The sequence below is a fragment of the Cherax quadricarinatus genome, unplaced genomic scaffold, assembly GCF_038502225.1.
Source record: "Cherax quadricarinatus isolate ZL_2023a unplaced genomic scaffold, ASM3850222v1 Contig47, whole genome shotgun sequence".
NCBI classification, from domain to species: domain Eukaryota; kingdom Metazoa; phylum Arthropoda; class Malacostraca; order Decapoda; family Parastacidae; genus Cherax; species Cherax quadricarinatus.
In genome coordinates, this window is record NW_027195073.1 from 413,889 (window position 1) to 485,977 (window position 72,089).

Here is a 72,089-nt window from a genome sequence, read left to right on the forward strand (position 1 = left end):
AGAATATTTACCACTCAGTTTTCGTACTTTTTTCCAGACTGCACTCATAGAGGAAGCAGAGGTGATGGTGGAGACATAATCTCGCCAGCAAGTGCGTTTAGCGTCACGGATGACATGGCGAGCGATCGCACGCTTCTGTTTAAAATCAAGGAGTCGCTCTGTGGTTCTATTGTACCGGTACCTGCCCCATGCAGTGCGTTTCAAATGTACTGCACGAGCACAAGCAGGAGACCACCAAGGCACGCATTTCTGAGAATGCCTGCCCGAAGTTTGGGGTATAGAATGAGAAGCTGCGGTGAAAACGGAGGACGAGAAGAGGTGTAAAAGCTCATCGATGGAGGACGAAGAAGGAACCTCTTTAAAAACAGTCAGGTGTGAGTAAAAGTTCCAATTTTTATTTTTTTTTTTTTTTATTATCACACCGGCCGATTCCCACCAAGGCAGGGTGGCCCGAAAAAGAAAAACTTTCACCATCATTCACTCCATCACTGTCTTGCCAGAAGGGTGCTTTACACTACAGTTTTTAAACTGCAACATTAACACCCCTCCTTCAGAGTGCAGGCACTGTACTTCCCATCTCCAGGACTCAAGTCCGGCCTGCCGGTTTCCCTGAATCCCTTCATAAATGTTACTTTGCTCACACTCCAACAGCACGTCAAGTATTAAAAACCATTTGTCTCCATTCACTCCTATCAAACACGCTCAAGCATGCCTGCTGGAAGTCCAAGCCCCTCGCACACAAAACCTCCTTTACCCCCTCCCTCCAACCCTTCCTAGGCCGACCCCTACCCCGCCTTCCTTCCACTACAGACTGATACACTCTTGAAGTCATTCTGTTTCGCTCCATTCTCTCTACATGTCCGAACCACCTCAACAACCCTTCCTCAGCCCTCTGGACAACAGTTTTGGTAATCCCGCACCTCCTCCTAACTTCCAAACTACGAATTCTCTGCATTATATTCACACCACACATTGCCCTCAGACATGACATCTCCACTGCCTCCAGCCTTCTCCTCGCTGCAACATTCATCACCCACGCTTCACACCCATATAAGAGCGTTGGTAAAACTATACTCTCATACATTCCCCTCTTTGCCTCCAAGGACAAAGTTCTTTGTCTCCACAGACTCCTAAGTGCACCACTCACTCTTTTTCCCTCATCAATTCTATGATTCACCTCATCTTTCATAGACCCATCCGCTGACACGTCCACTCCCAAATATCTGAATACGTTCACCTCCTCCATACTCTCTCCCTCCAATCTGATATTCAATCTTTCATCACCTAATCTTTTTGTTATCCTCATAACCTTACTCTTTCCTGTATTCACCTTTAATTTTCTTCTTTTGCACACCCTACCAAATTCATCCACCAATCTCTGCAACTTCTCTTCAGAATCTCCCAAGAGCACAGTGTCATCAGCAAAGAGCAGCTGTGACAACTCCCACTTTGTGTGTGATTCTTTATCTTTTAACTCCACGCCTCTTGCCAAGACCCTCGCATTTACTTCTCTTACAACCCCATCTATAAATATATTAAACAACCACGGTGACATCACACATCCTTGTCTAAGGCCTACTTTTACTGGGAAAAAATTTCCCTCTTTCCTACATACTCTAACTTGAGCCTCACTATCCTCGTAAAAACTCTTCACTGCTTTCAGTAACCTACCTCCTACACCATACACTTGCAACATCTGCCACATTGCCCCCCTATCCACCCTGTCATACGCCTTTTCCAAATCCATAAATGCCACAAAGACCTCTTTAGCCTTATCTAAATACTGTTCACTTATATGTTTCACTGTAAACACCTGGTCCACACACCCCCTACCTTTCCTAAAGCCTCCTTGTTCATCTGCTATCCTATTCTCCGTCTTACTCTTAATTCTTTCAATTATAACTCTACCATACACTTTACCAGGTACACTCAACAGACTTATCCCCCTATAATTTTTGCACTCTCTTTTATCCCCTTTGCCAATTTGCCCGATTAAATTGCCAGCGTGGGGTGCGAAGAGGTGGCGAATATGAAGGGGAAGTAAGAATGATTGGGAAATGATCACTGTCATGTAAGTCCGGGAGAACAGACCAAGTAAAGTCTAATGCGGCGGAGGAAGAGCAAACTGAGAGATCGATGCAAGAGAGAGTATGAGTCCGAGGATCAAAATGGGTGTGAGTACCTGTATTTAAAACATGGAGGGGGTGGGTGGCAAGAAAAGCCTCTAACTGAATTCCACGGGAATCACAGTGAGACCCTCCCCAGAGGAAATGGTGGGCATTAAAATCACCAAGTAACAGAATCGGTGGCGGTAATGACGAAACAAGGAAGGCAAAATCCGGAATAGATAATGCCCGAGAAGGAGAGAGATATAAAGAACAGAGCGTATACCACCTATGTAAGTGGATACGGGCTGCTGTGTAATGCAGCGAAGTATGAATAAATAGCTGATGGTACGGAATATCAGTGCGGAGAAGAAGGGCACTTTCATTAAAGGTCCCATCAGGAAAAGGATCTGAAGAATACAATAAATTATAGCCTGAGATGTGAGAAATAACAGCAGAGTGTAATTTTGGTTCCTGTAAGCAAACACCAACAGGGGCAAACTGGGAGAGTAACATCTGAAGCTCACCCCGATTACCCCTGAGGCCGCGTATATTCCACTGTAAGAAGGCCATGATTGGCAATGATAAAGATACTTGAAATCCGCAGGTAAGGGTTCCTACGGACTAGAAGGGTTAGAAAAGTCCACATGCGGAGGCAGTGGAAAATGTTCAAGCAGCGAAGGAACGGTGCGCTGTGAAGAAAGGAGTTGCGCAGATGGAGCAGAGGAGAGAGAAAGAGCGGAAGGTGGATCAGTGTCCATTGATGGTTTGGTCTCTGCAATATATTCAGAGATTGCTTCAAGTGTTTCGGAATTCAGAGATGTCGTATGGGAGACAATATTGGGAATGGTAGGGGGAGGATGAGTAAAGATTGGAACTGTATTGGACTGTACCAAGGTAGGGGGGGCGAAAGGGTGGAGGGAACTGGAGAAGCGTGGCAGGGGACAGAAGAGACTGGAACCTGGGAGGTGGCAGAAGAGGAAGAAACTTGGGAGGGAACAGGGGAGGAAGGTACATTACGAGGAGGAGGGTGAACCTCTGCACTTGTAACTGAGCCAGTGAGAGGGGAAGAACTAGGGGCAGAGACAGGGAGGGTAAAATGAGGAGGTGGAAGATGGGTAGGAGGTGTTACCGGACCTTTTTTTGACTTTTGAGAAGTAGAGGGACGATTGGGAAGAGGTGTCGTACGAGGTCTCGTCGATACTGAGGCTTGTAAGAGAGAACTCGAAGAAGCGAGATTAGACTGAGGCGTTGAAGTAGGGACGTCTGAGCCGAGGACAGCAAAAGGATTAGATACAGGAGTGATTATGGGAGAGGTAGCCACAGAGGTGGGTGTAGAAGATGGGATACCAGAAGTGGGGGGACGTTTTGAAACACGGGAATAAGAAACACGTGGGAGTCTCCCTTGGAGGCGGAGATGAGAAACTGCCATGGCATAAGGGAGACCTTCTGTCTCTTTGAGGTAACGGATTTCCTGCTCGTTTAAATAGACCTGACAACGGCGAGAGTACGAAGGGTGAGCCTCATGACAGTTAAGGCAAGAGGGAGATCGATTGCAAGACGTATTAGAATGGTCATCGGCACCACAGACTGGGCATTCGGCGATAGATCTGCAATATTTCGCTGGATGGCCAAATCGCCAGCAATTTCTACACTGTTGTGGTGTAGGGATCACCTTTCGAACTTGTAACCGATGTCCTGCTATATAAACGGAGGATGGGAGTTCTCGGCTGTCAAAAGTTAAACGAGCCACATTGCTAGGGTATCGTCTCCGCCCACGGGCAGGAAGAACGTAAGTGTCTACCTTGAGGATTGGGAGATCTTGTAGTTCCAGCTGTTCTAGAATGTCGGTGCCACATGTCTGGAAATTTTGTTGAACTATGGTATGGGGCAGAATAACGGTACCACTACAAGAATTGAGGGAATGATGTTTTTCAAGGGTGACAGGAACAGTATCTATATGGGAAAGACGAGAGAGCTCACGAGCCTGGGTAGCATTCTGTACAGTAATGATGCGTGTACCGCTCTTAAGAGCATGAAAAGAAATATCTTTACCAACATGGCGTAGGAGTGCCTTGCCAATACTATGGTCAGAAAGATAGGCAGTAGAGGAAGTTGGTCGTAAAGTGAAGAATTTAGTCCACTGTTCAGTCTGAAACTGAGCGTGGAAAGGTAGTGAAGGACGTGTCGATCGTTTCTGAGAAGAACGAGAAGGTGAAGGTGGAGAAGTATCATCAGCAGGTAATTGTCGTTGACGTTTAGGCGTGGGACCAGAGTTGGTCCGACGTGGAACGTGTCGGCGATTTGAAAATTGCCGCACCGTAGAGGGAGAGGCCGGAAGCATAGTCAGAGGAGAGCGAAGGTCTGATAAATCGAAGGAGTCAGTCGAGGCCTCAGTACCTGAAGCGGGTGAGGAAACAGCACCGGCAATAGGTACAGAGGCATGAGGAATGTCTGAAGAGTGGTCCAAAGATGAGGCGGGGTCAGAACGGGGTGCGGTATCAAGAAGGGGCCCGGGGGTACCAGGTTCATGGACTAGGGCTGCCATGGTTAGGTTACTTTTCTTTTTGTTTTTAAGAATAAAAAAGAAAGAAGAAAAGAAAATAAAAATAAAAAAAAGAAAAAAAAAGGGGGGACTGGGGAGGGATAGTTCCTAGGAGGAATGAAAGGGCCAGAAATCTCCCTCCGCGCCCAAGAGGACTCGACACCGCTAGTAGCGCAGATGCAGCATGGAACCCGTGCCATACCCTACCCTTCATGCCAGTAAACCAGCAATCTGGGATAGCAACCTCACATCTGCCGAGCTACCTCGGTGGACAAAAGAGAGGGCGGCCGGATATCCGCCACAAAGCATACCTCCTTCAGCCACCACCCCCGGAATCCGAAAGGTGGCTTCCAGAGATACACCCGTCGCCCAAAAGACACCCAAAGCTACTCCGGGATACCGGAGAGGGATCGGGACATCCCTAGGCAATCCAGATTCCACGGCAAACTACGCCACCGCCAAGAAACCTCAACGGAATGGGATGGACCCCGGTGTCCTTTCCCCTACCTAGGAACTAGCGCGCCTGTGGGAGAAATCACGAAGGCTAAAAAGAGGAAGGGCAAAAGGGAGGGGTGAGGAGGAGGAGGAGGAGGAATGGAAAAAGGGGAGGATGGGGAGGATGGGATAGGGGAGGGGAGAATGGGGGGTAATTAGGTTCGGTCTGAGGAAGAAGACCGACAGGGCTAATTCCTCAGACCAAGAGCCTCTTCACCACGCCAAGGAGCCCCCCTTGAAGAGGTGTAAATATTAAGAAGCATCAGCCATTAACACTGTAGCCATTAAGATTAATCACCCATTAATTCTGTAGCTATTATGATTCATCACCTATTAATACTGTAGCTATTAAGATTCAACAGCCCTTAATACTGCAGCTATTAAGATACATCACCCATTAATGCTGTAGCTTTTAAGATTAATCAGCATTACTACTGTAAAAAATAAGTTTCATAACCCATTAATTCTGTAGCCATTAAGATGCATCAGCCATTAATATTGTAACCATTAAGATTCTTCACCTATTAATACTATAGCCATTAAGATTCATCACTAATTAATACTGAAGCCATTAAGATGCATCAGCCATTCATATTGTAGCTATTAAAATTCATCACCCAATAATACTCTAGCCATTAAGATTCATCACTAATTAATACTGAAGCCATTAAGATGCATCAGCCATTCATATTGTAGCTATTAAAATTCATCACCCATTAATACTGTAGCCATTAAGATTCATTGCCCATTATTAGTGTAACCATTAAGATGCATCACCTTTTAATACTCTAATCATTAAGATTCATCACCCATTATTACTGTAAATATTAACATGCATCAACCACTAATATTGCAGCCATTAAGATTTATCACCCATTAATACTGTAGCCATTAAGATTCATCACCCATTAATACTGTAGCCATAAAGATTCATCACCCATTAATACTGTAGCCATTAAGATTCATCACCCATTAATACTGTAGCCATAAAGATTTATCACCCATTAATACTGTAGCCATTAAGATTCATCACCCATTAATACTGTAGCCATAAAGATTCATCACCCATTAATACTGTAGCCATTAAGATGCATCAGCTATTAATATTGTAGCCATTAAGATTTATCACCCATTAATATTGTAGCCATTAAGATGCATCAGCTATTAATAATGTAGTTATTAAAATTCATCGAGGAATAAAGATATTATTATTATTATTATTATTATTATTATTATTATTATTATTATTATTATTATTATTATTGGCTTATGCGTCGCAAAAAAATGGATGGTACATATCTTGGGTTAAGAGTGTATATGTAAACTTAAATTTTATTTTGATTCTGTCCTATAACTGCGTGCAGCCAGCAGTAACAGCCTGGTTGATCAGACTCTGATCCACCAGGAGGCCTGGTCACAGACCGGGCCGAGGGGGCGTTGACCCCCGGAACTCTCTCCAGGTAAACTCCAGGTAACTTAAGAAAAAATGTTCTGGTTAACATTGAACGTTGATGTTATTTTATTAAGTTGTCTTGAACCAATTTTGTCACCCAGCTGGTTAATTATGTAGGAGATTTGTCACCCAGCTGGTTAATTATGTAGGTGATTTGTCACCCAGCTGGTAAATTATGTAGGAGATTTGTCACCCAGCGGGTTAATTATGTAGGTGATTTGTCACCCAGCGGGTTAATTATGTAGGTGATTTGTCACCCAGCGGGTTAATTATGTAGGTGATTTGTCACCCAGCGGGTTAATTATGTAGGTGATTTGTCACCCAGTGGGTTAATTATGTAGGTGATTTGTCAACCAGCGGGTTAATTATGTAGGTGATTTGTCACCCAGCGGGTTAATTATGTAGGTGATTTGTCACCCAGCAGGTTAATTATGTAGATGATTTGTCACCCAGCGGGTTAATTATGTAGATGATTTGTCTCCCAGCTGGTTAATTATGTAGATGATTTGTCTCCCAGCTGGTTAATTATGTAGATGATTTGTCACCCAGCGGGTTAATTATGTAGATGATTTGTCACCCAGCTGGTTAATTATGTAGATGATTTGTCACCCAGCTGGTTAATTATGTAGATGATTTGTCTCCCAGCTGGTTAATTATGTAGATGATTTGTCTCCCAGCTCGTTAATTATGTAGATGATTTGTCACCCAGCTGGTTAATTATGTAGATGATTTGTCTCCCAGCTGGTTAATTATGTAGATGATTTGTCACCCAGCTGGTTAATTATGTAGATGATTTGTCTCCCAGCTGGTTAATTATGTAGATGATTTGTCACCCAGCTGGTTAATTATGTAGATGATTTGTCTCCCAGCTGGTTAATTATGTAGATGATTTGTCACCCAGTGGGTTAATTATGTAGATGATTTGTCACCCAGCTGGTTAATTTTGTAGATGATATGTCACCCAGCGGGTTAATTTTGTAGATGATTTGTCACCCAGCGGGTTAATTTTGTAGATGATTTGTCACCCAGCGGGTTAATTATGTAGATGATTTGTCACCCAGCGGGTTAATTATGTAGATGATTTGTCACCCAGCGGGTTAATTTTGTAGATGATTTGTCACCCAGCGGGTTAATTTTGTAGATGATTTGTCACCCAGCGGGTTAATTATGTAGATGATGTGTCACCCAGCGGGTTAATCAGTATAATACCTGGACATAATCTGAAGACTAGAAAAATAATTAGAAGACGAGGTAATCATCCAGTCAACCCAGGAGCAGGTGATCAACACTGTAGCTGAGTATAATCATCCACTCAACCCAGGAGCTGGTGATCAACACTGTAGCTGAGTATAATCATCCACTCAACCCAGGAGCTGGTGATCAACACTGTAGCTGAGTATAATCATCCACTCAACCCAGGAGCAGGTGATCAACACTGTAGCTGAGTATAATCATCCACTCAACCCAGGAGCTGGTGATCAACACTGTAGCTGAGTATAATCATCCACTCAACCCAGGAGCAGGTGATCAACACTGTAGCTGAGTATAATCATCCACTCAACCCAGGAGCTGGTGATCAACACTGTAGCTGAGTATAATCATCCACTCAACCCAGGAGCAGGTGATCAACACTCTAGCTGAGTATAATCATCCACTCAACCCAGGAGCTGGTGATCAACACTGTAGCTGAGTATAATCATCCACTCAACCCAGGAGCTGGTGATCAACACTGTAGCTGAGTATAATCATCCACTCAACCCAGGAGCTGGTGATCAACACTGTAGCTGAGTATAATCATCCACTCAACCCAGGAGCTGGTGATCAACACTGTAGCTGAGTATAATCATCCACTCAACCCAGGAGCAGGTGATCAACACTGTAGCTGAGTATAATCATCCACTCAACCCAGGAGCTGGTGATCAACACTGTAGCTGAGTATAATCATCCACTCAACCCAGGAGCTGGTGATCAACACTGTAGCTGAGTATAATCATCCACTCAACCCAGGAGCTGGTGATCAACACTGTAGCTGAGTATAATCATCCACTCAACCCAGGAGCTGGTGATCAACACTGTAGCTGAGTATAATCATCCACTCAACAAAGGAGCAGGTGATCAACACTGTAGCTGAGTATAATCATCCACTCAACCCAGGAGCTGGTGATCAACACTGTAGCTGAGTATAATCATCCACTCAACCCAGGAGCTGGTGATCAACACTGTAGCTGAGTATAATCATCCACTCAACCCAGGAGCAGGTGATCAACACTGTAGCTGAGTATAATCATCCACTCAACCCAGGAGCTGGTGATCAACACTGTAGCTGAGTATAATCATCCACTCAACCCAGGAGCTGGTGATCAACACTGTAGCTGAGTATAATCATCCACTCAACCCAGGAGCTGGTGATCAACACTGTAGCTGAGTATAATCATCCACTCAACCCAGGAGCTGGTGATCAACACTGTAGCTGAGTATAATCATCCACTCAACCCAGGAGCAGGTGATCAACACTGTAGCTGAGTATAATCATCCACTCAACCCAGGAGCTGGTGATCAACACTGTAGCTGAGTATAATCATCCACTCAACCCAGGAGCTGGTGATCAACACTGTAGCTGAGTATAATCATCCACTCAACCCAGGAGCTGGTGATCAACACTGTAGCTGAGTATAATCATCCACTCAACCCAGGAGCTGGTGATCAACACTGTAGCTGAGTATAATCATCCACTCAACAAAGGAGCAGGTGATCAACACTGTAGCTGAGTATAATCATCCACTCAACCCAGGAGCTGGTGATCAACACTGTAGCTGAGTATAATCATCCACTCAACCCAGGAGCTGGTGATCAACACTGTAGCTGAGTATAATCATCCACTCAACCCAGGAGCAGGTGATCAACACTGTAGCTGAGTATAATCATCCACTCAACCCAGGAGCTGGTGATCAACACTGTAGCTGAGTATAATCATCCACTCAACCCAGGAGCTGGTGATCAACACTGTAGCTGAGTATAATCATCCACTCAACCCAGGAGCTGGTGATCAACACTGTAGCTGAGTATAATCATCCACTCAACAGTAGGATAATCATCCACTCAACCCAGGAGCTGGTGATCAACACTGTAGCTGAGTATAATCATCCACTCAACCCAGGAGCAGGTGATCAACACTGTAGCTGAGTATAATCATCCACTCAACCCAGGAGCTGGTGATCAACACTGTAGCTGAGTATAATCATCCACTCAACCCAGGAGCTGGTGATCAACACTGTAGCCGAGTATAATCATCCACTCAACCCAGGAGCTGGTGATCAACACTGTAGCTGAGTATAATCATCCACTCAACCCAGGAGCTGGTGATCAACACTGTAGCTGAATATAATCATCCACTCAACCCAGGAGCTGGTGATCAACACTGTAGCTGAGTATAATCATCCACTCAACCCAGGAGCTGGTGATCAACACTGTAGCTGAGTATAATCATCCACTCAACCCAGGAGCTGGTGATCAACACTGTAGCTGAGTATAATCATCCACTCAACCCAGGAGCAGGTGATCAACACTGTAGCTGAGTATAATCATCCAGTCAACCCAGGAGCAGGTGATCAACACTGTAGCTGAGTATAATCATCCACTCAACCCAGGAGCAGGTGATCAACACTGTAGCTGAGTATAATCATCTACTCAACCCAGGAGCTGGTGATCAACACTGTAGCTGAGTATAATCATCCACTCAACCCAGGAGCAGGTGATCAACACTGTAGCTGAGTATAATCATCCACTCAGCCCAGGAGCAGGTGATCAACACTGTAGCTGAGTATAATCATCCACTCAACCCAGGAGCAGGTGATCAACACTGTAGCTGAGTATAATCATCCACTCAACCCAGGAGCAGGTGATCAACACTGTAGCTGAGTATAATCATCCACTCAACCCAGGAGCAGGTGATCAACACTGTAGCTGAGTATAATCATCCACTCAACCCAGGAGCAGGTGATCAACACTGTAGCTGAGTATAATCATCCACTCAACCCAGGAGCAGGTGATCAACACTGTAGCTGAGTATAATCATCTACTCAACCCAGGAGCTGGTGATCAACACTGTAGCTGAGTATAATCATCCACTCAGCCCAGGAGCAGGTGATCAACACTGTAGCTGAGTATAATCATCCACTCAGCCCAGGAGCAGGTGATCAACACTGTAGCTGAGTATAATCATCCACTCAGCCCAGGAGCAGGTGATCAACACTGTAGCTGAGTATAATCATCCACTCAACCCAGGAGCAGGTGATCAACACTGTAGCTGAGTATAATCATCCACTCAACCCAGGAGCAGGTGATCAACACTGTAGCTGAGTATAATCATCTACTCAACCCAGGAGCTGGTGATCAACACTGTAGCTGAGTATAATCATCCACTCAGCCCAGGAGCAGGTGATCAACACTGTAGCTGAGTATAATCATCCACTCAGCCCAGGAGCAGGTGATCAACACTGTAGCTGAGTATAATCATCCACTCAGCCCAGGAGCAGGTGATCAACACTGTAGCTGAGTATAATCATCCACTCAACCCAGGAGCAGGTGATCAACACTGTAGCTGAGTATAATCATCCACTCAACCCAGGAGCAGGTGATCAACACTGTAGCTGAGTATAATCATCCACTCAACCCAGGAGCAGGTGATCAACACTGTAGCTGAGTATAATCATCCACTCAACCCAGGAGCAGGTGATCAACACTGTAGCTGAGTATAATCATCCACTCAACCCAGGAGCAGGTGATCAACACTGTAGCTGAGTATAATCATCCACTCAACCCAGGAGCAGGTGATCAACACTGTAGCTGAGTATAATCATCCACTCAACCCAGGAGCAGGTGATCAACACTGTAGCTGAGTATAATCATCCACTCAACCCAGGAGCAGGTGATCAACACTGTAGCTGAGTATAATCATCCACTCAACCCAGGAGCAGGTGATCAACACTGTAGCTGAGTATAATCAGAGGCGGCTACAGTGAAAAACGATTTTCCATTTGTTCTCATCCTGTTCCTCCTCCCCATAACTGACATAGAGATGTAAGACACAATATTATTTCGTCCTTTTTGACGATACCAGAATTATCATGATATTATCACCCACTGAGGATACTGCAGTTTCCAGAACAGTTTCCAAAACTATTTACTCTGATCATAACATCATAGACATAGAGGTTCAAAGTAGTATTAACTCAGGGGTAGGAAACTGCATCGCTAAAGTTAGAGACGGGATGTTCAGTAAGTTTAATTTTTAACAACCATAGAATTAACTGGGAAAAAATAAACTAAGAGCTATCAGACACACCCTGGGAATCAGACATATTCTGGAAATCAGACATACCCTGGGAATCAGACATATCCTGGGAATCAGACATACCCTGGGAATCAGAGATATCCTGGGAATCAGACATATCCTGGGAATCAGACATACCCTGGAAAGCAGACATGAACGACCTAAATCCCCACCAGTGCCTAGAGAAGCTGAATACAGAAGCATACAAAGTATGTTTGAAACATGTACCATTGAGGAAACCCAGAGGAAGATCAGATATAGAGAGAGAGCGTAGGAGATGGTGCAGAAGAAGAAAACGGGTTACTGAACTGCTTAAAAACACAAACATGCTACAACAGAGGAAAGATAGACTTAGCAGAGAGATCACTGAATTAGAGCAAAAACTTAGGATGTCATTCCCATCAGAAGAAGTACAAAGGGAACAAAAGGCCATACAGGATATTGCAAGAAACCCAAGATATTTCTATTCCTACGCAAAATCCAAGCTAAGAACTTTCTGTAGAACTGGACCACTACTGAGATGAGACTCGTATACTGACGATGAACAGGAAATGAGTGAAATCCTAAAAGAACAGTATGAGTCGGTGTTCAGCAACCCACTAAATGACAGCAAGGTAGAAAATGCAGAAATATTTTTCACTCCAGAAGAAGGTCGCACAAACCAACTAACTGACATTAGTACAAATCCTACAGATTTCAAAAAAGAAATTGAAAACATGCCCATTCACTCAGCACCTGGACCAGATTCATGGAATGCTCTATTTATAAAGAAGTGCAAAGTACCTCTAGCACGAGCCCTCAGTATTCTTTGGAGAAAGAGCTTAGATCTAGGTGAAATACCGGAGGCCTTAAAGAGTACAGACATAGCTCCTTTGTACAAGGGAGGTAGTAGAGCACTAGCTAAAAATTACAGACCAGTAGCCCTAACCTCTCACATCATAAAAATCTTCGAAAGAGTGATGAGACAGCAGGTTACAAATTTCATGGACCAGCACAACCAACATAGCCCGAACCAGCATGGTTTTAGAGCAGGACGATCATGTCTGTCACAGCTGCTGAACCATTATGACAGAATTACGGAGGCACTGGAAGACGACCAAAACGCAGGTGTAATTTACACAGATTTTGCAAAGGCGTTTGACAAATGCGATCATGGAGTAATAGAGCACAAAATGAAGGCCATGGGCATTACGGGGAAGGTAGGCAGATGGATTTTCGGTTTCCTAACACACAGAACACAAAAAGTGAACAGGGCAAGATTCAGCATCAGCGAGGTCAAAAGTTCAGTGCCCCAAGGCACTGTCCTGGCACCTCTGCTGTTCCTCATCCTCATAGCAGACAGACAAAAACACCCGGCACACTTTTGTATCATCATTTGCAGATGACACTAAAAAAAGTACAGGAAGACATAAACAGGGTTTTCCAGTGGGCAATGGAAAACAACATGACGTTCAATGGTGATAAGTTCCAGCTGCTTAGGTATGGAAAGAATGAAGAACTCTAGAAGGTCACCAAGTAGAACGTAAGGAACACGTAAAAGACCTGGGAATAATTATGTCAGCGGACCTTTCTTTCAAAGACCATGACAAGACAAAGATTACGATAGCCAGGAAGATGACTGGGTGGGTATTGAGAACTTTCAAAACAAGGGAAATAATGCCGATGGTGACACTCTTCAAATCGCTAGTGCTCCCTCACTTAGAATATTGCTCAGTGTTGACGGCCCCGTTCAGGGCAGGAGAAATATCGGAGCTGGAACAAAAACAGAGATCGTTTACAGCTCACATTGAGCCAGTAAAGCACCTAAACTACTGGGAACGCCTGCAAGTCTTGAACCTGTACTCATTGGAGCGGAGGAGAGAGAGGTACATGATAATATATACCTGGAAGGTACTCGAGGGCCTGGTTCCAAATCTGCACACTGCGATAACAACATACTGGAGTGAGAGATATGGGAGGAAGTGTAAAATAAACCCAGTGAGGAGCAGGGGTGCGGTGGGGACAATAAGGGAACACTGTATCAACATCCGGGGTCCCAGACTTTTCAACATCTTATCAGAAGATATCAGAAACACTGCTGGAACAAGTGTAGAAGCCTTCAAGAGGAAACTAGACAAGTATCTTCACCAGGTGCCAGATCAACCAGGCTGTGATGGATATGTGGGGCAGCGGGCCTCCAGCAGCAACAGCCTGGTTGACCAGGCAAGCACCAGACGAGCCTGGCCCATGGCCGGGCTCAGAGAGTAGATATACTCTCGAAATTCCTCAAAGGTATATCAAAGGTAAGGTCGCAGAAGACAATATGAAGTTAATTGAAGACAAATTTCAATTACTCTTCTGTGAAAAAATCAAGGAAATAAAAACCGAATCGGAGTGTAAAACAAATTCCAACCACACAATAGAGTAAAAAACTATTGTGAAAAACCTGGGAATGATAATGTTAGAGAATTTAACTTCAAGGTTTACAACAATGTCTCTATCACATTTGCAAGGAAAATAACAGGAAGGTGTTACGCAGAAATGTGGGATAGCTGGGGGCTTGAGCCTGGTCTAAGGGTCAAGGTAAAAGTTACACACATCTCAAGCCCAAACCGGCCACCCAGGGCTATCCCAGTCAAAACAGAAAGCGCTAAACTGGTATGTGTACTTCAAGGGGTTGGGTAACAGAGGGTTAGGCAAAAATCCCAATTAGGAAAATATATCTATTTAGTCACCATAACATAACATAACAGAAAAACCTTAATCCTAAACGCCCAAATGAGGGTACACAAGCAACAGCTGGCTTGAGATCCAGCCACCATAACCACTATGCCTCGTCAGCACCAGGCCCACTCTACTCCACTCCCAACTTCATTTCTTATTTCCTCACACCTCCCACAGCACCCTAACCATGTCAGAGCCTGGGTGAACATACAGGTAAGCCATATGAGAGCCTATGGCTTGAGTTGGATAAACAAAATGAGTGCACAACTACAAACTTATCTTAAATACACAGCATCTCCGACGCCAGCCTCTACACACCATGCTAATGTCACGTGACTTTCCCAAACCACCTTACTCCGCATACCCAAACATCCTTGGAAAATAAATCATTAACAGAATTTCTTTATAATTACAGTTAGAGTACTTTACAGTACCCCCAAATGCACATTATAAATTATAAAATTATTCTTTACAATTATAATATTCATACTATTATGGCACACTTCTCCACTATATGTACATTACGATGTCATGCAGAACCCTGCATAACAGGTAATGATAGGTCTCCCTGGAAAGCCGGGTTTATGGGTTTTAATCAAACCCAACATATATGGCATTGTCGCCGACACTTCTTTAATAAGGTTCTAAATTGTTTATCAAACTCACTATTAACCTGATCCAACGGATTTTTATTAAGGGCCTCGTAAGTGTCCCAGTCCTCTATTAGCAAGTTCATTTTACCACTATAATCTACTTTGTAAAGTAAAAGGACACAAGTGCAACTAATGTGACATTTTATTGTGGCAACGTTTCGCTCTCCAGGAACTTTGTCAAGCAGTTACAAACAGTACATGGACACAGAGGGTATATATAGGCTTAGAGTGAGGTGTAATACTAGTGGTGGTAGTAGTAGTAGTAGTAGTAGTAGTAGTAGTAGTAGTAGTAGTAGTGGTAGTAGTAGTAGTAGTAGTAGTAGTAGTAGTAGTAGTAGTGGTAGTAGTAGTAGTAGTAGTAGTAGTAATAGTAGTAATAGTAGTAGTAGTAGTAGTAGTAGTAGTAATAGTAGTAGTAGTAGTAGTAGTAGTAGTAGTAGTAGTAGTAGTAGTAGTAGTAGTAGTAATATAACATGGTAGGACAATCAACTTACACATGAGTAAAAGGTTACAAAAGCTATGTGATGGCAGGTTTACTGTTTTAACGAGGATGTTTGGTAATACTCCAAAGATGATGACTCTGCTTTTAGTTTGGAAATAAATAGCATAAAATACCGACACAATAGAAATATACACTTAAGCAATATAATGTGATTCTTTATTCACAACGTTTCGCCCACACAGTGGGCTTTATCAAGTCACAATCTGTATGGCTAAGTTCTACATCATTTAACTATGAGTGCTAGGGTTATGGATACTCCCGAGCTTCAGAACCTTGCATTTATCTGCCACTTTTCTGACCAAGAATTGAGTTTGTATTAAATCCTCCTGAAGTTCCCTAACATCTACGTTTGAATCAATTATCCTACCTATCTTTGTGTCATCGGCGAATTTGCTCATATCACTAGTAATTCCCTCATCAAGATCATTGATATATATTATAAACAACAACGGGCCCAAGACTGATCCCTGTGGAACGCCACTTGTTACAGATCCCCACTCGGATTTAACCCCATTTATGGACACTCTCTGCTTCCTGTCTGTGAGCCATGACTCGATCCACGAGAGCACTTTCCCCCAATGCCATGAGCTGCTACTTTCTTTAACAGTCTTTGGTGCGGAACTCTATCAAAAGCCTTACTAAAATCTAAGTAAATAATATCAAATTCTTTATCGTGGCCAACAGCCTCAAAAGCTTTACTGAAGAAAGTTAATAAATTAGTTAGACAAGAACGGCCTCTTGTGAATCCATGCTGAGTATCATTAATCAAGCTATGCTTACCGAGATGGCTTCTTATAATCTCAGCTATAATTGACTCTAGTAATTTGCCTACAATTGAGGTCAGGCTTATTGGGCGGTAATTTGACGGTAACGACTTGTCCCCTGTTTTAAAAACAGGAATTACATTAGCCTTCTTCCACACATCAGACACTACACCTGTTTGAAGAGATAAATTAAATATATTAGTTAATGGTTCACAGAGTTCCATTTTGCATTCCTTAAGAACCCTTGAAAAAACCTCATCAGGACCCGGTGGCTTATTTTGCTTCAGTCGGTCTATCTGCTTCACAACCATTTCACTAGTGACTGTGATGTTACATAATTTATCTTCTTCTAGCCCATTATAAAAATTAATTACTGGAATATTATTAGTGTCTTCCTGTGTAAAAGCCGAGAGAAAATAATTATTTAAAATCGAGCACATTTCATTCTCTTTGTCAGTAAGATGCCCATAGTTATTTTTAAGAAGACCTATCTTATCTCTGACTTTTGTTCTATATACCTGGAAAAAACTTTTTGGTTAGTTCTAGAATCCCTAGCAACTTTAATTTCATAGTCCCTTTTAGCTTTTCTTATCGCCTTTTTAATGTCCCTCTTAATGTCAATATACTGTTTCAAAAGATGACCCTCACCTCTTTTGATACGCCTATAAATTCCTTTCTTATGCCCTAGTAGATATTTCAGCCTATTATTCATCCATTTTGGGTCGTTTCTATTTGATCTAATTTCTTTATATGGGATAAACGTTCTTTGAGCAGCATGTATAGTGTTCAGAAAACTGTCATATTGATAGCTCTCTTCGTTACCCCAGTCAACAGATGATAAGTGTTCTCTAAGCCCATCGTAATCTGCTAAGCGAAAATCTGGGACTGTTACTGAGTTATCCCTACTATCATACTTCCATTCAATGCTAAATGTAATTGATTTGTGGTCGCTAGCACCCAGTTCCTCTGAAACTTCTAAATTATTAACAAGGGATTCATTGTTTGCCAGAACTAAGTCAAGCAGGTTATTTCCCCTTGTAAGTTCTGTCACAAACTGCTTCAAAAAACAATCCTGAACTACTTCTAAGAAGTCGTATGGTTCTAAATTCCCAGTCAAGAAATTCCAATCAATATGACTAAAGTTAAAGTCTCCTAGAATTACTACATTATCGTGCCTTGTGGCCTTAACAATTTCCTCCCATAGTAGTCTCCCTTGGTCCCTATCTAAGTTTGGGGGACGGTATATCACGCCTAAAATTAATTTTTCATGCCCCTCTGAAAATTCTATCATGTGACATGATCACGACGTCCGGCTTACTGAGATAAAACCAGATGTGACATGATCACGATGTCCGGTTTACTGAGATAAAACCACATGTGACATTATCACGATATCCGGTTTACTGAAATAAAACCAGATGTGACATGATTACGATGTAAGGTATACTGAGATAAAACCAGATGTGACATGATCACGATGTCCGGTTTACTGAGATAAAACCAGATGTGACATGATCATGTTGTCCGGTATACTGAGATAAAACCAGGGGTGACATGATCACGATGCCCTGTTTATTGAGATAAAACCAGATGTGACATGATCACGATCCCCGGTTTATTGAGATAAAACCAGATGTGACATGATCACGACGTCCGGTTTACTGAGATAAAACCAGATGTGACATGATCAAGACGTCCGGTATACTGAGATAAAACCAGATGTGACATGATCAAGACGTCCGGTTTACTGAGATAAAACCAGATGTGACATAATCACGATGTCCGGTTTATTGAGATAAAACCAGATGTGACATGATCTCGATGTATACTGAGATAAAACCATGGGTGACATGATCACGACGTTCGGTATACTGAGGTAAAACCATGGGTGACATGATCACGATGTCCAGTATACTGAGATAAAACCATGGGTGACATGACCACGACGTTCGGTATACTGAGATAAATGAGTGCTTCCTGATGCGGGTCTTAGTTATATGAAGACTCGCAGCTGGAGGTTTGGGTCATCTGGCTGAGATCTTCAGCTGACTTACCGGTTCAACCCTTTAATAATTAAGGCAGTACATATAACTGCTAGACAGTATACTGATAAGAACTGACAAGACGGAGTGTAAGAGGCGGGACTCAGGTACACAAGGGCACAGTTAAAAGTTCATAACACAGATGAATCAGGAAGCAGAACATCCTAGAGAGCCATGTGAAAGAAGCTGGAGTCATACACAGTTTTAAGAACAGGAGTAAATCCAGTAGCTGCTTGTTGAGGGGTGGAGCCAGGAGCTGAGACTCAATCCCTGCAAGTACAAATATGTGAGCACATGTTGGCGAGTGCAGCATCAAACAACACTTTGGGGCACTTTACCCCGCCCATAGCAGCCAAACAACACTTTAATGAACCCCAGCCAACAACAACGAAACAAAAGTCTGGGCCACTCATCCCGAAACAAGCAAGCAACACCGGACATCTTAATCCTTCTATCTTAACAAAACAGCAGTTTGAAGCAATGCATCCCCACACTTTACCGAACTTCATCCCACCATCATCAACTAAAGGTCCAGAGCACCTCGTCATCCAGCCAACTTTTTGGTGTACCTCATGCACTAACTACACTTACGTTACGCTTTAAGGCACCCTTTACACATACACACACCCTTAGCCTCCCGTGGCCTGGTTGTCAAAAGCTATCGCTTCACACGGCGAGGGTCCGGATTCGATTTCGAACAAGGGTAGAAACATTAGACGTATTTCTTTACACCTGTTGTCTATGCTCCCCATCGGTAAAATGGGTACTTGGGAGTTAGTGGACTGGTGTGGGTCGCATCCTGGGACAAAACTTACATGATTTGACCGAAATTCTCTGCATAACAAGAGGCTTTCTATATTGAAGTATGTCATTGATGTCAGCTATAATCCGTATACCTTGTACAAATAAAGATATTATTATTATTATTATTATTATTATTATTATTATTATTATTATTATTAATATTATTATTATCATTATTATTATTATTATTATTATTATTATTATTATTATTAATTATTATTATTATTATTATTATTATTATTATTATTATTATTATTATTATTATAATTATTATTATTATTATTTATTATTATTATTATTATTATTATTATTATTATTATTATTATTATTATTATTATTATTAATGCAAGCAAGCAACACAATGGAGAAACCTGACTGCAACCAATCAATACTTTGGGTACACCACCCAGAACACATCAACCAAGAAACACTCAGGAATCAGGCAACACTCAGAAATCAGGCAACACTCAGGAATCAGGTAACACTCAGGAATCAGGCAACACTCAGGAATCAGGAAACACTCAGGAATCAGGCAACACTCAGGAATCAGGTAACACTCAGGAATCAGGCAACACTCAGGAATCAGGCAACACTCAGGAATCTGGCAACACTCAGGAATCAGGCAACACTCAGGAATCAGGCAACACTCAGGAATCAGGTAACACTCAGGAATCAGGCAACACTCGGGAATCAGGCAACACCCAGGAATCAGGCAACACTCAGGAATCAGGCAACACTCAGGAATCATGCAACACTCAGGAATCAGGCAACACTCAGGAATCAGGCAACACCCAGGAATCAGGCAACACTCAGGAATCAGGCAACACTCAGGAATCAGGCAACACTCAGGAATCAGGCAACACTCAGGAATCAGGCAACACCCAGGAATCAGGTAACACTCAGGAATCAGGCAACACTCAGGAATCAGGCAACACTCAGGAATCAGGCAACACTCAGGAATCAGGCAACACTCATGAATCAGGCAACACTCAGGAATCAGGCAACACTCAGGAATCAGGTAACACTAAGGAATCAGGCAACACTCAGGAATCAGGCAACACTCAGGAATCAGGCAACACTCAGGAATCAGGCAACACTCAGGAATCGGAAACACTCAGGAATCAGGCAACACTCAGGAATCAGGTAACACTCAGGAATCAGGCAACACTCAGGAATCAGACAACACTCAGGAATCAGGCAACACTCAGGAATCGGCAACACTCAGGAATCAGGCAACACTCAGGAATCAGGCAACACTCAGGAATCAGGCAACACTCATGAATCAGGCAATACTCAGGAATCAGGCAACACTCAGGAATCAGGCAACACTCGGGAATCAGGCAACACTCAGGAATCAGGCAACACTCAGGAATCAGGCAACACTCAGGAACCAGGCAACACTCAGGAATCAGTCAACACTCAGGAATCATGCAACACTCAGGAATCGGCAACACTCAGGAATCAGGCAACACTCAGGAATCAGGTAACACTCAGGAATCAGGCAACACTCATGAATCAGGCAACACTCATGAATCAGGCAACACTCAGGAATCAGGCAACACTCGGGAATCAGGCAACACTCAGGAATCAGGCAACACTCAGGAATCAGGCAACACTCGGGAATCAGGCAACACTCAGGAATCAGGCAACACTCAGGAATCAGGCAACACTCGGGAATCAGGCAACACTCGGGAATCAGGCAACACTCGGGAATCAGGCAACACTCAGGAATCAGGTAACACTCAGGAATCAGGCAACACTCAGGAATCAGGCAACACTCGGGAATCAGGCAACACTCGGGAATCAGGCAACACTCAGGAAACAGGTAACACTCAGGAATCAGGCAACACTCGGGAATCAGGCAACACTCAGGAATCAGGCAACACTCAGGAATCAGGCAACACTCGGGAATCAGGCAACACTCGGGAATCAGGCAACACTCGGGAATCAGGCAACACTCAGGAATCAGGTAACACTCAGGAATCAGGCAACACTCAGGAATCAGGCAACACTCAGGAATCAGGAAACACTCAGGAATCAGGCAACACTCAGGAATCAGGCAACACTCAGGAATCAGGCAACACTCAGGAATCAGGCAACACTCAGGAATCAGGCAACACTCAGGAATCAGGCAACACTCAGGAATCAGGCAACACTCAGGAATCAGGCAACACTCAGGAATCAGGCAACACTCACGAATCAGGCAACACTCACGAATCAGGCAACACTCGGGAATCAGGCAACACTCAGGAAACAGGTAACACTCAGGAATCAGGCAACACTCGGGAATCAGGCAACACTCAGGAATCAGGCAACACTCAGGAATCAGGCAACACTCGGGAATCAGGCAACACTCGGGAATCAGGCAACACTCGGGAATCAGGCAACACTCAGGAATCAGGTAACACTCAGGAATCAGGCAACACTCAGGAATCAGGCAACACTCAGGAATCAGGTAACACTCAGGAATCAGGCAACACTCAGGAATCAGGCAACACTCAGGAATCAGGCAACACTCAGGAATCAGGCAACACTCAGGAATCAGGCAACACTCAGGAATCAGGCAACACTCAGGAATCAGGCAACACTCAGGAATCATGCAACACTCAGGAATCAGGCAACACTCAGGAATCAGGCAACACCCAGGAATCAGGCAACACTCAGGAATCAGGCAACTCTCAGGAATCAGGCAACACTCAGGAATCAGGCAACACTCAGGAATCAGGCAACACTCAGGAATCAGGTAACACTCAGGAATCAGGCAACACTCAGGAATCAGGCAACACTCAGGAATCAGGCAACACTCAGGAATCGGCAACACTCAGGAATCAGGCAACACTCAGGAATCAGGTAACACTCAGGAATCAGGCAACACTCATGAATCAGTCAACACTCAGGAATCAGGCAACACTCAGGAATCAGGCAACACTCAGGAATCAGGCAACACTCAGGAATCAGGAAACACTCAGGAATCAGGCAACACTCAGGAATCAGGCAACACTCAGGAATCAGGCAACACTCAGGAATCAGGCAACACTCAGGAATCGGCAACACTCAGGAATCAGGCAACACTCAGGAATCAGGTAACACTCAGGAATCAGGCAACACTCATGAATCAGTCAACACTCAGGAATCAGGCAACACTCAGGAATCAGGCAACACTCAGGAATCAGGCAACACTCAGGAATCAGGAAACACTCAGGAATCAGGCAACACTCAGGAATCAGGCAACACTCAGGAATCAGGCAACACTCAGGAATCAGGCAACACTCTCGAGGCACTTCAATTCGCCCTCAGCAATTAACATACACTTCAGGAAGCTTCAATCTGAGCACCACCATCCCTCCCATAGTAATCAGTGAGCACCACCATCCCTCCAATAGTAATAAGTGAGCACCACCATCCCTCCCATAGTAATCAGTGAGCACCACCATCCCTCCAATAGTAATAAGTGAGCACCAACATCCCTCCCATAGTAATAAGTGAGCACCACCATCCCTCCCATAGTAATAAGTGAGCACCACCATCCCTCCCATAGTAATAAGTGAGCACCACCATCCCTCCCATAGTAATAAGTGAGCACCACCATCCCTCCCATAGTAATAAGTGAGCACCACCATCCCTCCCATAGTAATAAGAGAGCACCACACTCCCTCCCATAGTAATAAGTGAGCACCACACTCCCTCCCATAGAAATAAGTGAGCACCACCATCCCTCCCATAGTAATAAGTGAGCACCACACTCCCTCCCATAGTAATAAGTGAGCACCACACTCCCTCCTACAGAAATCAGTGAGCACCACACTCCCTCCTACAGTAATCAGTGAGCACCACACTCCATCCAATAGTAAACAGTGAGCACCACACTCCCTCCTACAGAAATCAGTGAGCACCACACTCCCTCCTACAGTAATCAGTGAGCACCACACTCCCTACCACAGTAATCAGTGAGCACCACACTCCCTCCCACAGTAATCAGTGAGCACCACACTCCCTCCTACAGAAATCAGTAAGCACCACACTCCCTCCCACAGTAATCAGTAAGCACCACACTCCCTCCCAAAGTAATCAGTGAGCACCACACTCCCTCCCACAGTAATCAGTGAGCACCACACTCCCTCCTATAGAAATCAGTGAGCACCACACTCCCTCCTACAGTAAACAGTGAGCACCACACTCCCTCCCAAAGCAATCAGTGAGCACCACACTCCCTCCCACAGTAATCAGTGAGCACCACACTCCCTCCCACAGTAATCAGTGAGCACCACACTCCCTCATTCAGAAATCAGTGAGCACCACACTCCCTTCCACAGTAATCAGTGAGCACCACACTCCCTCCTATAGAAATCAGTGAGCACCACACTCCCTCCCACAGTAATCAGTGAGCACCACACTCCCTCCCACAGTAATCAGTGAGCACCACACTCCCTCCTACAGAAATCAGTGAGCACCACACTCCCTATCATAGTAATCAGTGAGCACCACACTCCCTCCCACAGTAATCAGTGAGCACCACACACCCTCCTACAGAAATCAGTGAGCACCACACTCCCTCCCACAGTAATCAGTGAGCACCACACTCCCTTCCACAGTAATCAGTGAGCACCACACTCCCTCCTATAGAAATCAGTGAGCACCACACTCCCTCCTACAGTAATCAGTGAGCACCACACTCCCTCCAAAAGCAATCAGTGAGCACCACACTCCCTCCCACAGTAATCAGTGAGCACCACACTCCCTCCTACAGAAATCAGTGAGCACCACACTCCCTCCCACAGTAATCAGTAAGCACCACACTCCCTCCCACAGTAATCAGTGAGCACCACACTCCCTCCTATAGAAATCAGTGAGCAACACACTCCCTCATACAGTAATCAGTGAGCACCACACTCCCTCCCAAAGCAATCAGTGAGCACCACACTCCCTCCCACAGTAATCAGTGAGCCCCACACTCCCTCCCACAGTAATCAGTGAGCACCACACTCCCTCCCACAGTAATCAGCGAGCACCACACTCCCTCCTTCAGAAATCAGTGAGCTCCACACTCCCTCCTACAGTAATCAGTGAGCACCACACTCCCTCCCACAGTAATCAGTGAGCACCACACTCCCTCCTATAGAAATGAGTGAGCACTACACTCCCTCCCACAGTAATCAGTGAGCACCACACTCCCTCCTACAGAAATCAGTGAGCACCACCCTCCCACAGTAATCAGTGAGCACCACACTCCCTCCCACAGTAATCAGTGAGCACCACACTCCCTCCAACAGAAATCAGTGAGCACCACCCTCCCACAGTAATCAGTGAGCACCACACTCCCTCCCACAGTAATCAGTGAGCACCACACTCCCTCCTACAGAAATCAGTGAGCACCACACTCCCTCCCACAGTAATCAGTGAGAACCACACTCCCTCCCACAGTAACCAGTGAGCACCACACTCCCTCCTACAGTAATCAGTGAGCACCACACTCCCTCCTACAGAAATCAGTGAGCACCACCCTCCCACAGTAATTAGTGAGCACCACACTCCCTCCCACAGTAATCAGTGAGAACCACACTCCCTCCCACAGTAATCAGTGAGCACCAAACTCCCTCCCACAGTAATCAGTGAGCACCGCACTCTCTCCTACAGTAATCAGTGACCACCACACTCCCTCCTACAGTAATCAGTGAGCACCACACTCCCTCCCACAGAAATAAGTGAGCACCACACTCCCACAGAAATCAGTGAGCACCACACTCCCTCCTACAGTAATCAGTGAGCACCACACTCCCTCCCACAGAAATAAGTGAGCACCACACTCCCACAGAAATCAGTGAGTACCACACTCCCTCCTACAGAAATCAGTGAGCACCACACTCCCTCCTACAGAAATCAGTGAGCACCACACTCCCTCCTACAGAAATCAGTGAGCACCACACTCACTACCACAGAAATCAGTGAGCATCACACTCCCTTCCACAGAAAACAGTGAGCACCACACTCCCTCCCACAGAAATCAGTGAGCACCACACTCCCTCCCACAGAAATCAGTGAGCACCACACTCCCTCCCACAGTAATCAGTGAGCACCACACTCCCTCCCACAGTAGTCAGTGAGCACCACACTCCCTAATACAGAAATCAGCATTCGCCGCTTGACCTGCGCAGAGTGCAGACGTGTGACTACTGCCCTCTGCTGGCCATTGGAGGAGACATATTTTCACAACATGGCGCAGTCTGTGAGAAGGCGTTTGCACACGGTGTGCATTGAATTATTGCGTGGTGCAATAACGCCTCAGTCTGCACAAGTGCTTTTACCGCAAATTATCCGTGACACCTATGGTGTTGCGGATCAAGAACTGTATGGTGTGGCACTAAATGGTGCCTATCGTATTTTCGTCAAGCTGAGTTCAGCTGGAGTGTATGAACGGCTGGTTGACAAGTACCAGGACAGGAGCGTGGATGTTAATTCAGCGATACGTGTTCGCCTAATCGACGTGTCTAAGCATTACACATGGGTGAAAATCCGAAATGTGCCATTTGAGGCGGACGAGAATGATCTGCGGTATGTATTTGAACAGTATGGACCTGTACACCTGGCTATGGCTGGTAAATGGACGGATGGGGCGTATGCCGGTTTGCCGGATGGTACGTTCACGATCAAGATGGAGTTGAGGCATGCCATCCCGTCTTACGTCATACTGGACGCATTTAGGACACAGGTAATGGTGTACTACGCTGGGCAGCAGAAGACGTGTAGGTTATGTGGTGCATATGACCATATGGCGGCCCAGTGTGGGAGATGGCAGCGGAGAAAGGACCTAGGTAGTGAGATGGTGAAAGAGCCAGAACCAGAGGTGGGTCATGCTGATGAGGCACCTGTACATAGAAGTGGCACTTCCTGGAGTGAGGAAGTGGAGCGTGAGCTGCCACTGGTGGGTACCAGCCCATCACTGTCACAGTTGGTGGGAAGTGAGGCATCTGCCATGGAGAACGGGAAGACTGTGCAGATTGGTGACGTGCGGGTAGAGGAAGGCCTACTGGTGAACGTGCAGGAAAAATCCTTTGAGAAGCAGGTTGCTGAGGATAACTTGAGTATGGTGAGGAGTAATGTTCAGATTGAAGATGAGCAACTTGGAAGATTGGCGAACATGGCAGATGACTCGCCAGGAGTGGTGGAAGTGATTGAGGTGACTGCTGAGATTCACAGGGAGGCATCCAGTGAGTTGGAAATGGATGCAGAGTGTGTCAACCGTAAGAGGGCGGCGACATATTCTGACTCTGATGATGTTTTGACCCCGGCACAGAGACCGGGGAAAAAGCCATGGGTTGATGTGGTGCGTGAGAGCACTAAAGGTACGCCTGGTCAGGTGTTGGATAAGGGGAAGCCACCAGTGGGCAGTGGAGAGAAAAGTGGACGAAGCAGACACACTGAAAGCGTGTCAGTGAAAGGTGAAAAGGGGCAGAGGGTGAAATCACATAAGTAGGTTTCCGGTGCATGACAGTGAATATTAATGGATTGTGTGCGAGTGAGAAGCGTCTGTGGGTAAAGGGATTTTTAAGACGTTATGCTATAGACATTGTTTTTGTGCAGGAACATAATTTCAAGCTGGGAAAGGAATTGGAGGTGGATGGGTACAGAGTGTTTGTGATGTATTCGGAGCGAATGAAGGGAGGGGTGGGAATCCTGATCCGAGAGACGAGCCCGTTTGTTGTTCTTAGGAGTGAAGGGGGGGGGGTCGTGTGTTAAGAATAGATGGGTGGTGGAGAGGTGAGCGGATGGCAGTCATTTGTGTGTATGTGCCGGCTGAGAATGATGTAAGGGTAAAGAATGAATTTGTGAATAACGTATTGGTATATTATTTGCGGTCATTACCGTCAGTGACAATAGTTGGTGGCGACTGGAACTGTGTGGTGCGCAGGAAGGATGTGGAACCGAGAGGGGCAGGGTGTTTTTTGGCAGGTTTAGGGGATCTATTGAGAGGTGTGGGATTGAGGGATATAGTTGATGGAGGGGATTGCGAGATAGAGCACACTTTTCATAGAAAGGGATATGCTGCACGATTAGATAGGTTGTATGTGACAAGGGGAGTGAGGGTGACGCGGGTGCAGACGGTGAATGTCGTTTATTCAGATCATAGGGCGGTTTATGCTGATTTAAATTGGGACGGTTTGCCTAAGAGATATTTGGGGTACTGGAAGCTGAATGTACGACTACTGGGTGAGGGGGTGGAGGGAGGGGATTTTGAAAGTTTGTGGGAGGACTTATGGGGTGGGGGTAAGAGTGCAAGCGATTTATTGGGGTGGTGGGATGGGGTTGCAAAGACGAGGATCAGGCAATACTATGTGCGAAGGGGAAAGAATGAGGCATGGATGACATTTGGGCTTCAACAGTATTTAGAGGGGCGGTTGCAGGGTTGTTATCAGAGGGGTGCTGTGACAGGTGTGTATCCAATGGAGGAAATTGAAGCATTAAAGTGGCAGATAAGGGATATGCACAATGAGAGATTTGATGAGGCGAGGGTGCAAGGTGGGTTAGAGGAGGCGATTTGGGGTGACAGGCCGTCAGCCTGTGTGTTACGGGGTCAGCGGAGACGCAGGTTGGCAATGGAAATTGATAAGCTGGTAGTACACGAGGACTTAGGTGGGTATACGAAGGGTCAGGAGTTGAGAACTACTGAGGGTATGAGTGGTTTTATGGATAGTTGGTTTGGAAAATATTTGAGGAGTGTAGGAGTGAACGGTGAGGATTTAGAGAGATTGGGAGAGAATGTATCTTGTGTGCTGAGTGGAAGTGATCGTATGGCATTGGGTGGGGATATTGAAGAGGGGGAGGTATGGAGAGCTTTGGAGAATATGGCGAGAGGTAAAGCGCCAGGTATAGATGGGTTACCTTGTGAATTCTATGTGAAGAATTGGAGTGTGTTGAAGGATTTTTTAGTGAACCTGATGAATGTGATGAAAAGTGAGGGGAGGATGGGCGAGTTGCAGCGTACTGCAGTAGTAGTATTGATTCCAAAAGGGGAAGGCCCTACTACAGTGCAGAACTACAGGGCGTTGTCGTTGTTATGTGCTGATTATAAGATATTCGCAAAAATCTTGGGGAACAGGCTGAAGTGCGTGATAGATAGAGTTGTTGCGAGAGGTCAGTATGGGGTGCCTGGAAGGACGATGTATGAGGGACATGGAATAATAAAAGATTTTGTGGAAAGTATGGAGGGGGAGAATGAAAGGGGGGGAGGTGTCTTAGCATTGGATTGGCAGGCTGCGTATGATTGCGTAGAACGAAAGGCACTGTGGCATATCTTACGGAGGCAGGGTTTTGGGGAAGAGATGGTACGTTGGATTGAGACTTTGTATAATAGGGTAGGTGTACGTGTGCAGGTGAATGGGAAATTGGGTGAGTGGGTTTCAATGGGTAGAGGCATAAGGCAGGGTTGTCCTCTGTCTCAACTGTTGTTTGCTTGTATACAGGACCCTTTTTATAGGGCTGTGGGGCGATGTTTAGGGGTGGTACGTGGTGTGGAGAATGGTGGGATGGGAATAATAGGGTATGTGGATGATACAACAATTCTAATGAGCAGGGAGGAAAGTTTACATGAGGTGGAGGATGTAATTGGTGGTTTTGAAGGTGTTACAGGTTTAAAAGTGAATGTGGAGAAATCGAAATTATTGGTCTTAGGGAATTGGGTAGGGAGGGCGCGATGGGAAACAGCTGTGCGTTGGTGTGTGGTGGATAGACTAAAGGTGTGTGGGATAATTTATATGGGGAATGCCGGGGAGGCACGGATGCTTAATTCTGGGAGGGCAGTGGATAGGTTGGTGGGTAGGTTAAATGTTTTGAGACCCTTGCATTTGACGATACATCAACGTGTAATAGTGGTGAATGTGATGTTATATAGTATGGTCTGGCATGTGGCAGCAGTATATCCGTTGGCAGGACCGGACATAACTAGAATGCTAAAAAAGGTTTTTCGATATATATGGGGTTCTGGGTGTGATTGGTTGGGTAGAAGTGTTGTTATGCTACCGGTCGACAAAGGTGGATTGGGTTTAATAGATATAAGATTAAGGGTTAAGTGTATATATTTGAAGAGGGGGTTTATCCGAGTGGACGGTCGTGTGGGGAAGGGTGTGCAAGCATTATATGAGGAGGCACGAAGGTGGTGGGTAGGATCAGAGATGAGAGAGTGTGAGGATGTGCTGCGAGCTTTATTGTATGTTAGAGATCCGTCTAGGATACGGGTAGGTGTTCTGGAGCGTGCTGTAGGGGTGAGGGTGATTGCAAATGTTGAGGGCATATACCCAATGTATGCATGGGGAGACATTTGGGTAAGGTTGCGGTTGGTGCGCATAAGACCAAGAGTGAGAGAGGTAATGTTTCGTTTCCTTCATGGAATATTGCCGTCTGGTGTGGTGCTTCGGGAGAGAGGGTTGATGGTGGAGGACGTATGTAGGGTGTGTGGGGATAGGGAGACAGCTTTTCATGTAGTATATTTTTGTAAAAATTTGGAGTGTATACGGGAGTGGATGGGTGGGATTTTGAGGAGGGTGGGTGGGGGAGGGATATCGGTATTAAGGGCATTGAGTTTAGATGTGGGAGGTGTGGAAGAGTCTGTGCAGCGTGCTTTGGTGTACATCATAACTGATTTTGTTTTCGTATCATGGGCCATGAGGGGTAATGGGGATTGGATGGTGCGAAAGAAGGTATTGGCTGCAACAATGTACAAAACACTTAGTCGTAATAGGGGGATATATGGAAGTAGATGGGAAAGGGTTTTTCCTGAAGGATATCGAAGTATGAATGTCAGAGGTTTGTTGGCGGAGTAAGGGAAAGAAAAAAGAAAAAAAAAAAAAAAAAAAAAAAAAAAAAAAAAGAAAAAAAAAAAAAAAGGGGGGGGGGATGTGTTTGGATTTTCAGGGGTTGCATCGGGCTCGTCTCAGAATTTGGGAATGTATGAAGAGTTCCGTGATATGGTGTGAAATGGCAGCGTAGTTGTGGAGTGTGTTTTAAGTAAGTTTGTGGTGGTTTGTAAGGGAAAAGTTAAGATTTTTATGATATGGAAATGAGCAATATTTGTGTGCATGTGAAAAGTATACGGTCATACTCAGAATGGTATACTGATGTATGTTATGGATCAGTTAAATTTGGCATATGTTGTGATGTATTATCAGGATTGGTGGTTGTATTAAGCAACGGACATGAGGGCGTGATAAATATGTCTGTGTACCAAATGTACTGATAATAATGAGATAATGTAATGTGTGTGATTTTTATCATACATAAAGTGTATATAGCAGTATGTAAGAGAATTTCATGTACTCAGTATGGGTTGTATATTGGTATTCGGTGAAGTTCAATGAATATTATTGACGAGTGATGGGTATATAAGGATGTGTTGATGTACAATGTGTTAAGTAGGGTTAGGATGGTGAGGCAAGAACTGCTGCCGTCTGTAGAATAAGAATATAGTCTTGTTTAAGTTAATGTTTAATAGTAATGACTATGTATATTTCATTATATAGTAGAAGAAGTTTGTTACTTAAAACTGGAAATTATATTTGAAAAATATTACTAAATATACGTGATTGTGTAAGTTCGCTTGTGGTGATGAATGTAGTGTATGGAAGTGAGGTGGGATGAATGTAGTGTATGGTAGTGAGGTGGGACGAATGTAGTGTATGGAAGTGAGGTGGGATGAATCATTTGTTATATTGTACTGTGTTTAGTTTTTCTGTGGTGAGGTGTGGAGATTATTTTCAAACCTTTATTTGTTTCGTAATTATTGAGGTGTTACGTATTATGTATTTGATATGAAGTTTAATATACAACAATAATAAGTGTGTAAAGAATTTTTGGATAATTGAGAATGTCTTCGTACATACAGTTTTATGTAAAATGTCAATACCTGTGACATTTTTTGGGTTATATTGCATATTGTGTTTATGGCTGCAATTTTGGATGTAATAAACCCACCTGTATATGAAGCTGTGGGCTGTCTTTAGTTTAGTTCTTATGTATAAGTTTAGTGCTACGGTAGGGAATGTGGAGTTTTCTTTTGTTATATATAATGGATACGTTTCATTGATTACATTGTCTACATGTATAACTATGTATTGCGTTTTTCAATAAAATATAAAAAAAAAATACAGAAATCAGTGAGCACCACACTCCCTATCACAGTAATCAGTGAGCACCACACTCCCTCCCACAGTAATCAGTGAGCACCACACTCCCTCCTACAGAAATCAGTAAGCACCACACTCCCTCCCACAGTAATCAGTAAGCACCACACTCCCTCCCAAAGTAATCAGTGAGCACCACACTCCCTCCCACAGTAATCAGTGAGCACCACACTCCCTCCTATAGAAATCAGTGAGCACCACACTCCATCCTACAATAAACAGTGAGCACCACACTCCATTCTACAGAAATGAGTGAGCACCACACTCCCTCCCACAGTAATCAGTGAGAACCACACTCCCTCCCACAGTAATCAGTGAGCACCAAACTCCCTCCCACAGTAATCAGTGAGCACCGCACTCTCTCCTACAGTAATCAGTGAGCACCACACTCCCTCCTACAGTAATCAGTGAGCACCACACTCCCTCCCACAGAAATAAGTGAGCACCACACTCCCACAGAAATCAGTGAGCACCACACTCCCTCCTACAGTAATCAGTGAGCACCACACTCCCTCCCACAGAAATAAGTGAGCACCACACTCCCACAGAAATCAGTGAGTACCACACTCCCTCCTACAGAAATCAGTGAGCACCACACTCCCTCCTACAGAAATCAGTGAGCACCACACTCCCTCCTACAGAAATCAGTGAGCACCACACTCACTACCACAGAAATCAGTGAGCATCACACTCCCTTCCACAGAAAACAGTGAGCACCACACTCCCTCCCACAGAAATCAGTGAGCACCACACTCCCTCCCACAGAAATCAGTGAGCACCACACTCCCTCCCACAGTAATCAGTGAGCACCACACTCCCTCCCACAGTAGTCAGTGAGCACCACACTCCCTAATACAGAAATCAGTGAGCACCACACTCCCTATCACAGTAATCAGTGAGCACCACACTCCCTCCCACAGTAATCAGTGAGCACCACAGTCCCTCCTACAGAAATCAGTAAGCACCACACCCCCTCCCACAGTAATCAGTAAGCACCACACTCCCTCCAAAGGAATCAGTGAGCACCACACTCCCTCCCACAGTAATCAGTGAGCACCACACTCCCTCCTATAGAAATCAGTGAGCACCACACTCCATCCTACAATAAACAGTGAGCAACACACTCCATTCTACAGAAATGAGTGAGCACCACACTCCCTCCCACAGTAATCAGTGAGAACCACACTCCCTCCCACAGTAATCAGTGAGCACCAAACTCCCTCCCACAGTAATCAGTGAGCACCGCACTCTCTCCTACAGTAATCAGTGAGCACCACACTCCCTCCTACAGTAATCAGTGAGCACCACACTCCCTCCCACAGAAATAAGTGAGCACCACACTCCCACAGAAATCAGTGAGCACCACACTCCCTCCTACAGTAATCAGTGAGCACCACACTCCCTCCCACAGAAATAAGTGAGCACCACACTCCCACAGAAATCAGTGAGTACCACACTCCCTCCTACAGAAATCAGTGAGCACCACACTCCCTCCTACAGAAATCAGTGAGCACCACACTCCCTCCTACAGAAATCAGTGAGCACCACACTCACTACCACAGAAATCAGTGAGCATCACACTCCCTTCCACAGAAAACAGTGAGCACCACACTCCCTCCCACAGAAATCAGTGAGCACCACACTCCCTCCCACAGAAATCAGTGAGCACCACACTCCCTCCCACAGTAATCAGTGAGCACCACACTCCCTCCCACAGTAGTCAGTGAGCACCACACTCCCTAATACAGAAATCAGTGAGCACCACACTCCCTATCACAGTAATCAGTGAGCACCACACTCCCTCCCACAGTAATCAGTGAGCACCACACTCCCTCCTACAGAAATCAGTAAGCACCACACTCCCTCCCACAGTAATCAGTAAGCACCACACTCCCTCCCAAAGTAATCAGTGAGCACCACACTCCCTCCCACAGTAATCAGTGAGCACCACACTCCCTCCTATAGAAATCAGTGAGCACCACACTCCATCCTACAATAAACAGTGAGCACCACACTCCCTCCCAAAGAAATCAGTGAGCACCACACTCCCTCCCACAGTAATCAGTAAGCACCACACTCCCTCCCACAGTAATCAGTGAGCACCACACTCCCTCATTCAGAAATCAGTGAGCACCACAGTCCCTCCAACAGTAATCAGTAAGCACCACACTCCCTTCCACAGTAATCAGTGAGCACCAAACTCCCTCCTATAGAAATCAGTGAGCACCATACTCCCTCCCCCAGTAATCAGTGAGCACCACACTCCCTCCTACAGAAATCAGTGAGCACCACCCTCCCACAGTAATCAGTGAGCACCACACTCCCTCCCACAGTAATCAGTGAGCACCACACTCCCTCCTACAGAAATCAGTGAGCACCACCCTTCCACAGTAATCAGTGAGCACCACACTCCCTCCCACAGTAATCAGTGAGCACCACACTCCCTCCTTCAGAAATCAGTGAGCACCACATTCCCTCCCACAGTAATCAGTGAGCACCACACTCCCTCCCACAGTAATCAGGGAGCACCACACTCCTTCCCACAGTAATCAGTGAGCACCACACTCCCTCCTACAGTAATCAGTGAGCACCACACTCCATCAGACAGTAATCAGTGAGCACCACACTCCCTCAGACAGTAATCAGTGAGCACCACACTCCCTCAGACAGTAATCAGTGAGCATCACACTCCCACAGACAGTAATCAGTGAGCACCACACTCCCTCAGACAGTAATCAGTGAGCACCACACTCCCTCACTCAGTAATCAGTGAGCACCACACTTCCTCAGACAGTAATTAGTGAGCACCACACTTCCTCAGACAGTAATCAGTGAGCACCACACTCCCTCAGACAGTAATCAGTGAGCACCACACTTCCTCAGACAGTAATTAGTGAGCAACACACTCCCGAAGACAGTAATCAGTGAGCACCACACTCCCTCAGACAGTAATCAGTCAGCACCACACTCCCTCAGTCAGTAATCAGTGAGCACCACACTCCCTCAGACAGTAATTAGTGAGCACCACACTCCCTCAGACAGTAATCAGTGAGCACCACACTTCCTCAGACAGTAATCAGTGAGCACCACACTCCCTCAGACAGTAATCAGTGAGCACCACACTCCCTCAAACAGTAATCAGTGAGCACCACACTCCCTCAGACAGTAATCAGTGAGCACTACACTCCCTCAGACAGTAATCAGTGAGCACCACACTCCCTCCTACAGAAATCAGTGAGCACCACCCTCCCACAGTAATCAGTGAGCACCACACTCCCTCCCACAGTAATAAGTGAGCACCACACTCCCTCCTACAGAAATCAGTGTGCACCACCCTCCCACAGTAATCAGTGAGAACCACACTCCCTCCCACAGTAATCAGTGAGCACCACACTCCCTCCTACAGAAATCTTTTTTTTTTTATATTTTATTTAAAAACTTCATGTACAGATATTAATAGGTACATATACAAAAAAATGATCAAGGACAACATCAGTAAATCAATATATAAACACAAAACAATCCAGGCAACATCTGCCAGTCTACTATATACAAGTTTTTATAACATATCACAATTTAAGAAGGAATAAAGTTATAATAACAAAGGCCACAAAATGGCTATTAAGAAAACTCCTAAAATTACAACCTCCACACAATAATGCTCCAAGCTTAATGACAATCACCCATAATACCTCCCTCATACAAATACACCAGACCTACAATATGCCTTATTAAGAAACCTGTGCTGCAACACATGTGACCCATCATCCCCCCCCCCACTCACACATACACATTGAAAACTAACCCTATCACCAACCTGAATAATCATGACATTAATTATCCTCAATTTAGGATTATTATGTCACATGTCACTTGAGGAAGCATTATTTACAACCATGAATGGTACAGGACTACCAAAATTACAATACCTTAAATAAGAACAATAATAATAGGTAATTACTACCAAAACTGATGCTGGCCCACGTTACAATAAAACAAAAATAACTCAGTGCTTCAAGGAAATAGTGAAAGGAAAACCCTCTCAAGAAAATTCAAATTCAATTGCAATACCAGTGTAAGTGGAACATAATACGCTACCAAAGAAATATACATGTTATATAATTTATAGGTTATACATTAATACATGTTATATATTTAATCTGCTCCTTACACCTTCCCCATCAAGGGCACTAAGCAAAACTTATCTTGCACAACCTCTCATCTGGTCACACACTAGTACCTCCAATCACACCCAACCACATCACTGCATTCCCAAGGAGGTGAGCCCGTTGAAATCCCCTGAACCCCCCCCCCCCCTTTTACCAACCCACTCACCCCGGCAGTTAAAGCCCCTTATAACGCCAATAAAATCCCTATTGTTAGTCCTCTATAACCTTCAGAAAAATACTCTTCCCACCTTTTCCCAAAAATGTCTCTGTTGCGACACAAAGTTCGATAAAACGTCGCCGCCAAAGTCCTTCTCAGCACATCCCCACCCACCTTCCCCCTCATACCCCATAAAACATATATGTAGTCCACGATGACATATGCTAAACCTCTTACCACACTCTCCTCCACACCACTCATATCAAGACTCAACGCTCGCAATACCGCCACACCTTGGCCCCCCACCCTCACCACTACCTTACGCATCCATACCCTGATGCACTCCAAACCTTCACAAAAATAGACGACATGATACGCAGTCTCTTCCCCACTGCATCTGCCACACCCCCCACCCTCAATAACCCTCCTGTCTCGGAGCATCGCTCCCGTTGGCAAAATCCCATGCAGGAAACGGTACATAACCTCACGCGCCCTAGGTCGTATCCTTAATGTACTAAACCTTCGCCATATTACATCCCATGCATACATGGGGTAGATCCCTTCAACCGGCGCCACTACATGTTTCTCTAACAATTTACACAACGTTCCCACCTTTACTTTTCCTGGTTCCCTGGCTAACATTAAGGCGCGTAACACTGTCTCGCATTCCTTCATTTCCGCCCCTCCATACCATTTTCTCAGGTGAGCATGTACCTTATCTAGCTGACCCTCCCTCCATCCACCTGCACTCATCACTTCCCTCTTAATAAACACACATTTCACGCGCTTTCTCAAGTCCAACAAACCCAACCCTCCCCTACATACCGGCAATGTCACTACCTCCCTTCGCAACCAGTTGCACCCTGAACCCCACAAAAATTTGAACACCATTCTAAGAATACTCGTGATCGCCGTTCCTGTTAACGGCATCACAGCCGAAACAAACCAGACTTTACTATATAGTAATACATTGATGACAATTACACGCTGCCTAAGGGTTAAATGGTGAGGTCGCAGCATTCCCAAACGTCGCTGCACCTGTTCCACCATCCTATTCGAATTGCTAACCCTTGCAGCACTCAGGTCAGCCTCATACATGACACCGCAGATTTTCAGACTCCCGGTCCTCCGCTGCACAACATCACATCCCCATTCGAATCTCTCTGTCCACTCTCCCAGCCCCATGATCATTGACTTTTCCAGATTTACCTTCATCCCAGTAGCTCTCCCAAAAGTGTGTACAACTTCCCCCAAAAGTCCTAACCGTGTCTCCTCACTTGCCAAAATAGTGGTATCATCAACATAGCCCACCAAACCAGGCCACGGCTTCAGCTCACCATCCCTCCCCCCCGGCCTTAGACGATCCTCCACCATCCTATAAAAGGGATCCTGAACACATGCAAACAATATTTGTGATAAAGGACATCCCTGCCGAAGACCCCGCTCCATGTTGACACCCCCCCCCACACACCCATTGATTTGCACCCTTACCTTCGCATTTGAGTACAGCGTATCCACCCACCCCACTATTTCTTCGCCAAACCCCTGTCGTAGGAGAATATCCCTCAAAGCCTTTCTTTCCACCCTATCATAAGCCCCTTGCCAATCCAACGCCACCAACGCTCCTCTTTCCCTTTCCATGTCCTCCAGGAACCCCTTGATAATCCCGTGGCCCACGCTCATTGACCTACCAGGTAAACCAAACTGAGACTCAAACACGACCCTCCCCACAACACATTTAAGCCGATTCCCAAGAATTTTCGCAAATAATTTATAATCAGCACAAAGCAATGAAATGGCTCGATAATCCCGAAGGGTACTCTGCTGTTTACCCTTTGGGACCAACACCACCACCGCCGTTGCCTGAGATTCTCCCATCTTACCTCCGTCTTTCATGGCATTCATTAACCTTACTAGGAAACCCCTAAGCAGACCCCAGTGCTGTACATAAAATTCGCTAGGTAAACCATCGATCCCGGGTGCCTTACCCTTCCTCATGTCCATAAGGGCTCTCCATATTTCCCCCTCCTCAATGACCCCACCCAGTGCCTCCCGATCACTCCTCCCCAGTTTGCACGGCACATACTCACATACCTTCCCAAGAACCTCACCATCCACCCCACTACTTTTCCCGTATTCCTCAAACCATCTATCTGCATATGCACTCATCCCCTTGGTGTCCCTTAATACCTGACCCTCTCTAAAACCCCCCACAGAAGATATGACTTGCAAACCTGGTATTGTAGTCGTTCGCTGTCGTACCTTCTGTCCTCGCAGCACACAAGCTGATGGCTTGTCGCCCCAGAGTACTTCGTCTAACCCCGCCTGTACCCGTACAGCTGCAAAACGTTCTTCTTGCAAATCCCGTATTCTGTCCTTCAACATGTGTATATCCTCCACCGGGTACACCCCGGCCACCGCCCCCCCCTCGTAACAATTCCGTAATCTAGATTCTAAGTAATTTGACAAGCCATACCGCAATTGATTAATGCGTTTGCCCTCCCTCACATAAAAATGACGTATTCGTAACTTAGCCACACTATCCCACCATCCTACCACGTCTTCCTCCGTTCTTCTGTCGGCACAGAGCTGTTCCCAAAATGTTGCAAACGCTTCCACTCCCTCCCTATCCCCCAAAACCATCGTGTTCAGTTTCCAATAACTTCCCTGCCTACGAGCCAAAGCATCCCATCCCACCTCCACTAATACCGCCCTATGATCGGAAGACACCATCTCTATAGTTTTAAAAGACTCTACCAAAACCCTCCGAGATAAATATAACCTGTCCAAACGAGCCGCATATCCCCTTCTTATAAACGTATGTTCCACCTCCCACAGACCTCCCCCGAATGCATCACGTAACTGAAGATCTCTAAGCAGGCCCCCCAAGACTGAGGAAAAATATCCCGCTCCTCTGGGTTCCACGTCTGTCTTCTTAATTACACAATTCCAATCCCCCCCCACAATCGCGACAGACGGTAACGTGCGTAGGTAATACACGAGCTCCTCCCGCACAAAATCCATCTTCACTTTCACGTCACTTTCTGCTGGGGCATACACACACACCAACGCCACTCTCTCTCCCATCCACCATCCTTCCACACGTAAAACTCTCCCCCCTCCCCCCCCCCCCCCTCTTTCCTATGCAATACAAACGGGCTCGCCTCCCTGATCAACACACCCACTCCTCCTTTTAAACGCTCAGACGGCAACACATAAGCCTGAAACCCAGGGACCACTAATTCACGACCAAGCTTAAAATTGTGCTCCTGCACAAAAGCTACGTCAACCTTATACCTATTCAAAAACATCCTGAAGCACTCCCGTTTAACACCATCACACAGACCATTAATATTTATTGTTACACACCTGAGGCCAGCTTAAGGTTTCCTTCCCCGCCTCATGTCAAGATTCTTCCCTTTCAGACTGTTCCCCTGGACTGTGCCTTTGCCACATTTTCCCCCCTCCTTCCCAACCATCCCCCCCCCCTTCTGTTGTGGCCCTCTCGCAGAGTCACTCTGGGTACCAGAACCCCATGTCTTTTTCCCCGGCCTTTGCGCCGGTGTCAGAACATCGTCCGAATCTGACGCTGCTGCCCTTTTCCTTGTAGCTCCCTCAGTTTCCATATCTGAGTCCTGGGAGCCAGCACAATGGACTTCCACCTCTACCACCCTTAATCCGCCTCCATGCCCCTCCATGGCACTCGCACTGTCCACCACAGGTGCCACCTGATCCTCCCCTTCCCCACACACACCTTCTACCCTGATCCCAGGGTCTTGTTCGCTGTAACTCTCCCCCTCCGTAGACTGTAACATAGCCTGTATCACCGTCTCCAACTCCTCCTCAATAGCCTTCACTGCTGCGCCCTCCTGTACCTCCTCACTTGACAACTGTACTGTTGATGGGGCAGGTGATTCATGGATCACCACTTCTTCCGATTCCCCAGGAGGAGCCACCACCACTTCACTCCACATGCGACCACGCCCTCCTCCTTGCACCCGTTCTTCTTTAGGCATTGGGTGCTCATGCGCAGGTGCTCCGCCCCTTGCCGGCCCATGAGCCACTGTTGATGGGCCAGGTGAGTCATGGATCACCACTTCTTCCGAGTCCACTGGAGGAGCCACTACCTCTTCACTCCACATGCGACCACGCCCTCCTCCTTGCCCCCGTTCTTCCTTAGGCATTGGGTGCTCATGCGCAGGTGCTCCGCCCCTTGCCGGCCCAGGAGCCATACTCCGCTTGCCACAGTCTGCCGCCATATGGTCAAATTCGCCACACAGTCGGCACGTACGCCTCTGCCCCGCATACGCTACCATTACCTGGGTTCTAAACTCTTCGAGATATACATACGATGGTATAGGATGCCTAAGCGTCATCTTGAGATTAAAAGAACCCTCAGGAAATCCTGTGTAAGCACCTTTTACCCATTTGCCAGGTTGGGCCAGATGTACAGTTCCATAACGTTCGAAAACATTTCGAATATCTACCTCATCAGCCTCAAAAGGCACGTTGCGGAGCTTAACCCACGAATAATGTCGTGAGACATCAATCAACTTGACCCTCACTGCCGGTGTTACAGTAATGCAGACGTCTTGGTAACGATCAACCAAAGCCTCGTATACTTGAGCAGTTAGCACTTTCACGAAAATTCTATATACACCGTTCAGTGCCACTCCATATAAATCCTCGTCTCTGATGCCATATGTCTCTCGTATAATTTTGGGCAATAACACATCGACTGACGTAGGTGTTAAAGCCCCACTAATAAGTTCAATGCCCACAGTATTCACTCTCCTGCGAACACCTGGCGCCATGTCGTTGACTGCTTAGCTCGTCTGGGAAACAGTAGAGGGGTGCAAAGCACGTCCGCACTCTACCTCATCCAGGCAGCGAATGTTGCAGTAATCAGTGAGCACCACACTCCCTCCCACAGTAATCAGTGAGCACCACACTCCCTCCTACAGAAATCAGTGAGCACCACACTCCCTCCCACAGTAATCAGTGAGAACCACACTCCCTCCCACAGTAATCAGTGAGCACCACACTCCCTCCCACAGTAATCAGTGAGCACCACACTCCCTCCTACAGAAATCAGTGAGCACCACCCTCCCACAGTAATCAGTGAGCACCACACTCCCTCCCACAGTAATCAGTGAGCACCACCCTCCCTTCTACAGAAATCAGTGAGCACCACACTCCCTCCCACAGTAATCAGTGAGAACCACACTCCCTCCCACAGTAATCAGTGAGCACCACACTCCCTCCCACAGTAATCAGTGAGCACCGCACTCTCTCCTACAGTAATCAGTGAGCACCACACTCCCTCGTACAGTAATCAGTGAGCATCACACTCCCTCCCACAGAAATAACTGAGCACCACACTCCCACAGAAATCAGTGAGTACCACACTCCCTCCTACAGAAATCAGTGAGCACCACACTCCCTCCTACAGAAATCAGTGAGCACCACACTCCCTCCTACAGAAATCAGTGAGCACCACACTCTCTACCACAGAAATCAGTGAGCACCACACTCCCTCCCACAGAAAACAGTGAGCACCACACTCCCTCCCACAGAAATCAGTGAGCACCACACTCCCTCCTACAGAAATCAGTGAGCACCACACTCCCTCCCACAGAAATCAGTGAGCACCACACTCCCTCCCACAGTAATCAGTGATCACCACACTCCCTCCCACAGTAATCAGTGAGAACCACACTCCCTCCTACAGAAATCAGTGAGCACCACACTCCCTCCTACAGTAATCAGTGAGCACCACACTCCCTCCCACAGTAATCAGTGAGCACCACACTCCCTCCTACAGAAATCAGTGAGCACCACACTCCCTATCACAGTAATCAGTGAGCACCACACTCCCTCCCACAGTAATCAGTGAGCACAACACTCCTACAGAAATCAGTAAGCACCACACTCCCTCCCACGGTAATCAGTAAGCACCACACTCCCTCCCAAATTAATCAGTGAGCACCACACTCCTTCCCACATTAATCAGTGAGCACCACACTCCCTCCTATAGAAATCAGTGAGCACCACTGTTATGACCAAGGTCATAATGTGATTAATTTATATGTATTATCCACTTAATATTATACTCTGGGTTTCTTTAATATTAGCTAAATTAAAGATTCCACTAGTTTATAATATTATCTGATTTAGGAATATACCCGGGTATGATGTATATATATATATCTTGAGTAATGTGTTAGATAGGTACTCCTGGCTAAGGTTTATAACAAGGTATCTCCATTGGTGGGTAGTTTGCACCGCTCTACCCTCTCCCCCTTTTGACGAGTTGATGTCATGAAGGAATTTACTGTATATGGCAGTTCACTCTCTCTGCTGACTAAGTGTGCATTGACTGAGCTACCCTCCTAGTACTCCGCCTTATTCTCACTTGGATAGAGAATTGGGTTATAGAAACTCCTGATCCAGCTTGTGGTTTATTGTGAAGTCTGCTGACAATGATATACAGTTATCTTCAGGTTACGATGTGACGACCAGTGTTAAGCTTAGAACTTTATGATATATTCCTTATGCCAGGGAGTTACTCAGAAAAAGTGTTAATTCTCAATATATGTACTTACACACAAGTAATGTTACTATTGAGGAAGCGATAATATTCCTCTGATCATTGTCAAGTGTAGTGACCATATTGACATGTACATTCTATTTAAGAGTTTTCTTGTGTGAAGGAAAGTTTCTGACAGTGATATTTAATAGATATTTATGAATATCTAAAGTATTTAAGCTTTTAAATAAAGAGAAACTTGAAAAGACTGAGTAACTATTATTTGTGCCTTACATTTCTAAGTTTGGAAACATATCCTTTCATTGTATGAAGTGTGTTGTTACGGAATGCACTAACCTGGCTAAAGATTAAGATTTGAACCGTAACAACCACACTCCCTCCTACAGTAAACAGTGACCACCACACTCCCTCCCAAAGCAATCAGTGAGCACCACACTCCCTCCCACAGTAATCAGTAAGCACCACACTCCCTCCCACAGAAATCAGTGAGCACCACTCCCTCATTCAGAAATCAGTGAGCACCACACTCCCTCCTACAGTAATCAGTAAGCACCACACTCCCTCCCACAGTAATCAGTGAGCACCACATTCCCTCCTATAGAAATCAGTGAGCACCACACTCCCTCCCACAGTAATCAGTGAGCACCACACTCCCTCCCACAGTAATCAGTGAGCACCACACTCCCTCCTACAGAAATCAGTGAGCACCACACTCCCTCCCACAGTAATCAGTGAGCACCACACTCCCACAGACAGTAATCAGTGAGCACCACACTCCCTCAGACAGTAATCAGTGAGCACCACACTCCCTCAGACAGTAATCAGTGAGCACCACACTCCCTCAGACAGTAATCAGTGAGCACCACACTCCCTCACTCAGTAATCAGTGAGCACCACACTCCCTCACTCAGTAATCAGTGAGCACAACACTTCCTCAGTCAGTAATTAGTGAGCACCACACTCCCTCAGACAGTATTCAGTGAGCACCACACTCCCTCAGACAGTAATCAGTGAGCACCACACTCCCTCAGACGGTAATCAGTGAGCACCACACTCCCTCACTCAGTAATCAGTGAGCACAACACTTCCTCAGTCAGTAATTAGTGAGCACCACACTCCCTCAGACAGTATTCAGTGAGCACCACACTCCCTCAGACAGTAATCAGTGAGCACCACACTCCCTCAGACGGTAATCAGTGAGCACCACACTCCCTCACTCGGTAATCAGTGAGCACCACACTCCCTCAGACAGTAATCAGTGAGCACCACACTCCCTCAGACGGTAATCAGTGAGCACCACACTCCCTCACTCAGTAATCAGTGAGAACCACACTTCCTCAGTCAGTAATTAGTGAGCACCACACTCCCTCAGACAGTAATCAGTGAGCACCACACTCCCTCAGACAGTAATCAGTGAGCACCACACTCCCTCAGACAGTAATCAGTGAGCACCACACTCCCTCAGACAGTAATCAGTGAGCACCACACTCCCTCAGACAGTAATCAGTGAGCACCACACTCCCTCAGACAGTAATCAGTGAGCACCACACTCCCTCAGACAGTAATCAGTGAGCACCACACTCCCTCAGACAGTAATCAGTGAGCACCACACTCCCTCAGACAGTAATCAGTGAGCACCACACTTCCTCAGTCAGTAATTTGTGAGCACCACACTTCCTCAGACAGTAATCAGTGAGCACCACACTCCCTCAGACAGTAATCAGTGAGCACCACACTCCCTCAGACAGTAATCAGTGAGCACCACACTCCCTCAGACAGTAATCAGTGAGCACCACACTCCCTCAGACAGTAATCAGTGAGCAACACACTCCCTCAGACAGTAATCAGTGAGCACCACACTCCCTATCACAGTAATCAGTGAGCACCACACTCCCTCCCACAGTAATCAGTGAGCACCACACTCCCTCCTACAGATATCAGTGAGCACCACACTCCCTCCCACAGTAATCAGTGAGCACCACACTCCCACAGTAATCAGTGAGCACCACACTCCCTCCTATAGAAATCAATGAGCACCACACTCCCTCCTACAGTAATCAGTGAGCACCACACTCCCTATAAAAGCAATCAATGAGCACCACACTCCCTCCCACAGTAATCAGTGAGCACCACACTCCCTCCCACAGTAATCAGTAAGCACCACACTCCCTCCCACAGTAATCAGTGAGCAGCACACTCCCTCCAATAGAAATCAGTGAGCACCACACTCCCTCCCAAAGCAATCAGTGAGCACCACACTCCCACAGTAATCAGTGAGCACCACACTCCCTCCCACAGTAATCAGTGAGCACCACACTCCCTCCCACAGTAATCAGCGAGCACCAGACTCCCTCCTTCAGAAATCAGTGAGCTCCACACTCCCTCCTACAGTAATCAGTGAGCACCACATTCCCTCCCACAGTAATCAGTGAGCACCACACTCCCTCCTATAGAAATGAGTGAGCACTACACTCCCACAGTAATCAGTGAGCACCACACTCCCTCCTACAGAAAACAGTGAGCACCACCCTCCCACAGTAATCAGTGAGCACCACACTCCCTCCAACAGAAATCAGTGAGCACCACCCTCCCACAGTAATCAGTGAGCACCACACTCCCTCCCACAGAAATCAGTGAGCACCACACTCCTTTCTACAGAAATCAGTGAGCACCACACTCCCTCCCACAGTAATCAGTGAGAACCACACTCCCTCCCACAGTAATCAGTGAGCACCACACACCCTCCCACAGTAATCAGTGAGCACCGCACTCTCTCCTACAGTAATCAGTGAGCACCACACTCCCTCCTACAGTAATCAGTGAGCACCACACTCCCTCCCACAGAAATAAGTGAGCACCACACTCCCACAGAAATCAGTGAGTACCACACTCCCTCCTACAGAAATCAGTGAGCACCACACTCCCTCCTACAGAAATCAGTGAGCACCACACTCTCTACCACAGAAATCAGTGAGCATCACACTCCCTTCCACAGAAAACAGTGAGCACCACACTCCCACAGAAATCAGTGAGCACCACACTCCCTCCCACAGAAATCAGTGAGCACCACACTCCCTCCCAAAGTAATCAGTGAGAACCACACTCCCTCCTACAGAAATCAGTGAGCACCACACTCCCTCCTACAGTAATCAGTGAGCACCACACTCCCTCCCACAGTAGTCAGTGAGCACCACACTCCCTCCTACAGAAATCAGTAAGCACCACACTCCCTCCCACAGTAATCAGTGAGCACCACACTCCCTATCACAGTAATCAGTGAGCACCACACTCCCTATCACAGTAATCAGTGAGCACCACACTCCCTCCCACAGTAATCAGTGAGCACCACACTCCCTCCTACAGAAATCAGTAAGCACCACACTCCCTCCCACAGTAATCAGTAAGCACCACACTCCCTCCCAAAGAAATCAGTGAGCACCACACTCCCTCCCACAGTAATCAGTGAGCACCGCACTCCCTCCTACAGAAATCAGTGAGTACCACACTCCCTCCTACAATAAACAGTGAGCACCACACTCCCAAAGCAATCAGTGAGCACCACACTCCCTCCCACAGTAACCAGTAAGCACCACACTCCCTCCCACAGTAATCAGTGAGCACCACACTCCCTCATTCAGAAATCAGTGAGCACCACACTCCCTCCTACAGTAATCAGTAAGCACCTCACTCCCTCCCACAGTAATCAGTGAGCACCACACTCCCTCCTATAGAAATCAGTGAGCACCACACTCCCTCCCACAGTAATCAGTGAGCACCACACTCCCTCCTACAGAAATCAGTGAGCACCACCCTCCCACAGTAATCAGTGAGCACCACACTCCCTCACAGTAATCAGTGAGCACCACACTCCCTCAGACAGTAATTAGTGAGCACCACACTCCCTCAGACAGTAATTAGTGAGCACCACACTCCCTCCCACAGTAATCAGTGAGCACCACACTCCCTCCTACAGAAATCAGTGAGCACCACACTCCCTCCCACAGTAATCGGTGAGCACCACACTCCCTCCTACAGTAATCAGTGAGCACCACACTCCCTCCTACAGTAATCAGTGAGCACCACACTCCCTCAGACAGTAATCAGTGAGCACCACACTCCCTCAGACAGTAATCAGTGAGCACCACACTCCCTCAGACAGTAATCAGTGAGCACCACACTCCCTCAGACAGTAATCAGTTAGCACCACACTCCCACAGACAGTAATCAGTGAGCACCACACTCCCTCAGACAGTAATAGGTGAGCACCACACTCCCTTAGACAGTAATCAGTGAGCACCACACTCCCTCAGACAGTAATCAGTGAGCACCACACTCCCTCAGACAGTAATCAGTGAGCACCACACTCCCTCACTCAGTAATCAGTGAGCACCACACTTCCTCAGACAGTAATTAGTGAGCACCACACTTCCTCAGACAGTAATCAGTGAGCACCACACTCCCTCAGACAGTAATCAGTGAGCACCACACTCCCTCAGACAGTAATTAGTGAGCAACACACTCCCTCAGACAGTAATCAGTGAGCACCACACTCCCTCAGACAGTAATCAGTGAGCACCACACTCCCTCAGTCAGTAATCAGTGAGCACCACACTCCCTCAGACAGTAACTAGTGAGCACCACACTCACTCAGACAGTAATCAGTGAGCACCACACTCCGTCAGACAGTAATCAGTGAGCACCACACTCCCTCAGACAGTAATCAGTGAGCACCACACTCCCTCAGACAGTAATCAGTGAGCACCACACTCCCTCAGACAGTAATCAGTAAGCACCACCCTCCCACAGTAATCAGCGAGCACCACACTCCCTCCCACAGTAATCAGTGAGCACCACACTCCCTCCTACAGAAATAAGTGTGCACCACCCTCCCACAGTAATCAGTGAGCACCACACTCCCTCCCACAGTAATCAGTGAGCACCACACTCCCTCCTACAGAAATCAGTGAGCGCCACTCTCCCTCCCACAGTAATCAGTGAGAACCACACTCCCTCCCACAGTAATCATTGAGCACCACACTCCCTCCCACAGTAATCAGTGAGCACCACACTTCCTCCTACAGAAATCAGTGAGCACCACCCTCCCACAGTAATCAGTGAGCACCACACTCCCTCCCACAGTAATCAGTGAGCACCACACTCCCTTCTACAGAAATCAGTGAGCACCACACTCCCACAGTAATCATTGAGAACCACACTCCCTCCCACAGTAATCAGTGAGCACCACACTCCCTCCCACAGTAATCAGTGAGCACCGCACCCTCTCCTACAGTAATCAGTGAGCACCACACTCCCTCGTACAGTAATCAGTGAGCACCACACTCCCTCCCACAGAAATAAGTGAGCACCACACTCCCACAGAAATCAGTGAGTACCACACTTCCTCCTACAGAAATCAGTGAGCACCACACTCCCTCCTACAGAGATCAGTGAGCACCACTCTCTACCACAGAAATCAGTGAGCACCACACTCCCTCCCACAGAAATCAGTGAGCACCACACTCCCTCCCACAGAAAACAGTGAGCACCACACTCCCTCCCACTGAAGTCAGTGAGCACCACACTCCCTCCCACAGAAATCAGTGAGCACCACACTCCCTCCTACAGAAATCAGTGAGCACCACACTCCCTCCCAGAGTAATCAGTGAGAACCACACTCCCTCCTTCAGAAATCATTGAGCACCACACTCCCTCCTACAGTAATCAGTGAGCACCACACTCCCTTCCACAGTAATCAGTGAGCACCACACTCCCTCCTACAGAAATCAGTGAGCACCACACTCTCTACCACAGAAATCAGTGAGCACCACACTCTCTACCACAGAAATCAGTGAGCACCACACTCTCTACCACAGAAATCAGTGAGCACCACACTCCCACAGAAAACAGTGAGCACCACACTCCCTCCCACAGAAATCAGTGAGCACCACACTCCCTCCCACAGAAATCAGTGAGCACCACACTCCCTCCTACAGAAATCAGTGAGCACCACACTCCCTATCACAGCAATCAGTGAGCACCACACTCCCTCCCACAGTAATCAGTGAGCACCACACTCCCTCCTACAGAAATCAGTAAGCACCACACTCCCTCCCACAGTAATCAGTAAGCACCACACTCCCTCCCAAAGTAATCAGTGAGCACCACACTCCCTCCCACAGTAATCAGTGAGCACCACACTCCCTCCTATAGAAATCAGTGAGCACCACACTCCCTCCTACAGTAAACAGTGAGCACCACACTCCCTCCCAAAGCAATCAGTGAGCACCACACTCCCTCCCACAGTAATCAGTAAGCACCACACTCCCTCCCACAGTAATCAGTGAGCACCACACTCCCTCATTCAGAAATCAGTGAGCACCACACTCCCTCCTACAGAAATCAGTAAGCACCACACTCCCTCCCACAGTAATCAGTGAGCACCACACTCCCTCCTATAGAAACCAGTGAGCACCACACTCCCTCCCACAGTAATCAGTGAGCACCACACTCCCTCCTACAGAAATCAGTGAGAACCACCCTCCCACAGTAATCAGTGAGCACCACACTCTCTCCCACAGTAATCTGTGAGCACCACACTCCCTCCTACAGAAATCAGTGAGCACCACCCTCCCACAGTAATCAGTGAGCACCACACTCCCTCCCACAGTAATCAGTGAGCACCACACTCCCTCCTACAGAAATCAGTGAGCACCACACTCCCTCCCACAGTAATCAGTGAGCACCACACTCCCTCCCACAGTAATCAGTGAGCACTACACTCCCTCCCACAGTAATCAGTGAGCACCACACTCCCTCCTACAGTAATCAGTGAGCACCACACTCCCTCAGACAGTAATCAGTGAGCACCACACTCCCTCAGACAGTAATCAGTGAGCACCACACTCCCTCAGACAGTAATCAGTGAGCACCACACTCCCTCAGACAGTAATCGGTGAGCACCACACTCCCACAGACAGTAATCAGTGAGCACCACACTCCCTCAGACAGTAATCAGTGAGCACCACACTCCCTCAGACAGTAATCAGTGAGGACCACACTCCCTCAGACAGTAATCAGTGAGCACCACACTCCCTCAGACAGTAATCAGTGAGCACCACACTCCCTCACTCAGTAATCAGTGAGCACCACACTTCCTCAGTCAGTAATTAGTGAGCACCACACTCCCTCAGACAGTAATCAGTGAGCACCACACTCCCACAGACAGTAATCAGTGAGCACCACACTCCCTCACTTAGTAATCAGTGAGCACCACACTTCCTCACTCAGTAATTAGTGAGCACCACACTCCCTCAGACAGTAATCAGTGAGCACCACACTCCCTCAGACAGTAATCAGTGAGCACCACACTCCCTCAGACAGTAATCAGTGAGCACCACACTCCCTCACTCAGTAATCAGTGAGCACCACACTCCCTCAGACAGTAATCAGTGAGCACCACACTCCCTCAGACAGTAATCAGTGAGCACCACACTCCCTCACTCAGTAATCAGTGAGCACCACACTTCCTCAGTCAGTAATGAGTGAGCACCACACTGCCTCAGACAGTAATCAGTGAGCACCACACTCCCTCAGACAGTAATCAGTGAGCACCACACTCCCTCAGACAGTAATCAGTGAGCACCACACTCCCTCAGACAGTAATCAGTGAGCACCACACTCCCTCAGACAGTAATCAGTGAGCACCACACTCCCTCAGACAGTAATCAGTGAGCACCACACTCCCTCAGACAGTAATCAGTGAGCACCACACTCCCTCAGACAGTAATCAGTGAGCACCACACTTCCTCAGACAGTAATCAGTGAGCACCACACTTCCTCAGTCAGTAATTTGTGAGCACCCCACTTTCTCAGACAGTAATCAGTGAGCACCACACTCCCTCAGACAGTAATCAGTGAGCACCACACTCCCTCAGACAGTAATCCGTGAGCACCACACTCCCTCAGACAGTAATCAGTGAGCACCACACTCCCTCAGACAGTAATCAGTGAGCACCACACTCCCTCAGACAGTAATGAGTGAGCATCACACTCCCTCAGACAGTAATCAGTGAGCACCACACTCCCTCAGACAGTAATCAGTGAGCACCACACTCCCTCAGACAGTAATCAGTGAGCACCACACTCCCTCAGACAGTAATCAGTGAGCACCACACTCCCTCAGACAGTAATCAGTGAGCACCACACTTCCTCAGACAGTAATCAGTGAGCACCACACTTCCTCAGTCAGTAATTTGTGAGCACCACACTTCCTCAGACAGTAATCAGTGAGCACCACACTCCCTCAGACAGTAATCAGTGAGCACCACACTCCCTCAGACAGTAATCAGTGAGCACCACACTCCCTCAGACAGTAATCAGTGAGCATCACACTCCCTCAGACAGTAATCAGTGAGCACCACACTCCCTCAGACAGTAATCAGTGAGCACCACACTCCGTCAGACAGTAATCAGTGAGCACCACACTCCCTCAGACAGTAATCAGTGAGCACCACACTCCGTCAGACAGTAATCAGTGAGCACCACACTCCCTGAGACAGTATTCAGTGAGCACCACACTCCGTCAGACAGTAATCAGTGAGCACCACACTTCCTCAGACAGTAATCAGTGAGCACCACACTCCCTCAGACAGTAATCAGTGAGCATCACACTCCCTCAGACAGTAATCAGTGAGCACCACACTCCCTCAGACAGTAATCAGTGAGCACCACACTCCGTCAGACAGTAATCAGTGAGCACCACACTCCGTCAGACAGTAATCAGTGAGCACCACACTCCCTCAGACAGTAATCAGTGAGCACCACACTCCCTGAGACAGTAATCAGTGAGCACCACACTCCGTCAGACAGTAATCAGTGATTATTTAGAGGAACACAGACAAGACAATCTCCACTCCGAGGCATCTACACCCACCACATGTTGCTACTGTTGTTGCTACTGTTGCTGCTACTGTTGTTGCTGCTGCTACTGTTAATACTACGATTACTCTACTACTACTCCTATTATTAATTCGTCTTCTACTACTACTGTTACTACTACTACTACTTTTACTATTAATATTACACTGCTACTACTATTCCTACTACTACTACCACTACTGCTACTTTTACTATTACTACTGTCACTACTACTTCTACTATTACTACTACTACCACTACTACTGCTACTACTACTGCTTCTTATACTATTAAGTGTACTATTACTGCTATTATTACTACTACTACTGTTACTACTGCTTCTGTTATTACTACTACTACTGTTACTGTTTCTACTTCTACTACTGTTATTACTACTACTGCCACTACTATTAGCACTACTGTTATTACTACTACTACTGCCACTACTGTTAGTACTAATGTTATTACTACTACTACTACTGCCACTACTATTAGCACTACTGTTATTACTACTACTACTGCCACTACTGTTAGTACTACTGTTATTACTACTACTACTGCCACTACTGTTAGTACTACTGTTATTACTACTACTACTGCCACTACTGTTAGTACTACTGTTATTACTACTACTACTGCCACTACTGTTAGTACTACTGTTATTACTACTATTCCTATTACTACTACTACTGTTACTTGTACTACTATTGTTACCAATACTCTTGTTAGTACTTCTACTGTTACTATGTTTACTACTAACAATACTATTGTAATTACTACTAATACTGTTAATATTACTACTACTACTGCTAATACTGTTATTACTACTTCTACTACTACTATTACTATTAATACTTCTACTGTTACTATTATTGCTACTACGGTTGTACTGTTATTGTTTTCTGCTACTACTGTTACTACTATGGCTTATACTAGCATTACTACTACTATTACTACTACTGTTATTACTGCTACTACCAGCAACAAGAGGAGGATAAAGATAATTACAAAATATTATTTAAATAACTACGAGATCAGTTTTGTTTTAGTGTTATTTAAGAGAGAATTATAGGTTGTGTGTATTATTAAGTGTTGGTCGAGAAAAGTTTTTCTCAAGTCTTGTGGATATTTGTGAGTTACGTCAGTAACGTAGTGAGTGGTAGTGTGTGTGACATTACTCAGGAATATTACACAAGGTGTTGTACGACCAAGCAGCAGCTAATAACTACCATGGTATTAGAGATAAGTGACACAAGGGACTATTATGGTTGATCCATGAAGAACCAAACACTGTTCCACCAAGCTGTGACTGACGTGCCTCTTCCACTTACTCTATAAACAACTAGTAAATGACTCTCAAACTGTTGTTGACATTTTGGTAAGAGAAAGATCGTCGTGTCTGTCGTTACGGTAAATTATAGTGTTACAACACAGAGGAAAACTTAGTAATGAACCAACATAAAAGGGAAGATAATTTAAAACAACTGAAGAAGATTTAGCATTAGATTTTAGTTTGACTTAGATGCATCGAATCTTGCCACATGCAGTGGACAACCAAAGAGATTTGAAATGCTTAACAATTCGCAAACAGGCGAAATTACTTACAAACATTGTCTATGGGAAAACATCGCTTAGCTTCGGCTAAGCACCCATACTTATCGTGGGTCCAGTCTCGTGGTAAAGTACTGGAAACCCTGATACAGAGTTAGCGGGTTCGAGTCCGGCTGTGGACGTAGACACAATGTAAATAATTTCGCCTGTTTGCGAATTGTTAATTCCCCGAGTTCCATTGACTTTGCATTTGGCAGGGTTAAATTCGAGGAGCCAGTTGCTAGACCACGCGTCCAGCCTGTCCTGGTCTCTTTGTAGTCCTGCCTGATCCTCACCTGATTTAACCCTTCCACCATGTCATTCACATATAATGAAAATAGCATTGGTTCTAGGACTGACCTCGGTGATGCAAGTGTCAAAGGCGTCACAGGCGTCACAGGCGCCCACTGTGATAGCTCATCATGTACCATGACTTGTTGTTGCCTCCCTGTCAGGTATTCTCTGATCCACTGCAGTGCCCTTCCTGTTATATGTGCCTGATCCTCTAGCTTTTGCACTAATCCCTTGTAAGGAACTGTGTCAAAGACCTTTTTGCAGTCAAAGAAAATGCAATCCACTCACCCCTCGTTCTCGTATTGTACTTCCATTATTTTACATTTCATTTGTGACGCAGGATTTGCCATCCGTGAATCCATGCTGGTTGTCGTTTATAAGCTGGTTCCGTTCTAGGTGCGCAACAACTCTCCTCCTGATAATCTTCTCCATGACTTTGCATAATATACTAGTCAGTAACACTGGTCTATAGTTTAATGCCTCGATTCTGTCTCCTTTCTTAAAATGGGGACTACATTTGCCGTCTTCCATACCTCAGGTAGTCGCCCAACTTCATTGGATGAGTTGAAAATTGTGGTTAGTGGCACACACAGCATCTCAGCTCCTTCTCTAAGGACCCACGGAGAGATGTTGTCCGGTCCCACTGCCACTGAGGTATCAAGGTCATTTAGCGGTTGTGTGTATTTCATCCAACACTTTTTGGTATATTCCTTGTTGGTGTCCCCCTCTGTTCTGTCTTCCCATAGTCCTTTTTGTCTCGACTGTAAATACTTCCTTAAATCTCGTGTTGAGCTCCTCACATACTTCTTGGTCATTTCTTGTGAGCTCCCTACCTTCTTTCCTCAGCCTGATTACCTGGTCCTTAACTGTAACAGCTTTGGGTCGGACTTGACTTTCGATGCTATGTTGTTTTCGTACTGTCGCTGGGCCTCCCTCCTTATCTGTACATACTTGTTTCTGGGTCTTCGACTAATCTCATTATTTTCCTGGGACTTTGTCTTCTGTACTTTTTCCATTCTCTAGTCACTTAGTTTTTGCCTCCCTACTCATTCGGGCAAACCAAGGGCTCGTTCTGGTTTTCCCATTATTTCTGTTGCCCATGGGAACCAACCTTTCCTCTGCCTCCATGTATTTTGTTGTTACGTACTTCATCATTTCGTTTACTGATTTCCTAGCTTTCTCTTTCACATTGAACCTCCTGCAGGAAGTTCCTCATACCTGTGTAGTCCCCCCTTTTATAGTTTGGCTTTTCCCATCCTACTCTTGTAACTTTCTCCACTTGTAACTACTATGTGTGTCTGTAGGAGTGTACATGTGTGTGAATTTTCATCTGAGTTACTTCCTGGGGTATCTCTATTACAACAATTGCCACATTACTCCATTTTAGGCGCCTAAAGTTGAAATTACCCAGGTTTCCAGTCCTCCAGTACACAGTAGCAAGTTATGGTTCCAGTACACATAGTAGATGGCCAGTGGTAAGCTGTATACTCGCAACCTCAGTTATGTTGCCAAGCAAACACGTTTTGCGTGATATGTATGGCTGGTAAACTAAATAATACTTGATGCACATCAGAGGATGATACATCCTGGATATGGAGAAACTCTTACATGAATAACTCACAATTATTGGATAATGATGCAAGTACAGAATGATAACCCATTTGAAACTGTAGAAGGAGATCCCAATGGAAATATGCCACTTTGTGTGACTGTTTTTGGGTTACCCTAGATAATGTACAATACGAATTAGTATGGCACCTATGTGTACCTGTGCCTAAATAACTTACTAACTTACAATTTTACCAGCGCTGTCACGTTGAAAAACCCGGAGGAACGGAAACAAGTTTTACGTGACGTATATTCCTGTCTATTTAATTGTGCAACAACACGGATATTACACCTGGAATTACTGTGGCTAAAGATTTATCTGTTGACTCGTTTGTGAAATTATTCATATGATTAGCAAGATGTTCTTGCCCTCTACTAGTTATACTAGGTAACATACAAGCTTCAGTACAACAGAAAAGAGCTTCAGTACAACAGACAAGAGCTTCAGTGCAACAGACAAGAGCTTCAGTGCAACAGACAAGAGCTTCAGTACAACAGACAAGAGCTTCAGTGCAACAGACAAGAGCTTCAGTGCAACAGACAAGAGCTTCAGTGCAACAGACAAGAGCTTCAGTGCAACAGACAAGAGCTTCAGTGCAACAGACAAGAGCTTCAGTGCAACAGACAAGAGCTTCAGTGCAACAGACAAGAGCTTCAGTGCAACAGACAAGAGCTTCAGTGCAACAGACAAGAGCTTATGTGCAACAGACAGCTTCATTGCAACAGACAACAGCTTCAGTACAACAGACAAGAGCTTCAGTACAACAGACAAGAGCTTCAGTACAACAGACAAGAGCTTCAGTGCAACAGACAAGAGCTTCAGTGCAACAGACAAGAGCTTCAGTGCAACAGACAAGAGCTTCATTGCAACAGACAAGAGCTTCAGTACAACAGACAAGAGCTTCAGTGCAACAGACAAGAGCTTCAGTGCAACAGACAAGAGCTTCAGTACAACAGACAAGAGCTTCAGTACAACAGACAAGAGCTTCAGTACAACAGACAAGAGCTTCAATGCAACAGACAAGAGCTTCAATGCAACAGACAAGAGCTTCAGTGCAACAGACAAGAGCTTCAGTGCAACAGACAAGAGCTTCAATGCAACAGACAAGAGCTTCAGTACAACATACAAGAGCTTCAGTGTAACAGACAAGAGCTTCAGTACAACAGACAAGAGCTTCAGTGCAACAGACAAGAGCTTCAATGCAACAGACAAGAGCTTCAGTGCAACAGACAAGAGCTTCAGTGCAACAGACAAGAGCTTCAATGCAACATACAAGAGCTTCAGTACAACATACAAGAGCTTCAGTGTAACAGACAAGAGCTTCAATGCAACAGACAAGAGATTCAGTACAACATACAAGAGCTTCAGTGTAACAGACAAGAGCTTCAGTGCAACAGACAAGAGCTTCAGTGCAACAGACAAGAGCTTCAGTGCAACAGACAAGAGCTTCAGTGCAACAGACAAGAGCTTCAGTGCAACAGACAAGAGCTTCAGTGCAACAGACAAGAGCTTCAGTGCAACAGACAAGAGCTTCAGTACAACTTACAAGAGCTTCAGTACAACAGACAAGAGCTTCAGTACAACAGACAAGAGCTTCAATGCAACAGACAAGAGCTTCAATGCAACAGACAAGAGCTTCAGTGCAACAGACAAGAGCTTCAATGCAACAGACAAGAGCTTCAATGCAACAGACAAGAGCTTCAGTGCAACAGACAGCTTCATTGCAACAGACAAGAGCTTCAGTGCAACAGACAAGAGCTTCAATGCAACAGACAAGAGCTTCAGTACAACAGACAAGAGCTTCAATGCAACAGACAAGAGCTTCAATGCAACAGACAAGAGCTTCAGTGCAACAGACAGCTTCATTGCAACAGACAAGAGCTTCAGTGCAACAGACAAGAGCTTCAATGCAACAGACAAGAGCTTCAGTACAACATACAAGAGCTTCAGTGTAACAGACAAGAGCTTCAGTACAACAGACAAGACCTTCAGTGCAACAGACAAGAGCTTCAATGCAACAGACAAGATCTTCAGTACAACATACAAGAGCTTCAGTGTAACAGACAAGAGCTTCAGTGCAACAGACAAGAGCTTCAGTGCAACAGACAAGAGCTTCAGTACAACAGACAAGAGCTTCAGTACAACAGACAAGAGCTTCAGTACAACAGACAAGAGCTTCAGTACAACAGAGAAGAGCTTCAGTGCAACAGACAAGAGCTTCAGTACAACAGACAAGAGCTTCAGTACAACAGACAAGAGCTTCAGTACAACAGACAAGAGCTTCAGTACAACAGACAAGAGCTTCAGTACAACAGACAAGAGCTTCAGTGCAACAGACAAGAGCTTCAGTGCAACAGACAAGACCTTCAGTGCAACAGACAAGAGCTTCAGTGCAACAGACAAGAGCTTCAGTACAACAGACAAGAGCTTCAGTACAACAGACAAGAGCTTCAGTACAACAGACAAGAGCTTCAGTACAACAGACAAGAGCTTCAGTGCAACAGACAAGAGCTTCAGTGCAACAGACAAGACCTTCAGTGCAATAGACAAGAGCTTCAGTACAAGAGACAAGAGCTTCAGTACAACAGACAAGAGCTTCAGTACAATAGAGAAGAGCTTCAGTGCAACAGACAAGAGCTTCAGTGCAACAGACAAGAGCTTCAGTGCAACAGACAAGAGCTTCAGTACAACAGACAAGAGCTTCAGTGCAACAGACAAGAGCTTCAGTGCAACAGACAAGAGCTTCAGTGCAACAGACAAGAGCTTCAGTACAACAGACAAGAGCTTCAGTACAACAGACAAGAGCTTCAGTGCAACAGACAAGAGCTTCAGTGCAACAGACAAGAGCTTCAGTACAACAGACAAGAGATTCAGTGTAACAGACAAGAGCTTCAGTGCAACAGACAGCTTCATTGCAACAGACAGCTTCATTGCAACAGACAAGAGCTTCAGTGCAACAAACAGCTTCATTGCAACAGACAAGAGCTTCAGTACAACAGACAAGAGCTTCAGTGCAAGAGACAAGAGCTTCAGTGCAACAGACAAGAGCTTCAGTGCAACAGACAAGAGCTTCAGTGCAACAGACAAGAGCTTCAGTGCAACAGACAAGAGCTTCAGTGTAACAGACAAGAGCTTCAGTGCAATAGACAAGAGCTTCAGTGCAACAGACAGCTTCATTGCAACAGACAATAGCTTCAGTACCACAGACAAGAGCTTCATTGCAACAGACAAGAACTTCAGTGCAACAGACAAGAGCTTCAGTACAACAGACAAGAGCTTCAGTACAACAGACAAGAGCTTCAGTGTAACAGACAAGAGCTTCAGTGCAACAGACAAGACCTTCAGTGCAACAGACAAGAGCTTCAGTGCAACAGACAAGAGCTTCAGTGCAACAGACAAGAGCTTCAGTGCAACAGACAAGACCTTCAGTGCAACAGACAAGACCTTCAGTGCAACAGACAAGAGCTTCAGTAAAACAGACAAGAGCTTCATTGCAACAGACAAGAGCTTCAGTGCAACAGACAACAACTTCAGTGCAACAGACAAGAGCTTCAGTACAACAGACAAGAGCTTCAGTACAACAGACAAGAGCTTCAGTACAACAGACAAGAGCTTCAGTGTAACAGACAAGAGCTTCAGTGTAACAGACAAGAGCTTCATTGCAACAGACAAGAGCTTCAGAACAACAGACAAGAGCTTCAGTGCAACAGACAGCTTCATTGCAACAGACAAAAACTTCAGAACAACAGAGAAGAGCTTCAGAACAACAGACAAGAGCTTCAGTACAACAGACAAGAGCTTCAGTGCAAAAGACAACTTCATTGCAACAGACAAGAGCTTCAGTACAAACAGACAAGAGCTTCACTGCAACAGACAAGAGCTTCAGTGCAACAGACAACTTCATTGCAACAGACAAGAGCTTCAGTGCAACAGACAACTTCATTGCAACAGACAAGAGCTTCAGTGTAACAGACAAGAGCTTCAGTGCAATAGACAAGAGCTTCAGTGTAACAGACAAGAGCTTCAGTGTAACAGACAAGAGCTTCAGTGCAACAGACAAGAGCTTCAGTGCAACAGACAAGAGCTTCAGTGTAACAGACAAGAGCTTCAGTGTAACAGACAAGAGCTTCAGTGCAACAGACAAGAGCTTCAGTGCAATAGACAAGAGCTTCAGTGTAACAGACAAGAGCTTCAGTGCAATAGACAAGAGCTTCAGTGTAACAGACAAGAGCTTCAGTGTAACAGACAAGAGCTTCAGTACAACAGACAAGAGCTTCAGTGCAAAATACAAGAGCTTCAGTGCAACAGACAAGAGCTTCAGTGCAACAGACAACTTCATTGCAACAGACAAGAGCTTCAGTGCAACAGACAAGAGCTTCAGTGCAACAGACAACTTCATTGCAACAGACAGGAGCTTCAGCGCAACAGACAAGAGCGTCACTGCAACAGACAAGAGCTTCAGTGCAACAGACAAGAGCTTCAGTGCAACAGACAAGAGCTTCAGTGCAACAGACAAGAGCTTCAGTGTAACAGACAAGAGCTTCAGTGCAACAGAAAAAAACTTCAGTGTAACAGACAAGCGCTTCAGTGCAACAGACAAGAGCTTCAGTGCAACAGACAAGAGCTTCAGTGCAAGCAGACAAGAGCTTCAGTGCATACAGATAAGAGCTTCAGTGGAAACAGACGAGAGCTTCAGTGCAACAGACAAGAGGTTCAGTGCAACAGACAAGAGCTTCAGCAGAAGCAGACAAGAGCTTCAGTGCAACAGACAAGAGCTTCAGTGCAACAGACAAGAGCTTCAGTGCAACATACATGAGCTTCAGTGCAACAGACAAGAGCTTCAGTGGTAATAGAAATGAGCTTCAGTGCAAACAGACAAGAGCTTCAGTGCAACAGACAAGAGCTTCAGTTCAACAGACAATACCTTCAGTGCAACGAAAATTTATGCACATTTCACTAACGTGCCTGTACCATGCTGATGCATGCAGGGGATGAGATGAAAAAGCTTTAAGCCTTCTCCCTGAAAGCTGGCTGCCTTGGATCAAAGTCTAGCGTAAGCTGGACTCCAAGGTATTGGTCCAGTGTGGGTAGATTGGCAAAGCACTGCGTACCTTGTTCCAAGGTTCGTAGGTTCGAGTCTTCTTCAGCCAGAGATTAGTGTATATATATAGTAATAATATTGTCAAGGTTAGATAAGTTTGTCCTATGTATTATATATATATATATATATATATATATATATATATATATATATATAGGCAATGGGGTCGAAGAGGTATGGGGTAGGTTTAAAAATGTAGTGTTAGAGTGTTCAGCAGAAGTTTGTGGTTACAGAAAAGTGGGTGCGGGAGGGAAGAGGAGCGATTGGTGGAATGATGATGTAAAGAGAGTAGTAAGGGAGAAAAAGTTAGCATATGAGAAGTTTTTACAAAGTAGAAGTGATGCAAGGAGGGAAGAGTATATGGAGAAAAAGAGAGAGGTTAAGAGAGTGGTGAAGCAATGTAAAAAGAGCAAATGAGAGAGTGGGTGAGATGTTATCAACAAATTTTGTTGAAAATAAGAAACAGTTTTGGAGTGAGATTAACAAGTTAAGAAAGCCTAGAGAACAAATGGATTTGTCAGTTAAACATAGGAGAGGAGAGTTAATAAATGGAGAGTTAGAGGTATAATGAAGATGGAGGGAATATTTTGAGGAATTGTTAAATGTTGATGAAGACAGGGAAGCTGTGATTTCGTGTATAGGACAAGGAGGAATAACATCTTGTAGGAGTGAGGAACAGCCAGTTGTGAGTGTGGGGGAAGTTCGTGAGGCAGTAGGTAAAATGAAAGGGGGTAAGGCAGCCGGGATTGATGGGATAAAGATAGAAATGTTAAAAGCAGGTGGGGATATAGTTTTGGAGTGGTTGGTGCAATTATTTAATAAATGTATGGAAGAGGGTAAGGTACCTAGGGATTGGCAGAGAGCATGCATAGTTCCTTTGTATAAAGGCAAAGGGGATAAAAGAGAGTGCAAAAATTATAGAGGGATAAGTCTGCTGAGTATACCTGATAAAGTGTATGGTAGAGTTATTATTGAAAGAATTAAGAGTAAGACGGAGAATAGGATAGCAGATGAACAAGGAGGCTTTAGGAAAGGTAGGGGGTGTGTGGACCAGGTGTTTACAGTGAAACATATAAGTGAACAGTATTTAGATAAGGCTAAAGAGGTCTTTGTGGCATTTATGGATTTGGAAAAGGCGTATGACAGGGTGGATAGGGGGGCAATGTGGCAGATGTTACAAGTGTATGGTGTAGGAGGTAGGTCACTGAAAGCAGTGAAGAGTTTTTACGAGGATAGTGAGGCTCAAGTTAGAGTATGTAGGAAAGAGGGAAATTTTTTCCCAGTAAAAGTAGGCCTTAGACAAGGATGTGTGATGTCACCGTGGTTGTTTAATATATTTATAGATGGGGTTGTAAGAGAAGTAAATGCGAGGGTCTTGGCAAGCGGCGTGGAGTTAAAAGATAAAGAATCACACACAAAGTGGGAGTTGTCACAGCTGCTCTTCGCTGATGACACTGTGCTCTTGGGAGATTCTGAAGAGAAGTTGCAGAGATTGGTGGATGAATTTGGTAGGGTGTGCAAAAGAAGAAAATTAAAGGTGAATACAGGAAAGAGTAAGGTTATGAGGATAACAAAAAGATTAGGTGATGAAAGATTGAATATCAGATTGGAGGGAGAGTGTATGGAGGAGATGAATGTATTCAGATATTTGGGAGTGGACGTGTCAGTGGATGGGTCTATGAAAGGTGAGGTGAATCATAGAATTGATGAGGAGAAAAGAGTGAGTGGTGCACTTAGGAGTCTGTGGAGACAAAGAACTTTGTCCTTGGAGGCAAAGAGGGGAATGTATGAGAGTATAGTTTTACCAACGCTCTTATATGGGTGTGAAACATGGGTGATGAATGTTGCAGCGAGGAGAAGGCTGGAGGCAGTGGAGATGTCATGTCTGAGGGCAATGTGTGGTGTGAATATAATGCAGAGAATTCGTAGTTTGGAAGTTAGGAGGAGGTGCGGGATTACCAAAACTGTTGTCCAGAGAGCTGAGGAAGGGTTGTTGAGGTGGTTCGGACATGTAGAGAGAATGGAGCGAAACAGAATGACTTCAAGAGTGTATCAGTCTGTAGTGGAAGGAAGGCGGGGTAGGGGTCGGCCTAGGAAAGGTTGGAGAGAGGGGGTAAAGGAGGTTTTATGTGCGAGGGGCTTGGACTTCCAGCAGGCATGCGTGAGCGTGTTTGATAGGAGTGAATGGAGACAAATGGCTTTTTATACTTGACGTGCTGTTGGAGTGTGAGCAAAGTAACATTTATGAAGGGGTTCAGGGAAACCGGCAGGCCGGACTTGAGTCCTGGAGATGGGAAGTACAGTGCCTGTCGGCCAGTGTGATAATAATATATATATATATATATATATATATATCTATATATATATATATATATATATATATATATATATATATATATATGTAAAACAACCACCCTGAAAGAATAGAGAAATTCCAAGCGCTTTCGTGACTACTCACATTATCAAGGAACTATGAAAGTAAAGCATCCAAGGAAGCTATATAAGGGGTCCGGCCAGCACCTCACTATCAGATCCCACAACGGTTAAACACGTGACGCGCGGCGACCCAACTTGGATAGGTCCCTTGCACAACTCACCCCCAAGCTATTCTGCCCAAGAAAATTATTTGTCCAGTGTATTATTAAATTCTTCCCAAATTCTATTAATTATAAATGGATCTAATTTATAAAAACCAAAGGAAATATTCATATTATTGTCAAAACTGCTTTTTATGAAACAAGATTCAATTATATTCCTGTCGACCATAGACTTGCTTGATACTACTTTCTCAACTTTTTGAAAATCAATTGGATGGTTAAAATCTCTTACATGAATAAATAGAGCATTGGAATCTTGTCCAGTTCTAATGCTATATTTATGTTGTTTTAATCTTAGTTCGAGATTTTTACCAGTTTGACCGTAATAAACTTTATCGCAAATTTTACAAGGAATCTTATAGACACATCCATCAGCATTTTGGGGGGAATTCTTTATCAAAAGTTTTTTTTACTGTATCAAGATTTTTGAATACAACTTTAATATTAAAAGTCTTAAGAAGAGAAGGCATATCAACCAAGTTTTCATGGTAAGGGAGAACCAACATATTTTTAGTTGAATAAGGCTGGTTGCCCCTTTTTGGATTATAAAAAGTGTTTCTAGCAACTTTAAAAGATTTATCAATTACATTTCTTGGGTATTTTAAATCATTACCTATTTCATAAATTTTGGATATTTCCTCATCTATGAACTCAGGACTACAAATTCGTAAAGCTCCTGTTTACTGTGATCTTATTGCATATATATATATATATATATATATATATATATATATATATATATATATATATATATATATATATATATATATATCCGTTGATGGTTTGTTTTCTGTATTATTTATTATTGCATGTACTGAAATGTTTTAAATAACATATAAACATCTAACACACCACGTACAAACATACCAAAACTTAACACACATTCCAACAGACTAGACTTTCCCCGTGCCTTCTAGCACGTGCCTAACTAGTATTACATACAAATAAATATACAATGAATATTAATTTAGGTTACTAATCCTTATTCACACATGAGTACATAATAGGTAATTACTTCAAAACTGATGCAGGAACACGTTACAAAAATTGCAAAAAACCTCAATGCTTCAAGGAACATAGTGAAAGGAATACTCTCTGAAGGAAAGTTAAAATTCACTTGCAAGAGCAGTACAAGCGGGACATAATTCACTACCGAAGAAAATATTCATGTTATATATTTTATATGTTATATATTAACCCTTAAATGGTCCAAACAGATCTACGTTCAGATTCATAGATCTACAAAAGTAGATCTACTTTTTTTATATATATTTTCAAATATAACAAAAAAAATGTTGATAAAAGTTTTTTTTACGCGTTTTCACATGTAAAACAAAAAAAAAATCTACGTTTTTTTACATACTTTCAGATGTTGAAAAAACGTATATATACGTTTGGACCATTTAAGGGTTAATGAATGTTATATATTTAAACTGTCATTTATACCTTCCCCAACAAGGGAACTAAACAAAACAGATCTGTCACACCATCACATCCAGTTCCACACGTGTACCTCCAGTCACACCCATCCACCCATCACTTCACACCCAAGGAGGTCAACCCTTTGAATACCCCTGACTCCCCCCTTCATTGTCCTCTTCGCTTCCGGGCTGAGTGGACCTCCTGCGCAGACGCTCCTCAGTTTCCTGGCTGCTGTGGTGTGAGGTGGGGTTTGTCGCGCCTCTGCTGTCATACCAGGAGAACTACCATTAGTCAGCATGGCGTTCAGTCATAGACGCCAGATTAACACTGTCGGAATAGAGCTTCTCCGAGGGGCAATATCGCCTGTTTCGGAGCAAGTATTACTACCTAAAATAATCAGGGAGACGTATGGCATTCAGGATGGAGAGTTATATGGAGTAGCTTTAAATGGAGAGCACAGAATTTTTGTGAAATTGCTCACAGCAGCAGTCTACGAATCGTTGGTCAGTCGTGTTCAAGACGTAAGTCTTGATGCTACACCAGCTGTTTGTGTGAGGATAATTGACGTATATTGGCACTACACATGGATCAAGCTTCGTAAGGTTCCCTTCGAGGCGGATGAGGCAGATATTAGAAGAGTTTTTGAGAAATATGGGACAGTTCATTCGGCCCATCATGGTACGTGGGTGACAGGAGCCTATGCAGGTCTGCTGGAAGGCAATTTTAACCTAAAAATGACACTGTGACACCCCATACCATCCTACATGTACCTACAGGAATTCAGGACACAGGTCATGGTTTCGTACACAGGGCAAAGACGTACATGCCGCCTATGTGGGGAATATGATCACATAGCAGCAGCGTGTGGGAAGAGGCAACGAGCGCCTGGCCCAGAGGTGGAGGCATCCGCTCCTGCAATGGAGGAAACGGGTAGAGAACAACGATGTGAGGGAGGGCGTGGTCGTCTCTGGATGAGGCGCATATGGCTGGGGTGAGGCCCTCGACCAGTTAACTGGCCAAGAGACTCTTCCAGCAGCTAGTGATGAGCAGAAAGTACAGGAGGAAGTGTTGGAAATTTAGGAGGAATTGGTTGAGGTGTTAAAGTCGTTGTCACCGCTTGAGGAGGCGGTTGCACCTGAGCGGGTAGTAGACGACGAGTTGACGGCTGTGGTGTGTCAACGACAGGTGAACCACATGGACAAAGGGTATAACTGGGATCAGTGAACCAATGTACAGCAGAAGTAGAGGTCCATCGTGAGGCATCCCCAGACCAAGCTATGGAGGATGTGATCGTCACGAGGAAGAGTGCTGCTGCATCGGATTCAGATGATGTCCTAACGCCAGTGCAGCGGCCTGGGAAGCAGATTTGGGCAGAGGATGAAGGTAGTGGTGGCCACGACAGGAGGCACCGAAAGAAGGGGGAGGGAGAGAGGGAAGTGTGAAGGTGACAAGTGGAACTACAAGCTCTGGTGCCCCTGGGAAGAGTGGAGAGAGGAGGCAGGGGTGGAAACTTTAAAAGGCCTCAGGTGTATGACAGTCAACGTTAATGGTTTGTGCAATAGTGTAAAGAGAGAATGGTTTAGAATGTTTCTGAATATATATAGAGTGGATGTTGTGTTCCTTCAGGAGCATAATTTTAAGGAGGGTAGGGTGTTAGAGGTGGCAGGGTTTCAGGTGGTAACCCTGCCATCTGCCTGTTTAAAAGGAGGTGTGGGTATATTAATTAGGGAGGCGAGCCCGTTTGTTTTGCAGAGAAGTGGAGGGATGGGGGAGGGTGTTGCACGTGGATGGTTAATGGATGGGCAAGCGTGTGTCCTTTGTAAGCATGTATGTGGCCGCAGAGAATAACACACAGGTGAAACAGGAGTTTGTGTGTGAATACCTTGTGTTTTTCTTACGTGCATTACCGGAGGTGGCACTAGTAGGAGGAGACTGGAATTGCGTTATTAGGAGGGCCGATGTGGAACTGAAAGGGGCGGGATATGTGTCTGTCACCCTAAGAGATTTAATGAGGTATATTCGGTTATGGGATGCATTTGCAGGAGGGGTGTGGGAGACTGAGCATATGTTTGTTAGGAGAGGATATGCGGCGAGGTTAGACAGAGTGTATCTTTCTCAAGGGGTTGAAGTACAATCTTTCAAAACTGTCGAGGTAGCATTATCGGATCATAGAGCAGTGGTGGTGGAGGTAGGGTGGGAGGCGCTGGCGGAAATATACAGAAATTACTGGAAATTGAACATAAGTGTGTTGACTGATGAGGAGGGGTTAGAGGGATTTTCTGTCCTATGGAAGGAGCTTAGTGAGGAAGCACAGGGGGTGGAAGATGTCGTGAAATGGTTGGACTGTGTCACTAAGGAAAGGATTAGGAAATATTACGTGAGGGAGGGTAAACGTATAAATAATTTAAAATATGGACTTTCAAACTATTTACAGGACAGGCTAAGGGATTGTTATGGGCAGGGGGCTGTAGGTGGCATCTATCCTATGGACGAAATTGTTGAAGTTAAGGGGAGACTGAGAGAGTTACAAAATGAGAGGTTTCAATCAGTAAGGTTGCAGGGAGGGGTAGAGGAGGTACAATGGGGTGACAAGCCATCGGCGTGTGTGTTGCGACATCAAAAGTAAAGGCAGCAGGTTACAGCTATCCCAAGGTTAGAGGTACACAAGTCGGCTGGAGGTTATAGGGTAGGTCAGGAGATAAGGACTATGAAAGGAATGTGTGTGTATGCGGATAAATGATATGAAGTGGCAGGGTTGGGGTCGTGGCTTTAGAGAAGGTGAGTATGTGACATGTAATTTAGGGAGTAGTGAGAGGAAGGCATTAGGAGGGGCAATTACGGTAGAGGAAATAGAGATGGCTGAATTTTATCTACAACATTGGGGTTTGATAAGGCGTTTCATGGTCAGGTTATTAAATCAGATGAAGGAGAAGGGTGAAATGGGGGAGAAGCAAGAAACAGCAGTTGTAGTGTTGGTCCAGAAAGGTAAGGGGCAGCACACCCTCAAGGAGTACCGTGCTATATCCCTGCTATGTGCAGACCCCAACTTATGCCTAGAACAGATTAACTCGGTAGCACTCGATGTATGCACAAGGCTTATTCCTCTAAGAAAAAGGAGGAGTAGATGTAAAACAGAAAGAGACAGGCGCTCCCTTTACAGGCGACGGAAAAGAATAACAGAGCGGCTAAAAGAGGTCAATATATCTGAAATGCGTAGGGAGACACTGGTCAGAGAAATAGCAAGCATCGAACTTAAGCTAAAAGAATCCTTTAGGAGTCAGGAATCGCGGGAAGAACTAAAAGCCATAAATGAAATCGAAAGAAACCCAAAGTATTTCTTCTCCTATGCCAAATCAAAATCGAGAACAACGTCCAGTATTGGGCCCCTACTTAAACAAGATGGGTCCTACACAGATGACAACAAGGAAATGAGTGAGCTACTCAAGTCCCAATATGACTCAGTTTTTAGCAAGCCGCTAACCAGACTGAGAGTCGAAGATCAAAATGAATTTTTTATGAGAGAGCCACAAAATTTGATTAACACAAGCCTATCCGATGTTATCCTGACGCCAAATGACTTCGAACAGGCGATAAATGACATGCCCATGCACTCTGCCCCAGGGCCAGACTCATGGAACTCTGTGTTCATCAAGAACTGCAAGAAGCCCCTATCACAAGCCTTTTCCATCCTATGGAGAGGGAGCATGGACACGGGGGTCGTCCCACAGTTACTAAAAACAACAGACATAGCCCCACTCCACAAAGGGGGCAGTAAAGCAACAGCAAAGAACTACAGACCAATAGCACTAACATCCCATATCATAAAAATCTTTGAAAGGGTCCTAAGAAGCAAGATCACCACGCATCTAGAAACCCATCAGTTACACAACCCAGGGCAACATGGGTTTAGAACAGGTCGCTCCTGTCTGTCTCAACTATTGGACCACTACGACAAGGTCCTAAATGCACTAGAAGACAAAAAGAATGCAGATGTAATATATACAGACTTTGCAAAAGCCTTCGACAAGTGTGACCATGGCGTAATAGCGCACAAAATGCGTGCTAAAGGAATAACAGGAAAAGTCGGTCGATGGATCTATAATTTCCTCACTAACAGAACACAGAGAGTAGTCGTCAACAGAGTAAAGTCCGAGGCAGCTACGGTGAAAAGCTCTGTTCCACAAGGCACAGTACTCGCTCCCATCTTGTTCCTCATCCTTATATCCGACATAGACAAGGATGTCAGCCACAGCACCGTGTCTTCCTTTGCAGATGACACCCGAATCTGCATGACAGTGTCTTCCATTGCAGACACTGCAAAGCTCCAGGCAGACATCAACCAAATCTTTCAGTGGGCTGCAGAAAACAATATGAAGTTCAACGATGAGAAATTTCAATTACTCAGATATGGTAAACATGAGGAAATTAAATCTTCATCAGAGTACAAAACAAATTCTGGCCACAAAATAGAGCGAAACACCAACGTCAAAGACCTGGGAGTGATCATGTCGGAGGATCTCACCTTCAAGGACCATAACATTGTATCAATCGCATCTGCTAGAAAAATGACAGGATGGATAATGAGAACCTTCAAAACTAGGGAGGCCAAGCCCATGATGACACTCTTCAGGTCACTTGTTCTATCTAGGCTGGAATATTGCTGCACACTAACAGCACCTTTCAAGGCAGGTGAAATTGCCGACCTAGAAAATGTACAGAGAACTTTCACGGCGCGGATAACGGAGATAAAACACCTCAATTATTGGGAGCGCTTGAGGTTCCTAAACCTGTATTCCCTGGAACGCAGGAGGGAGAGATACATGATTATATACACCTGGAAAATCCTAGAGGGACTAGTACCGAACTTGCACACGAAAATCACCCACTACGAAAGCAAAAGACTTGGCAGACGATGCACCATCCCCCCAATGAAAAGCAGGGGTGTCACTAGCACGTTAAGAGACCATACAATAAGTGTCAGGGGCCCGAGACTGTTCAACTGCCTCCCAGCACACATAAGGGGGATTACCAACAGACCCCTGGCAGTCTTCAAGCTGGCACTGGACAAGCACCTAAAGTCAGTTCCGGATCAGCCGGGCTGTGGCTCGTATGTTGGTTTGCGTGCAGCCTGCAGCAACAGCCTGGTTGATCAGGCTCTGATCCACCAGGAGGCCTGGTCTCAGACCGGGCCGCGGGGGCGTTGACCCCCGGAACTCTCTCCAGGTAAACTCCAGATTATAAGGTGTTTGCTTAAATCTTGGGTAATAGGTTTAAATGTATTGTAGGGAGAGTGGTGTCGAAAATGCAGTTTGGGTTGCCTGGAAGGGTCATGGGATACTGAAAAGTTTTGTAGAGTCGAAAGGGGGGGAGGGGGCGGCGTTGGTGGCTTTAGACTGGCAGGGAGCCTATGACAGAGTGGAAAGGGGAGCATTGGGGGCTATTCTCAGAAGGCAGGTTTATGGGGAAGAAATAATTAACTGGGTAACCACCTTGTACACAGGTGCCAAGATGTGGATACGGATAAATGGATGCTTGGGGGACGAGATTGCAATGGTAGAGAACTTAGGCATGGGTGTCCCATGTCACAAATATTGTTTGCTTGCATTCAGGACCCCTTCTATAGAATGGTTGAACGTAGTGTATGTAGTAAGAGGGTGGGTGGGGTGGAGGTAGGGAATGTGTGGCCTGGATTATAGGATGTGTAGACGACACAACTGTCCTGGTTCAGGAAGGAATGTTGCTGGGGGTTATGGATGATGTTTTGCAATTGTTTGGACGTGCAACAGGAATGCAGGTAAATAGTGAGAAGTCAATGGTCATGGGGTTGGGAGATTGGGTATCGGGGTGGGGAGTGAGATGTAACGTTGTGAGGAAACAGGCGATGTTTTTAAAAAATTGTGGTATCATCTACAGAGATGACCTGAATGCTGCACGTGAGGAAAACTCGAATCGGTTGTTGGAAAGGATCCTGGGGCATCTGGGTGCATTTAAGACCTCATCATCTGACCCTCGTGCAAGGAGCGATTGTCATGAATGTATTATTGTATAGTAAGGTGTAGCATGTAGTGGCCATGTTCCAAATAACAGGGACGGCGATTTTGGGAATTCTGAGAATGGTGTTTCAATTCTTGTGGGGCTCAAGTTGCGATTGGTTAAGGAGAGAGGTTGTAATGTTACCTGTGCATCAGGGTGGGTTGGGGTTGATGGACCTGAGAAGGAGGATTAAATATGTGTTTATTAAATGGGAGGTTTTGTGCAAGGGAGTGATGGGGGGAGCTGGAAAAAGTACATGATAGATTGGGAAAGTTGTATGGTGGAGTAGAGTTGAGGGAATGTGAAAGCGTCTTGCGGGCTTTGATGTTGGTTAGAGAACCGAGAAAAATTCGAATAGGTGTCTTGTGTAGGTTGCTTGCAGGGAGGATTGTCGCCCCAGTAGAGGGGTTGTTCCCCATGTATGCATGGGGGAGTATTTGGTATAGGTTTAGTAAGCTGAAGTTAAATCCTAGGGTGCGAGAGGTATCGTATTGTTTTCTGTACAGTATCCTACCATCGGGAGAGGTACTAAGAACCGGAAGGGTAGTAGTGGGTGGGAGGTGTGGAATCTGTGGTGGGGATGAGACAGCGTTCCTTGTAGTATATTTTTGTGAGGGGTTGAAGGGTGTCAGGTGTTGGTTCAGTAGGGTGTTACTGAGGGTGGGGGCCGTGGGGTGTCGGTTCTGCGTGCATTAGCCTATATCGTAGGGGTTCTTAAATGGAGATATCGAGGGTTGAAGGTAGACACACTTGTTGGATGGTAACGATATATTGTCAGACTCTGGTAAAGGGAGGTGGAGCCCAAACTCTGCCTTGTCCTAGCCTATGTCAAACGCAGACTGAGGCCGAGGTAGCTAGCTCGCCTCACACTCAAGCTGTATCCCATGACGTCACACAAACAGTCACAGGCCTAGGGATCTCCTATCTAAAGCACATGGAACTGATATGCTATACAACACAGGGGTCAGCAACTATGCTGACAGCTCGGTCATGTTACGTATGTCGTCTCGACATACACTACTATCTATAGGCTGAACAGGCAGGTGGTTCTGGGCTGATTCTATACAATAACAAATTCATATATAACTTAGAACTAATGGATGGTATCATACTGGATGTTAACAAAATGAGTTTTATGTAATGGGTGTTAACGTAATCACTTTTAACGTAATGATTTTTAACGTTTACCTGGAGTTTACCTGGAGAGAGTTTCGGGGGTCAACGCCCCCGCGGCCCGGTCTGTGACCAGGCCTCCTGGTGGATCAGCGCCTGATCAACCAGGCTGTTGCTGCTGGCTGCATGCAAACCAACGTACGAGCCACAGCCCGGCTGATCAGGAACTGTCTTTAGGTGCTTGTCCAGTGCCAGCTTGAAGACTGCCAGGGGTCTGTTGGTAATCCCCCTTATGTGTGCTGGGAGGCAGTTGAACAGTCTCGGGCCCCTGACACTTATTGTATGGTCTCTTAACGTGCTAGTGACACCCCTGCTTTTCATTGGGGGGATGGTGCATCGTCTGCCAAGTCTTTTGCTTTCGTAGTGAGTGATTTTCGTGTGCAAGTTTGGTACTAGTCCCTCTAGGATTTTCCAGGTGTATATAATCATGTATCTCTCCCTCCTGCGTTCCAGGGAATACAGGTTTAGAAACCTCAAGCGCTCCCAGTAATTGAGGTGTTTTATCTCCGTTATGCGCGCCGTGAAAGTTCTCTGTACATTTTCTAGGTCGGCAATTTCACCTGCCTTGAAAGGTGCTGTTAGAGTGCAGCAATATTCCAGCCTAGATAGAACAAGTGACCTGAAGAGTGTCATCATGGGCTTGGCCTCCCTAGTTTTGAAGGTTCTCATTATCCATCCTGTCATTTTTCTAGCAGATGCGATTGATACAATGTTATGGTCCTTGAAGGTGAGATCCTCCGACATAATCACTCCTAGGTCTTTGACGTTGGTGTTTCGCTCTATTTTGTGGCCAGAATTTGTTTTGTACTCTGATGAAGATTTAATTTCCTCATGTTTACCATATCTGAGTAATTGAAATTTCTCATCGTTGAACTTCATATTGTTTTCTGCAGCCCACTGAAAGATTTGG